This window comes from Pholcus phalangioides, unplaced genomic scaffold (genome assembly GCF_987345545.1).
Source record: "Pholcus phalangioides strain wild (caught in Gottingen) unplaced genomic scaffold, Ppha-v1.0 ptg000010l_1, whole genome shotgun sequence".
Classification (NCBI taxonomy): domain Eukaryota; kingdom Metazoa; phylum Arthropoda; class Arachnida; order Araneae; family Pholcidae; genus Pholcus; species Pholcus phalangioides.
This window is the reverse complement of record NW_028301603.1, coordinates 39,482,435-39,554,523: the sequence shown is the minus strand read 5'-3', so window position 1 is coordinate 39,554,523 and position 72,089 is coordinate 39,482,435. Positions and strand designations below refer to the sequence as shown.

Here is a 72,089-nt window from a genome sequence, read left to right as displayed (position 1 = left end):
TTTTCTCAGTACTGTCTAAATTCCTCAATTCTTCTTTTCCACAGAATCATCAAGAATTTGACCTTCAGCAAATAAAATGAAATATACAATACTACTGGTCACTATCTCCGTCCTGGTCATGTTCTTCACGACTGGCCATGTATATGCACAGCGTAACAGGGGATGGAACAACAACAACAACAGAGATACCGGAGGACCAAGAGGTCGATACCCACAGAGAGGAGGAGGAGGAACCAGCGGCAGCCTCAGTGACGTCAGGTACCCAACAGATACTAGTGGAAACTACCATAATGGACGGTTCCCTGGTGGTTTCTACGGGGGTGAGAATTAGTGGAGAGATAGTCAGTATTACTGCTTAGCTGCAACCAATCGTAATGTATCCAGTATTAAATTGTGGCAACATTGTGCCACACGTGCAAAATCACGTATAAATATTGTTTCTGCTCTTTTTGAATAAAAGTAATTCACAGGAGAGTGAAGCTTCATTTATTTTACACACACACGCACACGTTGCTGCAAATGCTCTAGGTTGGCCACTTCGGGAGCTGGCCAGCCCAGTAGACCCGCCAAATCTCCAAAATTTGGTATTTACCCAGCCTCATCATTTTGAATGCATATTATGACACCTTTTACAAGAAAGTATTTATCGCATATGTGCTTAACGTGTGCTTTGAATGTATATATTCTATATATAGTATATGTTTGCGTGTGTATAATACAGTACTGTATAATACAGGTTGGATCGAGTGATGAGTTACGAGAGGTGGCTCCGTTACTGTTGTAGACTGCCAATTAATAAGATCTATGTAGTCTGCCTCAAAATTCACTTGTAATGGTTTGAAAACACTCTTTTCTCTTAACTCTGTCGAGCTTTTTGTATCTTCTTGCTTGCTAGACATCCAATATGTTTTCGTGAGTCAAACAACATTCCCAAAAGCAGATGTTCTGGGTGTAACATGAAAGCACTTCTCTGTAGAGTTGGTTGAACGATAGCCTTAAGACCATCTTACAAGTACTTGATGCACTGTACTATCTGAAAAAAGTTTTGTGATGCATAAATAATATTTGCATGACATTTTATTGTAAACCATGAGGGAGCATAAACTTTCATGACAAACTCCGCTAGTTTTTTCAACTGCGGGGTTGGATCGAGTTATACAATATATAAACGTAAAATTCGGTTTGCCATTGTCAGCCATCTTGCATGGGAGATGTTTCCAGGATTTCTGTTTGCCAACTCTTGGGGGGCATTCACCTGTAAGTACAATAAGCCTCATATATATATGCCAGAGATATTTCTGGTCGGTGCTCAACTGCTTAGAATCAACGTCTGGAAAAATACTATTTATTTTATTGTACACAACAACTGGTAAATCTTGACAACTTGTTATACGTTTTCCTATTGGACCACTGAAAAAAGTAGATCCAGAAGTTGGACCGTGTCGAGGGAAACCATAACTTTCCTAAGCGGTGATTCGTTTGAATGAAGCAAACAAACCACTGCTTCTACTAGGTGTTTTATAGCATTTTCGAACAATGAAATTAATCCATTAGACTCCAGTATTTGATGCGGTACCATCACAACAAAGAGCTTTAATAGTTTTCTCATCAATGCATTTTTCTTTCATAAATTTTAGTATTGATGAAAACTATGTCTGATGATTACTATGTCTTTCCCAGAGCCATTGTCTGGAGTTAGGTGTATTAAATATGTTGAACCTAGTTCTTCAAGCAAAGATATGTGTTCTTACAGTATAGTTTTGCGGACACATTTTATCACTTAAAATTTCTTAACTCATTGTTTCATCATTTCGACCATCAAAATAGAGGGCAATTATTTTTGATGTGCGAGTTGAACCTTTACGATATTTCACACTTTCCCGAAAAACCTTCGATTTATCAATTACCGTTGACTGATTTTCTGGCGTTATAACATTTAAATCCGGCAAAAGAGCACTTGCTAGCTGACCTCCTGCTCTACTACTATGCCTAGACTATAAAATCAACCTAAAGAATGGGTTGAAAATCGAAAAATATGCGTATATGGTAAAAAAAACTAAGGTTTTCATGTAGATTCCGGGACACCTAAATGTTACATGACAGATATCATTTTTTTTACTGCTTACTAATATTCTAAGCTTCACAGTTTTGTACTCGAATTTGCATTATGTTTCTAAAAAAAATTTGAAATCTACATTTTTGACGAAAAAAATTAAAATTTTTGGTCCATCCGGACACACCTAAATATTTTCTAATTTCACTGAAATTTTTTTTGGTAAATATATGACCATAGTGACAAATTTTTACCGACTGGATATATTGAATTTCAAAGAAAAGTTTTTCGTCATACACCCTACTGTACATGCACCGCGTATATATTCCTCTCGGGCAGTGTTTCTCAGTGTGCGTCGCGGCTCCTAGGACATCGCCAACCTTTGTCAGTATGTAACCGTACGCGTAACAATGGTGGAAACGATTTATTGAGCCACTTCTTCAAGAACTTTTTTTTTCCCCATGTTTTTCCAAAACATGTCACGATTTCTGGATTACCCTGTATATTTATATAAGCAAACATACATTTTAAAAATGTATTACAAGACATTTTTTTGTTTTTTGCTTGTATTGTTTGTATCTTTGCTTATATGTTTGTTTGTATTGTTTGATACTTGTATTTGTTTTTTTCTTTCAAAAGGTAATAAATAACGTTCTGTAAAATAGAATCACTTTTTCAATGATCACAAGTAATACGAAATGATCACGTTAAAGAAATTATCCCATTTTTCAGTCTCTGATGTAGAGGATTCTCTGTCTCTCTCTCTCAAATCCAAAAATTGATCATTTTCATTCTCTATGAACATCAAATTTGCAATAGAGGCAAAAATTAGTAGCGTAATTTGCAGGAAAATTCCTCGATTTTGAAAATTAGATAAAACCATGTTCGGCCAATCCAGGATAGTACATTTCCGGTTCATAGCATCCCAAGTCAAACTGAAAACCGTTACCGCCAAGAAAGACTCACAAGTCTTTCATGGGGGAAAAAAACCCCAAAAATTAAAGAGTAAAGCTTTCCAGAAAACCTTCTGAAGGGGAAAAAAAAATAGCAACCTTCAAGGAAGAGCCAACAGCCATTCCTGAATATGGGGAACCCGCGCGGCCATTTAGTACAAGCCTAACATCTTTGACGGTCCAGAAGTCAAACTTCTTTCTCTTCAGACCGCCATCCAAAATGCCTTCCCCCTCTCCCATCTCCGGCTGCTCGCCCCACTGGCAGCTCAGAATGAGCGATAATCTTCGCGGACTAAATACACGCGAAGTATTATCGGTCGTGGGCTCCAGGTGACTAACAACCCCGCCTCGTAGGGAATCTGACGCGAGTCCCGACCCGCCCAACCAAGGGCTCCAGTCGGACGTGCGTAGAACAGCGAACTGCTTTCGGTTTCCGATGGACATAGCCCCTTTCTGGCCCGACGCCAGAACTTCTTCCCACGAATCCCAACCATATCATCATCCCTACCTTCCACCCTGAATGCGAAACACGCAGAAAACGATCGTTTGATGCTTCGTGTTTCTATCGTATCTTGCACTACCTACACATGCTGCTACATTGCATTGCTTATCGACATGGGAAGAAAAAAAGGCGTCTTATTCGGTTCCTCCACATTAGGGTACGAACTCATCGTACACGCTGGTTTCCGATTCTGAAAATCGCCGCCGTTGCGGATTGGTTAAAAAACCTGAAATTCAGGTTTTCATAATCGGAAACCAGCTCCCACTAAGTTCATGTCCTTACTCACGTGTCTTTGAATAAATTATGTGTTATTACGCACATGAATCATTTCTTATATAGATCACTGACCCATTGTTGACACTGTGTGTAGTCTTCGAATGATATGTAACAATGATGAAACGATTGATTGGGCCATTGTTGAAGAACTTTTTTTTAACGAGTTAGTTATTCTCAAAGTTATGAATAAATCATGCGAATTTGAGCAACATGAATTAATTGAATCAACGCAGAGGAGTAACTTGAAGATTTCGCATCTCCCACAAGCACGCCCGGAGGCGTATTCAGAAAGTCCGGCCGCTACAACGCTTCTATCGCCAACAGATTTCGCCAAGCTCTTTGACGCTATGCACGAGTGGGCCTCCTTCGTACAAGCATGCGCAGCAATCATAATATGTTTTGTTTACGTTTTTATACAATGTTGTAACGCCACTGTCTGGAGGTGTGGGAACTACTGCCTGGAGGGGTCTTCTGGAATGTTCTCACCCTTACAAGCTAATCAGAGAGCTAACAACTTTCTCGCAAAGTTAAATCGCAACTGACTTTTCATCCAGTCTCTCTCTCTATTCGAACCTGCCATCTAATGAGCACCACACTATTTATAACCCTGGTAGAAACTTCGAGAAAAAAGAACATTGCACAAAATTTTCTATTCCCTAGTACCAGGTTTCTGACTCCACTGTCTGGGGATGTGGGAACTACTGTCTGGAGGGATCTTCTGGAATGTTCTCACCAATCGCATCCCTCTCCGATGAACCGAAACAGGCATCAACTCCCGTTGCCAACAGCAGACCGCGATATAGAATTGCGCCATCTATCGTTTATAGTTCGTAACAATATAAAGCAGGGGGGTTTTCAAACTTTTCGCCAAAAAATTGCGATATTATCTGCCCGACTATTCGCAGGTGTTCAATTTTTCTCAGTACTGTCTCTAAATTCCTCAATTCTTCTTTTCCACAGAATCATCAACAATTTGACCTTCAGCGATTAAAATGAAATATACAATACTACTGGTCACTATCTCCGTCCTGGTCATGTTCTTCACGACTGGCCATGTATATGCACAGCGTAACAGGGGATGGAACAACAACAACAACAGAGATACCGGAGGACCAAGAGGTCGATACCCACAGAGAGGAGGAGGAGGAACCAGCGGCAGCCTCAGTGACGTCAGGTACCCAACAGATACCAGTGGAAACTACCATAATGGACGGTTCCCTGGTGGTTTCTACGGGGGTGAGAATTAGTGGAGAGATAGTCAGTATTACTGCTTAGCTGCAACCAATCGTAATGTATCCAGTATTAAATTGTGGCAACGTTGTGCTACACGTGCAAAATCACGTATAAATATTGTTTCTGCTCTTTTTGAATAAAAGTAATTCACAGGAGAGTGAGGCTTCATTTATTTTATACACACACGCACACGTTGCTGCAAAAGCTCTAGGTTGGCCACTTCGGGAGCTGGCCAGCCCAGTAGACCCGCCGAATCTCCAAAATTTGGTATTTACCCAGCCTCATCATTTTGAATGCATATTCTGACACCTTTTACAAGAAAGTATTTATCGCATATGGGCTTAACGTGTGCTTTGAATGTATATATTCTATATACAGTATATAGTATATGTTTGCGTGTGTATAATACAGTACTAATAATACAGTACTGTATAATACAGGTTGGATCGAGTGATGAGTTACGAGAGGTGGCTCCGTTACTGTTGTAGACTGCCAATTAATAAGATCTATGTAGTCTGCCTCAAAATTCACTTGTAATGGTTTGAAAACACTCTTTTCTCTTAACTCTGTCGAGCTTTTTGTATCTTCTTGCTTGCTAGACATCCAATATGTTTTCGTGAGTCAAACAACATTCCCAAAAGCAGATGTTCTGGGTGTAACATGAAAGCACTTCTCTGTAGAGTTGGTTGAACGATAGCCTTAAGACCATCTTACAAGTACTTGATGCACTGTACTATCTGAAAAAAGTTTTGTGATGCATAAATAATATTTGCATGACATTTTATTGTAAACCATGAGGGAGCATAAACTTTCATGACAAACTCCGCTAGTTTTTTCAACTGCGGGGTTGGATCGAGTTATACAATATATAAACGTAAAATTCGGTTTGCCATTGTCAGCCATCTTGCATGGGAGATGTTTCCAGGATTTCTGTTTGCCAACTCTTAGGGGGCATTCACCTGTAAGTACAATAAGCCTGATATATATATGCCAGAGATATTTCTGGTCGGTGCTCAACTGCTTAGAATCAACGTCTGGAAAAATACTATTTATTTTATTGTACACAACAACTGGTAAATCTTGACAACTTGTTATACGTTTTCCTATTGGACCACTGAAAAAAGTAGATCCAGAAGTTGGACCGTGTCGAGGGAAACCATAACTTTCCTAAGCGGTGATTCGTTTGAATGAAGCAAACAAACCACTGCTTCTACTAGGTGTTTTATAGCATTTTCGAACAATGAAATTAATCCATTAGACTCCAGTATTTGATGCGGTACCATCACAACAAAGAGCTTTAATAGTTTTCTCGTCAATGCAGTTTTCTTTCATAAATTTTAGTATTGATGAAAACTATGTCTGATGATTACTATGTCTTTCCCAGAGCCATTGTCTGGAGTTAAGTGTATTAAATATGTTGAACCTAGTTCTTCAAGCAAAGATATGTGTTCTTACAGTATAGTTTTCCGGACACATTTTATCACTTAAAATTTCTTAACTCATTGTTTCATCATTTCGACCATCAAAATAGAGGGCAATTATTTTTGATGTGCGAGTTGAACCTTTACGATATTTCACACTTTCCCGAAAAACCTTCGATTTATCAATTATCGTTGACTGATTTTCTGGCGTTATAACATTTAAATCCGGCAAAAGAGCACTTGCTAGCTGACCTCCTTCTCTACTACTATGCATAGACTATAAAATCAACCTAAAGAATGGGTTGAAAATCGAAAAATATGCGTATATGGTAAAAAAACTAAGGTTTTCATGTAGATTCCGGGACACCTAAATGTTACATGACAGATATCATTTTTTTTACTGCTTACTAATATTCTAAGCTTTACAGTTTTGTACTTGAATTTGCTTTATGTTTCTAAAAAAAAATTTTAATCTACATTTTTGACGAAAAAAATTAAAAATTTTGGCCCATCCCGAGAGACCTAAATATTTTTCAATTTCACTGAAATTTTTTTTGGTAAATATATGACCATAGTGATAAATTTTTACCGACTGGATATATTGAATTTCAAAGAAAAGTTTTTCGTGATACACCCTAGTGTACATGCATCGCGTAAAAATTCCTCTCGGGCAGTGTTATTCAAAGTGTGCGTCGCGGCTCCTAGGACATCGCCAACATTTGTCAGTATGTAACCGTACGCGTAACAATGGTGGAAACGATTTATTGAGCCACTTCTTCAAGAACTTTTTTTTCCCATGTTTTTCCAAAACATGTCACGATTTCTGGATTACCCTGTATATTTATATAAGCAAACATACATTTTAAAAATGTATTAGAAGACTTTTTTTTTTTTGCTTGTACTTGTTTGCATTGTTTGTATGTTTGCTTATATGTTTGTCAGTATTGTTTGCTTATATGTTTGTTAGTATTATTTGCTTATATGTTTGCTTGTATTGTTTGCTTGTATTGTTTCATGCTTGTATTTGTTTTTTTTTTCTTTCAAAAGGTAATAAATAACGTTCTGTAAAATAGAATCACTTTTTCAATGATCACAAATAATACGAAATGATCACGTTCCAGAAATTATCCCATTTTTCAGTCTCTGATGTAGAGGATTCTCTATCTTTTTCTCTCAAATCCAAAAATTTATCTTTTTCTTACTCTATGAACATCAAATTTGCAATAGAGGCAAAAATTAGAAGCGTAATTTGCAAGACAATTCCTCGATTTTGAAAATTAGATAAAACCATGTTCAGACAATCCAGAACATTACATTTCCGGTTCATAGCATCCCAAGTCAGACTGAAAACCAGAAAAGTCACCGTAACCGCCAAGAAAGACTCACAAGTCTTTCAAGGGGGGGGGGGGGGAAACCCCAAAAATTAAAGAGTAAAGCTTTCAAGAAAATGGGAAAATATTTGAAAGCAAGAAAGCCTTTTCTGAAGAAAAAAAAAATAGCAACCTTCAAGGAAGAGCCAACAGCCATTCCTGAATATGGGGAACCCGCGCGGCCATTTAGTACAAGCCTAACATCTTTGACGGTCCAGAAGTCAAACTTCTTTCTCTTCAGACCGCCATCCAAAATGCCTTCCCCCTCTCCCATCTCCGGCTGCTCGCCCCACTGGCAGCTCAGAATGAGCGATAATCTTCGCGGACTAAATACACGCGAAGTATTATCGGTCGTGAGCTCCAGGTGACTAACAACCCCGCCTCGTAGGGAATCTGACGCGAGTCCCGACCCGCCCAACCAAGGGCCCCAGTCGGACGTCCGTAGAACAGCGAACTGCTTTCGGTTTCCGATGGACATAGCCCCTTTCTGGCCCGACGCCAGAACTTCTTCCCACGAATCCCAACCATATCATCATCCCTACCTTCCACCCTGAATATGAAACACGCAGAAAACGATCGTTTCATGCTTCGTGTTTCTATCGTATCTTGCACTACCTATACATGCTGCTACCTTGCATTGCTTATCGACATGGGAAGAAAAAAAGGCGTCTTATTCGGTTCCTCCACATTAGGGTACGAACTCATCGTACACGCTGGTTTCCGATTCTGCAAATCGCCGCCGTTGCGAATTGATTAAAAACCTGAAATTCAGGTTTTCAGAATCGGAAACCAGCTCCCACTATGTTCATGTCCTTACTCACGTGTCTTTGAATAAATTATGTGTTATTACGCTCATGAATCGTTTCTTATATAGATCACTGACCCATTGTTGACACTGTGTGTAGTCTTCGAATGATATGTAACAATGATGAAACGATTGATTGGGCCATTGTTGAAGAACTTTTTTTTAACGAGTTAGTTATTCTCAAAGTTATGAATAAATCATGCGAATTTGAGCAACATGAATTAATTGAATCAACGCAGAGGAGTAACTTGAAGATTTCGCATGTCCCACAAGCACGCCAGGAGGCGTATTCAGAAAGTCCGGCCGCTACAACGCTTCGGCCGCCAACAGATTTCGCCAAGCTCTTTGACGCTATGCGCGAGTGGGTCTCCTTCGTACAAGCATGCGCAGCAATCATAATATGTTTTGTTTACGTTTTGATACAACGTTGTAACGCATTCTGACCACGACGTTTGAAGTGAACAGACGTACTTCTTCCGCTGAGCAACCGAGCGTGAAGATTTGGTATTCAACCCAAATGGGAAACTCGGTCAGCGAAACTAGTGGTTAAATTTTTCCTCTGAAGACGGCACCCATTGGTGTTGAAATGCATTAGGACTTTTATTATTTTTTGTGTATTTGCCTTATTCGTTGGTGTCTTCTAAATATTCTTGGGCAAAGTGGATCAACTCTTCTACATAATGCCCTATTTAGCCGACAAACAGCAATGTCCCGTATTTGTTATCGAAATTCTGGCATTTATTCCTATGGCCACTCTAGTCTTGACCCTTTAAGAGGCAAAAAAGAAATCACTGAATTCCTCTTCAAAATGTCATAATTAAATAGATTTTGTCTCATTTCCGGCAGGTGCAAACTAAGGGGTATAGGAAAAAGTGATCCATTGAGAAATGAATTTTACAAAATCTTTAGGTTTGTTATTGCTAAAATAAGGGTTTATAAGAAACCCAAAGATGTCTCGTAAATGTCGCTTAAAGATATTGTTCCGGATAATTTTCCATAAGACTTCGAGAATGCAAATCAAGAAGCAGTTCGATGGACAAACACAGATTTATTTACAGAACAGCAATTTACACGTATTTACAAGCTAATCAGAGAGCTAACAACTTTCTCGCAAAGTTAAATCGCAACTGACTTTTCATCCAGTCTCTCTCTCTATTCGAACCTGCCATCTAATGAGCACCACACTATTTATAACCCTGGTAGAAACTTCGAGAAAAAAGAACATTGCACAAAATTTTCTATTCCCTAGTACCAGGTTTCTGACTCCACTGTCTGGGGATGTGGGAACTACTGTCTGGAGGGATCTTCTGGAATGTTCTCACCAATCGCATCCCTCTCCGATGAACCGAAACAGGCATCAACTCCCGTTGCCAACAGCAGACCGCGATATAGAATTGCGCCATCTATCGTTTATAGTTCGTAACAATATAAAGCAGGGGGGTTTTCAAACTTTTCGCCAAAAAATTGCGATATTATCTGCCCGACTATTCGCAGGTGTTCAATTTTTCTGAGTACAGTCTAAATTCCTCAATTCTTCTTTTCCACAGAATCATCAAGAATTTGACCTTCAGCGATTAAAATGAAATATACAATACTACTGGTCACTATCTCCGTCCTGGTCATGTTCTTCACGACTGGCCATGTATATGCACAGCGTAACAGGGGATGGAACAACAACAACAGAGATACCGGAGGACCAAGAGGTCGATACCCACAGAGAGGAGGAGGAACCAGCGGCAGCCTCAGTGACGTCAGGTACCCAACAGATACCAGTGGAAACTACCATAATGGACGGTTCCCTGGTGGTTTCTACGGGGGTGAGAATTAGTGGAGAGATAGTCAGTATTACTGCTTAGCTGCAACCAATCCGAATGTATCCAGTATTAAATTGTGGCAACGTTGTGCCACATGTGCAAAATCACGTATAAATATTGTTTCTGCTCTTTTTGAATAAAAGTAATTCACAGGAGAGTGAAGCTTCATTTATTTTACACACACATGTGCACACGTTGCTGCAAAAGCTCTAGGTTGACCACTTCGGGAGCTGGCCAGCCCAGTAGACCCGCCAAATGTCCAAAATTTGTTATTTACCCGGCCCCCCTCATTTTGAACCCATATTATGACACCTTTTACAAGAAAGTATTTATCGTATATATGCTTAACGTGTGCTTTGAATGTATATATTCTCTATACAGTATATAGTATATGTTTGCGTGTGTGTGTGTATAATACAGTTCATTACCTATATCGCGTGGGCGTTTTAAGGCATCGCCCGGGTAAAACATTGAAGGCGGTCACAATCTTTCACTGACATTTTTTTGTGATTTGTAGGGGAATTAATTGTTTGTTCATTTTGTAACACCACACCTCATCACACGATAGATGGCATCGCAGGCGTCATTACGGATCCCTATAAAGAGAGCTCATACCCCGAGAACGATCAGTCATCGAAGATTTCGCCGTTGACCTCTATTAGCGTATAGTGAAAGAAATTCCGGAAGTGATGTATTGCATGGGGAAACGTGTGTTTATTGTGTTGGAGTGTGTGTGTGTGTGTGTGTGTGTGTGTGTGTGTGTGTGTGTGTGTGTGTGTGTGTGTGTGTGTGTGTGTGTGTGTGTGTGTGTGTGTGTGTGTGTGTGTGTGTGTGTGTGTGAGTACCACCGATTAAATCACAGACCTAATGCCACAAGGAGAAGTTTTCAAACGCGATTTCAAGTTGCAAAAGGCCCAGATGAGAAAACAATTCATGAGCTATTCGAAAAATTTCAACAGAGAGGCAACGTGGCCGATGCGTTAGTCGGAAGCGTGGGTCCCACCCACTCCGTCGTTACACCTGAAAATGCAACGACACTTGCTGCAGTTATTGAGCGTCATCCGAATGAATCTGTCGGGAGACTTGCAGCTGAATCCAGAATCACGCCATCCAGCACATACACAACCGTGCGGCTGACATTACACATGTTTCCGTACAAGATTCAATGCCGGCACGCCATACCAGTTCGAGATCAACGACAACGAGGGGATATCGCTAACGAGATGCTCAACATGATTGACTGTTCTGGTTTCGATGTCGCCCGAATATGGTTTACAGACGAGGCGCGTTTTCATCTGCATTTTGTCGTTAACAGACACAATTGGCGATTTTGGAGTACCGAAACCCCACGTTTGTCTCACGCACGACCACTCCATTGCCCAAAACTTACCGTTTGGGCTACAATATCCCGCAAAGGCATCATTGGGCCCTTTTTCTTGCGAGAAACGTTGATGACAGACCGGTATATTGCGCTTTTCAAACAATTTGTCGCCACTCAACAAGCGTTGGACGATCGACCAGGCATGGCGTGCGTGGTTCATGCAAGATGGGGGGTTCGCCCCTCGCCCACACCGTACACAAGCCGTTTTTGACTTTCTGGGCGAATACTTCGATGATAGAGTTATTGCGTTGAACTATTCGGCAGTTAAGAAAAAAGGCATGAGCTGGCCTCCGTATTTACCGCAACAATCCTTTAACACTCGACGAGCTGAAGGAGGCTATTTGTTCTGGGGGGGGGGGGGGGGGGGCAGGTAGATCTGGTGCCCAGGCGCTGAACCAGAAGGGGCACCGAATGCACCCTTTAACTGCTTCCTCTACATGCAAGGGTGCCAAAATTCCGACTTGCCCCGGGTGACAAAGTATCTAGTTGGAGCCCCGCTAGAGAGAGTCACTGACAATTTCATTCTTCGTTTGCGACGTGTGTATTGTGTGAAAGGTGCATATTTTGAATCGCTGTTGATGTGAATGCAACGAGGGCTGTTTGCATTAACCACTACGTACAGCCTACTTATGGTAATGCCGCCTGCAGTGCCATCTATCGGTGTAATTTGTAACTAAAATCTTTAGGTTTTTTTTCTGTATCAGTTTCTTCACGGTTTTTTAAATTAACATACCACTAGTTTCATGCTTCGCTATCACCGTTTCCGTGTTATTAATTTTCAACGTCAGGGATCCTTCGTGAAATCTGCTCTCATCTAGTCTGGAAGAGTAAGAGTCAGTTTTTTTTTGTTTTTTTTTGCAGTAGTGTAATCTGCGCTTAACGCTTGAAAGTGTATTCGATGAAGTAAATTTATACCCAACAGATGGGTGCTCAAAAATGTTATTCACATTACGGACCGATAAATCCCGTTGGAAATGTTTCATCATGAAACGTACAAGAAAAAATCCCGTATGACTCATTGAAAGCTCGGATGCTTTGAAAACATCAAAAAACAACTTGTCGTGCGTCGATTTGTCGTGGTACAAATTTGTCGCAGCCCCAATTCGTCGCGGTATCAATTCATCGTGTAACTAATTCGTCGTAGCGTTAATTTGTCGGCACGTCAATTTACGGCAGGGTCAATGAGTCGCAACGTCGATTTTTCTCTGTACATGTTCCACGCGATCTCATGGGGGAGGGCGAAAATCGAGTAAAAAAGAGGCCTATAAGCAGAACTCCACCATAGGCGTGAAGATATCGGAAATATCGAGAGCATAGGCTGAGATACACTTGAGAGGGAGGGGGTGGGTAGGTTCCACACAACAACAACCAAAAAACATTCTAATTGCAACTGAAGAGAGAATTGAGAGATATTGTGCATGTCTCTCATGTCCTCGAGGGCACACCAGTCGAGGCATGCGATAGTGTTCAGCGGTAAAGAAAAAGAAAAAACGAGATTGAAAGTTGAAAGCTGTTGAAAGAAGGCGCACTAGTGAGGACATCGCTATTAGCAACTCCGACATGACCGGGGATGGCGTTTGGTGAAGTAGTATGTACCTTCTCGAACGTCTCAATGAGTTCCCCGATTCTTCCGGAATAATACTGAGAAACAAAATCCAAATATGGGAGGAGGGTTCGAAGATAACATCGAGTATATTCACCTCTCGAAAAATTAAAATTATTTTGTTTAAGGCTGGCCGCATTCCCATAACTTTCAAAAAAGAGACAATAAACAAATCATTTCAGTGCCCACTTAGAAGCGGTCATCAGTGACGCCACCATTACGTCATAAAAAAACTATATGCCATTCAATTGACAGAAATGATATTTTCACCGAAATTCGGGTTTCGAGTCGAAATTAAGACGTCGTGTGATTGAATGTACGCGATATAAAAATGAAATATTTCAACATTAAAAAATAGGAATGATTAGCGAGACCGAAGCCAAATATCGTGTTGTAGCGACCTCTACTTGAACTTTCACCGATTGCGGAAAAATAATAACGTCGCGCTTCGCAATTTTCTGGTGCGAATATTTTGTTACCTAGCAACGCAAGTTGCGATAAAAAATCGAATGTTTTTCTTCGCAGTCGGCAAGCAACCATTGTCATGTGATGTCCTTCATTTTTATGTGTCCGTACCAAATTAAACATGTATTATATAAAACCTTCTGATTGTTATTATATTTAATAATGGAGCTCAACAACCGATCCTACAGATAGGCGCCTACACACCGGTGCCCTGCATCGGTCCCTAAACTGGGTGCCCAAACTGGCGACGCCGGACGTGATTTCGAACAGCGCCATGATTTCGAACAGCAAGCTTCTCAAGGTAAGCGAGTAATCGTTTCCTCCGTTCCAAATGGACAATCCGCCGAATGTCGATCGCGTCGCTATAAAGCCGCCTCCATTTTGGAGAAACAATCCAAACTTGTGGTTCATCCAACTAGAAGCACAATTCTCGATCGCAGCGATAACTGCCGATGAAACGAAGTTCAACCATACTATCGCTGGTGTCGATGCCGATATTTTATCGACAGTCCAAGATTTAGTTCTAGAACCTCCCCAGCAGAATAAATACGACGCGCTGAAGACACGATTGATTCAGGTTTACGCGGAGAGCGAATCATCGAAAATCCGTACGCTATTGCAAGGTTTAGAACTAGGAGATCAAAAACCATCGCATCTGCTCGCCCGAATGCGTGAGCTTGCCGGACGTAACTTTAGTGATGACTTGCTGAAATCGTTGTGGTTAGCGCGACTCCCCGCTAACGTCCAAGCTATACTAGCTGCTTCGAGCGAAGGGCTTCCACAACTGGCTTCGATGGCAGATAAAATCGCCGAGTTGGCCATTCCAAATATCTGTTCAGCATCCGGTCGACCTGAGAACGCAATCAGCCAATCACTGGAGCAACAAGTCGCAGCTCTGACCAAAGAGTTGAGTGAGCTGAAGGCCGCTATTCAAACTTCACAGCGACAGCTTAGATCTCGATTCCGTCATCGCGAACGGTATTCTCGCTCGCGATCCTACAGCCGAGCCCAATACAAACAAGCTGAAAATGGCTTCTGCTTCTACCACACCAATTTCGGAGCTCAGGCTAAGAAATGTCAACAGCCCTGCTCCTTCAAAACCTCACCGGGAAACTAATAAGGCAGTCGTCCACCGGCCAAGGCCACGGCTGCCAATTCGTCGACAGAGTCATACTGGCCGATCCTTCCACCAACTGGACTTTTTTGATCGACACGGGCGCTGATGTGTCAGTCGTCCCGCGAACTGTCGTCAATACCCACAAGAAACCCGAGAAGTTGATTCTTACAGCCGCCAATGGTTCCTCTATCTCAACTTACGGTACCAAACTTCTAACATTGAATTTGAACCTCCGAAGGACATTTGCTTGGCCATTCATCATAGCCGACGTAACCCGACCAATTATTGGTGTAGATTTTCTATCGCATTTCAACCTGTTAGTCGATAGCAAACATCATCGCCTCATCGATGGAACGACTTTGCTATCCACCACTTGTTCCATTGCAAGAAATATCGCAGCTCCATCTTTTTGCTTTAACGGTATCGATCTATTATCATCGCCATATCGGGATATAGTCAAAGAGTTTCCTGATATTCTCCGTCCACACATCCAAAATAAGAAAATTAAAGAGCACAATATCAAGCACTTCATTGAGACTACAGGTCCATCAGTTTTTGCCCGACCTCGACGGCTTTCCACGGAAAAGTTGAAAGTTGCGCGAAAAGAGTTCGAGTTCATGATGCAACAAGGACTTTGTCAGCCTTCGAAGAGCAGTTGGTCTAGTCCACTCCATCTAGTGCCAAAGAAATCTGGTGACTGGAGACCGTGTGGAGACTATAGAGCACTAAACAAAATCACAGTTCCTGATCGTTACCCGATTCCTTTCCTCACAGATTGCTCGCACATTCTCCACGGAACGACAATATATTCCTCAATCGACCTGATTAGAGCGTATCAACAAATTCCAGTGCACGAGCCGGATATTCCAAAAACAGCAATTACTACACCGTTTGGACTCTTCGAATTTCCGTATATGACCTTTGGATTACGCAATGCAGCGCAGACCTTCCAGAGATTCATGAATACGATCCTACAAGGATTGGAATTCGTATTCTGTTATTTAGACGATATCCTGGTAGCTTCTCCAGACGAGCAAACTCATCTCCAACACTTACGTGAAGTATTCAGTCGACTTGACGAATACGGACTGTGCATAAATGTACCAAAATGCATATTTGGCGTCCCGACCATCAAATTCTTGGGATATGAAATTAGCAAGAATGGACTCAAACCGTTATCCTCCAAAGTAGACGTTATCAAGAACTTTATGCAACCCACTTCAGCCACTTCCTTGCGCCGATTTCTGGGCATGTTGAATTTTTACCACCGGTTCATACCTAAGTGTGCAGACCTGCAGCGACCACTCACCGCTATGTTGGCAGGGCATGCGAAAAACAGCCGGAAACCACTCAATTGGACTCAACAAGCTTCACAAGCCTTCGCCGATGTCAAGGAAGCGCTATGCAATGCCACTTTGCTCGTTCATCCAAAGCCAAACGCGCACATTTCTCTCGTAACAGATGCATCGGACAATGCCATCGGTGCAGTGTTACAGCAAGAGCATGAAGGTGTGATCCAACCCCTCAGTTTTTTCTCTCGCACACTCTCCCAGTCTCAAGTAAAATACAGTGCGTATGACAGAGAACTTCTAGCTATTTATAGCGCAGTTAAACATTTCAAATGCCAGCTAGAAGGACGTAATTTTATCATTTATAGTGACCATCGTCCATTGATGTATGCCTTCAAACAAGACCCGAACAAAGCTTCGCCTCGACAACTACGGCAATTAAATTATATCGCAGAATTTACTACTGATATCAGGTATATTCCCGGACCAAACAATGTAGTTGCTGACACTTTGTCACGCATCGCAACTATTGCTTCTCCATCACCAATCGACTACGATGCGATTGCCGACTCTCAATGTGACGATGAATTACGTGAACTCCAACAAAGCTCATCATTGAAAATCGTCAAACTGCGTTTGCCGGACAGTAATATAACGAAGCACTTGTTTTGTGACATTTCTACGGGACACATCCGTCCATATATTCCAGAATCACACAGAAGACAAGCTTTTGAATCACTCCATACGCTTTCTCATTCAGGTATCAAAGCTACTACCAAGTTGGTTTCTCAACGCTTCATCTGGCGCAACATCAAAAAAGATTGTCAGGCGTGGACTAGAGCATGCATTGCATGCCAACGTTCTAAAGTTCACCGACACACTCGTTCCGCTCTGGCCGAATTCAAAGTACCAAACAATAGATTTCAACACATCAATCTAGACATAGTTGGCCCATTGCCATTATGCCAAGGCTCACGGTACCTCCTAACGATAATAGACAGATATTCCAGATGGATCGAAGCCGCACCTATGCCAGACCAAACTGCCGAAACAGTCGCCAAAGCCCTAATTGCGACCTGGTTTGCCAGATTTGGCATACCACAGAAGATTAGCACAGACCAAGGAAGACAGTTTGAGAGTCATCTTTTCCAAACCTTAAGCAGATACCTCGGATTCCAACATCACAAGACGAACGCATATCATCCTCAGGCGAATGGACTCATCGAGAGACAACACCGATCTCTGAAAGCTGCCCTAAGATGCCGAATCCAATCCCATGCAGCTTGGGTTGACGCTCTTCCATTAGCACTACTAGGCCTGAGATCAGCAGTGAAAGAAGATTTAGGATGCTCCTCCGCCGAAATCCTCTACGGATCACCATTGCAACTGCCTGGCGAGTACTTCTCCGCAATACCAGACATCAAACAATCCGATTTCGTCCATCAACTTCAAAAGCTAATGCGTTCAATGAAACTCATACCTACAACAACTCACGGATCTACGCCAACATATGTTCCTACATGTCTACAATCCGCATCTCATGTCTTCCTGCGTAACGATGCACCACACTCTGCCTTGCAACCAACGTATCAAGGCCCATTTCTGGTCAAAGATCGACGAGATAAATTCTTCGACATCGACTTCAACGGGACATCCAGGAGAATCTCCATCGATCGGTTGATCCCTGCTTTCTTAAGTGACCAGCACACCCAAGTGCCTTCGACGTCACCCGTCCATCCAAGTACAGTACCAGCAACTGTGACTCGTTCCGGTCGTCATGTCCACTTCCCCGACAGATACTCGACCACGACATTTCGTTGACACTAGGGGGGGAGTGTGTAGCGACCTCTACTTGAACTTTCACCGATTGCGGAAAAATGATAACGTCGCACTTTGCAATTTTCTGGTGCGAATATTTTGTTACCTAGCAACGCAAGTTGTGATATAAAATCGAATGTTTTTCTTCGCAGTCGGCAAGCAACCATTGTCATGTGATGTCCTTCATTTTTATGTGTCCGTACCAAATTAAACATGTATTATTTAAAACCTTCTGATTGTTATTATATTTAATAATGGAGCTCAACAACCGGTCCTACAGATAGGCGCCTACACACCGGTGCCCTGCATCGGTCCCTAAACGGGGTGCCTAAAGTGTAAATGTGAAAGTCGTGCGATGCACTACAATAAATAAGTAGTTTCATGTTGGCGCTCTAATTAAATAAATAAAAGCAAAGTTTCTTTTTCTCATATTTACTGCAAGTGGAATTCGGCAATTTTACAATTTTAAATTTGTGAAAGTTCAATCAAGCGATTCGTTGAGCGATCTTGAAGAAAATTGAAAAAAAAATAACTTTGCTACTATTTTTACTTCAATGAATACTTTCTTTCATTTGTAAAAAAATAAAATAAGGAAGAGGGAACATTTACAACAAATGAGAAAAATATAATAATTAATTTTACGCCAAAACGAAACCCTATTTATAAATAAGATCACAATGAACACGTAAAGTGATTCAAATTTGCCGCAAGGAATTGACATTGCGACGAAATGACCCGGAGACAAGTTTTGTAGCACGACGGTTAGACGCCGCGACGAATTGACCAAGACCAAAGCTGCATTAAAGCCGGGTTTTCCTAGGAATAGGTTTGTTGCGCAGCGTGAACCGAATTAGACTATTTCGCGCCGACAGAAACGTGTTACATAATCACGCTACGCGTTTGTGTTTTCCTAGCGAGACGCATCAGATCACGGCAGCTATATAAAGTATATGGCTTTGGCATTAGCTACTCTCTGTCGTCTGCATGCTCCGGCTTTAAGGGGAGGGGAAGAAAACACACAAGAGTGAAGAGAACATCAGCAAAACCGTGCGCGGCGCACGACGCGTTTGACTCCTCCAGAAGCAGTCGGCCAATCACGCCCGACGTAAAGCGCTGTCGTGAGGCGTATTGCGCTCTGTAGGGAAACAGTCATGCTGCTTTTCTTAAGCCGGGTTTTGCTAGGAATAGGTGTTTTGCGCCGCGTGAACCGAAATGTATAATTTCACGTCGGCAAAAACGTGTTACATAATCACGCTGCGTGTTAATGTTTTCCTAGCTGGCGCATCAGATCACGGCGGCTATATAAAGTATATGGCTTTGGCATCAGCTACTCTGTCGTCTGCATGCTCCGGTTTGAAGGGGAGGGAAAGAAAACGCACAAGAGTGAAGAGAACATCGGCAAAACCGCGCGCGGCGCACGACGCGTTTGACTCCTCCAGAAGCAGTCGGCCAATCACGCCCGACGTAAAGCGCTGTCGTCAGGCGTATTGCGCTCTGTAGGGAAACAGTCATGCTGCTTTTCTTACTGGTGAGTGGACGGCGTGAATCACGTTGCGCGCGGCACAGGAAACCTGCTCCTAAGAAAACCCGGCTTAAGAGTGACGAGTCGTTGGTTATGAGTTAATTCTCACATCATTGACGGCTAATTTAGCGGCGAAAATCTGTGGAAAAGCGACGTAATCAGCAGTAAGGCTGGGACCTGACTACGGCGCGGTTGCACGCGGTTGAGGTTGGGGGGGAAGGCATCATCTATAGTTTTATTCTGTCAACGCACAGATACAACTGCAACCGCTGAGCGCGGTTTTTTCAACCGAGAAAATCCACATTTTTTGGGACGGTTGGGGTAACCGGAAAGCTGCCATCATGTATTGCAAAGGCTTGCGCTCCCTGATGACGGTTCGGCTGGACCTGCGGTTGCTCTCTTCCATTGTCTATTAAGTGGTTTGACAAGGAGGGTGATGGGATTTCGGATGCACTGGACAAAGGAATTGCTCTCCTTCTCAGGCTGCCATAAAAAAATGAGAGGAGAAGACAAATTCGAGGAACTGTATGGTGAAGTTCCATGCGACGGAAACTAATTCTTTGTTTGGCGCTTTTGCACTGATAACAATAAAAAAAACCAATGAAGAAAAAATTAAATTTTTCTAACTAGTGAAATTTTTTTGCTTTCCTACATGAGCGTACATTGATACTCGGTTATAATGACATTCATAAACTAACGTGATTGCGCTAAAACCGAGATGTATATTTTAGAACACTTGAATGAAATGCATTGGATCCCGATTATAACGTTTTAGCAAAAAACCAATTAGTTACCTCTTCCAAAAGAGTACAAATTACCACGGGGCCCAACCATTTATAATAAATTCGTAAAAAATTAGAAGTAAAAATAATCAGACATCTGAAGGAATATATTTTTATATTTGCAAATTCTCCATATCAAACTTTTGAAACATTTATTAAAAGCCTAAGTATGAACCGGGGATGAAATATGTCCCTAAGAGCTGCATTGCGTGTGTTTTGCTTTCATTATTCTGTCTTTTTGTTATTTATTTTTGTAACGTATATGAATGTGGCTGTCTATCTGTTGTTTTTGCAATGAAAAAAAACCAACTAGGCCAGCGGTTCTCAACCGGTGCTCCGTGTGAACTCCCAAGGGCTCCGCGGCCCTCGAGGAAAATAAAAAAAGAACCAGTAAATTTGAAAAAAATAATTATTAATATTTTTGAATAAAAATAAATCAGTAACTTTGATGAATAAATAAAAAATAGGCCTACGGGGCTCCGCCATAGAAATTATATACTGGAAAGGGCTCCGTGGGTCAAAAAAGATTGAGAACCGCTGATTTAGACAAAACGTTGTATGCGGGTAATATCGAAGAGTGCACTAAAACAATTTTCACACCTACCGTTCTTTTCAAGCAGTTTTTAATTTACATACACACACAAAGTCGCAACTAGGGAGAGCGGGTCCACTGTATCGAGTGCTGAACTAGAGGGGGCGCCGAATTGCCCCTTTAACACCACTCCTTCTAACCTTTCCTTATACGGGGACGCCAAAAGCTTGCTAGCTCCAGTTAAAAAAGTATCCAGCTGCGGCCCTGTATGTACCTTAAACCTTGCAACATACATACTGATGAACAGGGCCACAACGACATGCGTGGTCAGCCGGGGCAAGCACGCATTTTGGCGCCCCCTTTTAATATTGAAGGAGAGATGAAGGGTTAACATTTGCGCTGCTGTCTGGCTCGGAGTTCGGGGGCATCAGTCAGTGCCGTCTTAACGCATGGGCCCACACGAGCACGGCCCGGGTGCCTCAAGAGAAGAGGGGCCTCCCAAAAATGTTTTTTAAAATCTGATTTTTTACAGTTTTTAAAACATTAAATTTTCAGAAATTTTATTTCGATTCCTATCTGAATTTTTTTTTCCTGACCATCAAAAGAAATATATATTTTTTTTAAATAGGTGAAAATAATTTTTTCCTTGATTTTTTTTTTTTTTTTTTGGTCATATGGGGTTTCCCAAAATTACAATTATTATGCTTAATTTCCATTAATTAGAAATTTAATTAATTGGAAATTCAGTTTAATTACGAAGAAAAACGTGCTAAATTCATGGCCAATTTTTTTTTTAAACTTCAAAAATATGTTATTTAAATAAATTATGATGATTCCAGTCATGATATATACAGCGTAGTCCAACCCTCCCGGGTAAACGGCTTACATCCCACCAGGGACAGAGCCTGGACTACGACTGGTCTTTAAGTCATGATATATAAAAAAATTTGTGCGATTTGGTCACGAATCGTAAAAGCATCAAAAATGGGCCAACTTGTAGGTTGTCTTTCTTCAACTTTGAATTAATTTCAAACGGCAAATATTGTTACAGAAAATTAAATTCCATTACATGAATATTTTTATTAGTATATACAGTAAAACCCCTCCTTCTTGTGAACACGGACAGGACAAAAAAATTAAATACATGTAAAATGGGTGACCGTTAAAAAGAGGTTTGAAATTCATACTTTTATATATTATATAACTAAATTATTATTTGTCCGTAAAAGAGGGAGTATCCGTTAAGAGGGGGAGCATGAATTAGCATGCTAACTGGAGCCAACTTCAGCTTGGCGAAAATAATTTAGCCAATCCCGAGATGTCACGGGACATTAAAAAATAAAAAAACCCGATTGCTAACAGCAGTGTGTGTTTCACGCGAAATTCCACGGTTGCTGATAAGATCAACCGCGCCAGCCGAACCGTAGTGTGCCGGCAGCCTAAAGGAGAGTAAGGGGAAGCCACGCCCATCAATCTGCAAGTTTTCCCTTCCGCTTCTCAGATGGCGCTGGTACCAATTCCGCTGCCATTCTTTAACACTGAGTGAATACGCTTACCTTTCAAGCGGCTTTGACCAAGACACGATGAAATCGGTTTTCAGCAGAAGTAACTTGTGATTATGTCCCCATAATCAAGTTAACCTCGATTGTGGGGACATGTAAAGGTAAATGTAAAAATTTGTTTAAGAACAAGAGAGAGAAAAAGATTTCTATGCAACAATGTCAATCAAAACTAATTTATTTGGTAGAGGATGCTTGATTACTCGCAACTCGTTTCACATGGAATATTTGTTGACTCTGCAACATCCTGATAAAGACCTCGTCTTCCATAAGAATGTAGCATCTTTGTCAGATCTGAAACATACGCCCCCTACAACATTCGTTACATAATTTTCAATCATTATAGAAATCAACGTCGTAATTCAATGTAACGCATCCATAAGGTAAAACGCCTCTTGTGTGTGGTGAGCTTGGGAACCTTTTCTCTAGTACAGTAAAAATCGGTTATAACGACATCGAAGATTCTGCGAAATTTCGTCGTTTTTACCGAGTTGTCGTTGCGACCGAGGTTAACGTTTCCAAGACATGGTTGACGAAAATGTCAGACGTAATCGAATGTTGTATGAAATTGTCTTTTTATTGGTATGACCATATTTAATCGAGAAAAATACGGGACATCCCCAATTCTCGCAGAAAATTTTAGCAAATAATCAGCGAAATTGCCAAATAGTGTTTGCAAATGATCCTTGGCGAGAAATACGGGACTGCAGTTACTCTACTAAAATGTATTTTATGGGGGAATGTACAAAAATCGAACATGACAAACATGCGAGATAAATATTAATTATAATGCAATTTATAAATTTTGTAAATTACCTACATTCCCGATTCTAATAAAAATTACGCATTCAAGTGAACATCGTTGAGAAAACATGAATGAATGAACGCCAGGGTCTCTGCCACCGGACTTATCCCGTTGCCGAGATCTCTTCCAGCCAAGCTTCCTGGCAGAGTCTGGAACAAAGTGAGTGTGTACACCTAACAGTCTGAGTGTGTAGCTGGTGTTGTGTATGATATTTCAGTGCTGCCTATCTATACTTCAAATTGTGAGTGAAGTGTAATGATTGAATATTTGTAACGTTGTAGGCCTGTTGCTCTCTGGGGCGAGACTTTCTAACGGGGAGATCGGCTCGTATTCGCGCCTTGAAGTTGGGAACCACAGAAAACCAACTTCAGCCGACCACCACTGTGGGGTTCGAACCCGGATCCTCGCATCGCGAGTCCGTCACTATAACCACTCGACCACCACAGCGGCTCGTTGAGAAAACAGTACATTTGTATAAAACTATAATTTTTTTCCAAACTCAAATTTGTTAATTTTTGGTCATTAACCGAGAATTTACCATGTTCAACTGAAATTATTTTTAACTCCAAGCTCGTGTTGGTATAAAATGATGAATCGTCAATTAATTATTTAATTAACTGAATATAAAAAATAGACTAATATCAGACTCCCCCGGGGACGTGCCCGGGTGCGGCCTGCACGTTGACGGCATATGGATGGAAAAGGGACAAAATTATTTTTTTCAAAATGCTGAAATATGTAAAATAATGCTTCAAAAATGCTCCTATGATGCAGGAGGATAGGCTAATGTTGGTTTTGTTTGTTGAAACGCGTGAAATTGCCACCATTACAAGACTGATAATGTTATTACAGGACTGATAATGTTATTACAAGAATGCTTTTATCTTCACACTTATTTTGATTTAATTTTTATCGCAAAACATGTGTAGTGCACGCATCTCATATAAGGGTAAAAATAATTAATTGTATGGTTTTTAATGAGAGAAGAAACGTCATAAATTTTCCTATATTTATCAGGCTTTCCGAACTTATTTGGGAATTATCCATAATTATCGGTAAGAGTGATATAAATGTAGTGAAATCTCACCAAACTTTCTTTATCGAGACGATTGGTGATTATGCATAACCATACATCGTATATCACTTTTACAGACACAAAGGTAGCATATGCATTTTGACATTAGAATGTATAAGAACCAATTGCGACCGAAGCCAAACGTCGTATAAACGAGATTCCACTGTACCTCCCCGTTAGCGGACAAAATTTTTTGTCCCACGGGTGTCCGTTATAGAGAAGTTCTACTGTAGTTTGAAACAAATGTTGTTATAAAAGTTTGGGTTGTGACCCATAGCTCGAGTCCCTGGCTTAGTGAATTCCTACAACCCTCCTCGGAAGCCCCTACGAATTACGTTTCAGTCGGAACCCCCAGCTCAGAGTCCATGGTTGTTAATGGATTTGGACTGTTTGGATTTGAACAACGACCCATCTTGCGATCACGGCGACCAAAGTTTGGGTCGCGACCCATAGGTTAAGAACCCCTTACCCCTTATAGGTTAAGCAGCGCCCCAGTCAAATTATCATAGATAGACACAAAATATTTGTGTAAAAGATATTTGCGTAATTCCGAGGTGGGGGGGGGGGGGGGGTCCCAAAAAATATATTCTCCTTCCCGAACTAAACGACACTGCACAGGGACGGAATTTGAAACTTTTATATTGATTAATTAAAAAAATAAATTGCGAACACTGTATTTTGAAAACACTAACTGGTAAATCGGATCAGGGGGGGGCCCAAAATGAATCACCACAAAAATAAATTGGGAAAGAAAAATCTTGCGTACTTCAATATTTTAAGGCGCAGCTGTTTGATATGGCTAGGCTGACCATGTTTGCTCGAGAAAAATACGGGAAATTGAGCTTCGAAATATGGGAAAATACGGGCTATTGCCATTATCGCCAAAAATGACGCCGATAGTAAGCAAAGGCTCCAACTCATAATCGCAGAAAAGTCGTCAATTACGGAAAATGAAGTCCCACTTCAAATTGCAGTGAATTAAAAAAAACTTATAATCGTAAAATGAATACATTGTAAGATGAATATTCTCGTTTGTAGTCATAATTATCCTAATGTAATGTCTGAGTTGGTAAGGTAATTTCAATCGTTGATTTGAAGAATAAAAAGTTAAGTTGGCTCCGTTGGAAAAACCGAGACATTTTTGCAAAAAAGTCAGGACACCAAAAAAAGCAGAAAACACCGATTCTGTTCCGGGAAATACGGGACTTATAGTACGTCACTACAAGCATTAGTGGCAGGTCGAGGTTTGTTTACTCATATCTGTGGCTGACAACAAACTGTTTGCATAGCACTCATATCATCATAAGCCGAAAAAAGGGTATTGGGCTTTTATTACTTTTTAATAAGGTGACAGTCCCGGTGGTTTCTTCTGTTTTTCTGGCTGTCCCGACATTTCTGCAAAAATGTCCCGGTTTTCCACGATCAACGAAGCCAACAAAAATCAACGATTAAAAGTATCTACCCAACTCAAAAATGACATTGCGATAATTACAAGTACGATTAAGAATATTTATTTCACATTAGGAGGGAGGCCCCTGACGGCTTCGGCATCCAACCCCCCCCCCCAAACTCCTCCAATGGACCCTAACTACTCGTCACATCTTCTTTATTTATCAAGCAAAATATTCCTCAGGCACTAAGAATGCCGACCACCATCGGCAATACAGCAGAATAAGTAATGCACTGCCATCATAAACACAGCATAATACTCGATGAACCGCAATACATACGTTATACACAACGATAGGCACACAGTAAGTAGGTTATAGACTCAGTAAGTAATGCACCACTATATGCAGTGCATCACATTACGCAATAAGCACTACGTTGTTATTAGAAATTACAGCATGCGATGCACTGCCATATGGAAGGCGCCACTATTTGCAGTACGCCGCAACAAACAATACATCCCCAATACCCAATAAGCACTCATTAAAATAAGCAATACAGTAAGCGATGCCCTAAAATATGCAATGCATTACTGAATGCATCACTATTTGCAGTGCACCACAATAAGCAATACACCCCAATACGCGATGTATCGCATTAAGAAAGCAGAATAAAGCATTAAGCAATGCACCACAATACGCCATGAGCACTGCATTATAATAAGCAATACAGCACATATGCACTACAATACGTAATGCATAACAATACGTAATGCATAGCAATACGCAATGCACCACAATACGTAATGCATAACAATACGCAATGCACCATAGTACGTAATGCATAACAATACGCAATGCACCTCAATACGTAATGCATTACAATACGCAATGCACCACAATACGTAATGCATTACAATACGCAATGCACCACAATACGCAATACAGCACAAAACGCAATACACCACAAAACGCAATACACCACAATATGTAATGCACCACAATACGCAATAAAGCACGCGATGCACTACAAGACGTAATGCATAACAATACGCAAAGCACCACAATAAGCAATACATTTCAATACGCAACGCAGCACTATGCATTGCAATAAGCTCCACAATACACCATAACCAATGAAATGCGATAAGAAAGCGATGCACAACTATTTGCAGTACACCACAATAAGCAATACAGCCCAATACGCAATGCACCACAATACGCAATAAACACTGCTTTGCAATGATAAATACAGCACGCGATGCACTATAATGCATAATGCAGCACAATACGCAACGCACCACAATAAGCGATACAGCACGATACGCAATACGCACTGCATTATAATGAGCAGTACAGCACGAGATGCACCACAATGCACAATACGCAATGCATGGCACACAATAAGCAATACACCATAATAAGCAATGCAATAAAATAACACGATGCACTACAATACGCAATGCACCAAAAATAGCATTGCACCACTATTTACAGTGCACCGCAATACAGCATAAATTTTAATTCACCGCAATACGCGATATATCGCAATAAGCGAAGCACCATAACATACGCAAAAAGCAAAGGCACCGCATTACAATAAGCAATGCATCATGTGATGCGCTGCAATGCGCAATGCGCCACAATCAGTAATGCACCCCAATCAGCAATGCACCACAATCAGCAATGCACCACAATCAGCAATGCACCACAATCAGCAATGCACCATTATTTGCAATGAACTACAATAAGAAATACGGCATATAAAACACGCAATGCACCACCATCGGCGATTCAGTACAATAAGCAATGCACCCACCATCATAGCAAATACAGCACAATAAGTAGTGCACCCTATCTATTCAGGGCACCGCAAAAAGCAATGCACCACTATATTCAGGGCACCACATTAAGCAATACAGCACTTAATGCACCACCATTGGCAATACAGCACAATACTTATTGCAATACAGTAATTTTCATCAATACAGCTCAATAGTTAGTGCACCACAATCGGCAGTACAGCACAATAATCAGTGCACCACCATCGGCAGTACAGCACAATAATTAGTGCACCACCATCGGCAGTACAGCATAGTAATTAGTGCACCACTATATTCAAAGCACCGCAATAAGCAATGCACCAATATATTCAGTGCATCGCATTAAGCAATACACCACCATCGCGATAAGCAAAACAACACAATGCCTAATGTTCCACCATCGGCAATACAGAACAATAAGAAATATACATCCACCATAGGCAACACAGGACAATAAGCAATGTACCACAATAAGCAATGAACCCAATATATATGAACCCATGAACCAATGAAGCCAATATATGAACCCATGAACCAATGAACCCAATATATGAACCCATGAACCAATGAACCCAATATATGAACCCATGAACCAATGAACCCAATATATGAACCCATGAACCAATGAACCCAATATATGAACCCATGAACCAATGAACCCATAAGCACTACATTAGAATAAGCAATATGGCACGTGATGCACTGAAATACATAATGCATAACAATGAGCAATTGACTAATATTTACAGTGAATCAAATAGTCATTCAATTGCCAGTTTCCCACTGTGATTTCGATAAGCCACTGCCATCGTAAATAAAGCATAATACTGGATGTACCGCCATAAATACGTTATACACGAGGATGGGCAATATACAGTAACTAACGCGCCACTACATGCAGTGCATCACAATAAGGAATGCGTCACTATACGCGGTGAATTTCAACACACAAAGCACCATCATCGACAATAAAGCACAATTCTACCATTATATGCAGTGCACCAGAATGAGAAATACAGCACAAAACGCAATACACCACCATCGGCAACACAGCAACATAAGTAGTGCACCACAATACGCTATACAGCACAACACGCGATGCATCGCAATAGACAAAGCACTATAATATGCAATGCACCACAATACATTGCATTGGTGCATTGCATATTATGGTGCTTTGTAATAAGCGCTGCATTACGCGATAAGCAAAAACACTAATACGCTACACACACTAATCACAAAATAAGAAATGCAGCACCGAAATACAGCACAATGCGCGATGTATCGTAATAACCAAATAAGCATAATACGCAATGAGCTATAATATGCCACAACTACTGTATTACAAAAAGCAATACAGCACTCAGTGCACTGCAGCACGTAAAGCATCACAATCAGTGATATGTGTAATCAATAATATAGTGCACCACAATAAGCAATACCACAAAGCACTATTGTACGCAATGCACCACAATACGCAATAAGGCTGCATTACAGCAAGCAATACAGCACGCGATGCTCCGCAATATGCAATGCACCATTATTTGCAGTGCACCACAATAAGCAAATGCAGCACAATGCGCAATGGAAAGCAAGAAAACTGAGATTCATCCTTGACTGGAAATGAAACCTATCAATTGACGATATATGTCCAATGCCGCGCCCTGGGTACCCGGACCCTCTGAACACACTGTGATGTATACCTCTTCACATACCTCCGGGTACATGCACAAAACTTGGTCCCTACAGGTCAAGCAGTTCCCGATGTGTTCAGGAGTTAAATGGAAACTTGACCAGAAATCGTAACCGACTTCCGTAACACAAAAACGTAACTGATTTCCGTCACTCAAAAAAAGTCACTAATTTCCGTTGCATAGAAACGGGGCCTTTTCGAGTTTGTGATTTTATATTGCGGAGTACATATTTGTCATGGTTTCTTTTTTAATTCACTGCAATTTGAATTGGCTCTTTATTTTACTCGATATATATCATGATAGAATAATATTGGTCTTTTACTACATTTTAGGTTTTGATATACGGTCAGATTTGTTTACTTATATTTGTTATAGACAACTAACTGTTCGCAGTGACATCTAACGAGTTTTTATATGCCAAGTCATCATCATAAGCTGAGAGAAGTGTATTGGGCTTTTACTATGTTTTAAGGCTTTCGTACAAAGTGAGTTTGTTTACTTATATTTGTTACAGACAACTAACTGTTTGCAGTAGCATCTAACGAGTCTTTATATGCTAATACATCATTAACTGAGAAAAGTGTATTGGGCTTTTACTATGTTTTAGGCATTGGTACAAAATTGATATGTTTACTTATATTTGTTACAGACAAGAAACTGTTTGCAGTGACATCTAACGAGTATTTATACGCTCATCCTCACAAACTGAGAAATGTATTGGTGGGCTGACCATATCTTCTCGAGAGAAATACGGGACATTGGTATTTCAAATACGGGAAAAAACGGGACATCGCCAATTATTGCCAAAAACGACACCAAAACCAAACAAAGTTGCCAAATATTGTTGAAATTACGGAAAAATCACAATGGCGAGAAATGATGCATTACTGCAAATTGCAGTGGATTAAAAAAAAAAGTTTACCAAGGCAAATGTGGGAGATTAATATTCCCATATATAGCTGTAATTATCATAAAATAATTTATGAGTTGAAAAATAATTTCAATTTTTCACTTCAATAAGGAATAGAAATTCAAGTAGGCTTCGTGTGAAATACGGGAAAAACCGGGACACTTTTGCCAAAAAGTCGGGACGGCCAAAAAAACAGAAAATACCGGGACTGTCCCGGGAAATACGAGACTTATGATCACCCTGTGTATTGAACTTTTACTATGTTTTAGGCATTGATAGAATGTTGATTTGCCACTTATATTTGTTACAGACAACTAACTGTTTGCAGTGACATCTATTGAGTCTTTATGTGCTGTAGTGTCATCATTAGTAGACTGACCATATTTGCACAGAAATACGGAATATCGTCAATTATCGCCAAAATTGATGCTATAATATTACTGGAGGTGGGGAGGCATCCAGCCGCCGCGACGGCATTGACATCAAATGCAAGGAAATCACGTGACTCGGTGAAAACGAAGTTCGTTTGCACGTAGAAATGTACAACAGTTCGGTCTTTTCGTTTTAAAAATCAAGAAAAGGATAGAGAACTCATCTAAAGATGAAAAAAGATTAAATTATTTATTTTTCATTAATACTGGAATCATTTCTTTCATTAATGCTGGAATCATTTCTTTCATTAATGCTGGAATCATTTCTTTCATTAATACTGGAATAATTTTTTTCGTTAATGCTGAAAATTTTCTTTCACCAATTCTTGAATTTTTCTTCATTACTTTTGAATCTTCCTTAATTTATTCTGGATTTTCTCTCATTAATTTTTGAATTTTCCATCATTAATTCTGGAATTTTTCTTCATTAATTCCGGAATTTTCCTTCATTAATTCTTGAATTTTCTTTCCTTAATTCCGTAATTATCTGCCTGTTTTTGCTTCAAAAAATGCTCGATTAAACCTGCGGAATTTCTTCTATGTAATTTATATGGGCCCATAATTAATTTCAAAACATCCTAAACTATATGGATTGATGCCATTGCATAATACGGGGACATTAATTCTCATTTTCGCGCTTGAGAAGATATAAATAAAAAGATGAAACTAGTGTAATTGCATGGATATCCACCTTAAAAGTGGGTCTGGCTCATTATTTTATATTTAATTTTCTGGGCTTCATAAGCGAACTCAATATTTCGAAGAAATCAAAAATTCAATTCAATTTTTAAAATTATTTATGCAGCGAAAAACCTTACTAAATTTCCGCATTTCTATGCTAAAATTGGCAATTTTAACATCGATCTCTATGTGAGATCGTGTTTGTTTTCACCGAGTCACGTGGTCTTCCGACGAATGAAGTTGGAGACACCGTTCTTAGCACTGTCAAGGAGGAGACCGCTGACGTCATACTTCCTCCAGTAATATAAGCTGGATGGAATTTTCCGTAATTTCAGCAATATTTGGCACCTTTGTTGGACTTGGGATCATTTTTGGAGATAACTGACGATGTCCCGTATTTAGAATCTCAATTTCCGGTATTTTTGTCGAAAAAATATGGTCAGCTTGCATGAATCAGATGTTCAGCAGTTGATTTCGCCGTCAGACGACAGTACAACATTCAAAATTATCCGGTGAGTATAATTCTCGAAAATATATAACAAAATTAAAACTAATTTTATTCATAACTTTCAATATAATAAGCCGGGTTTTCCTAGGAGCAGGTTTCCTGTGCCGCGCGCAACGTGATTCGCGCAGCGCGACACGCCGTTCACTCACCAGTAAAGTTGGGTTTTCCTAGGAGCAGGTTTTCTGTGCCGCACGCAACGTAATTCGCCCAGCTTGACACGCCGTCCACTCACCAGTAAGAAAAGCAGCGTGACTGTTTTCCTACAGAGAGCAATACGCCTCACGACAGCGCTTTACGTCGGGCGTGATTGGCCGACTGCTTCTGGAGGAGTCAAACGCGTCGTGCGCCGCGCGCGGTTTTGCTGATGTTCTCTTCACTCTTGTGTGTTTTCTTTCCCTCCCCTTAAAACCGGAGCATGCAGACGACAGAGTAGCTGATGCCAAAGCTATATACTTTATAGCTTTGATATATACTTTAAAGCTATATACCTGCTGTGATCTGATGCGCCTCGCTAGGAAAGCACAAACGCGTAGCGTGATTATGTAACTCGTTTCTGTTGGCGCGAAATAGTCTAATTCGGTTCACGCTGCGCAGCAAACCTATTCCTAGGAAAACCCGGCTATAGATTTAAAAGTGATTCATATTTGTAAATGACCAAAGTTTTGCGATATGTCAAGAGCGTACAGCTTAAAGCCCATAGCATGTTTTTCTACCTGTATAAATTTTCAACTAGAACCAAGCTTTCATTGTATTATTATTATTATCGTCGTAACAAAGATGGAGGTTGATATAGTGATTCTTTCCTTGATACTGGGCATTTTGCTGCTGCTGCTGTTGACGGTGCTGATATTCCTGTGGTTCTCGGGGCTGTTCGAAGAAATCGACATCAAGACCGGCAAGTCGCCATTCGGGTCCCTAGAGGTCGCCTACAAGTTCGGAAAGAGCACCTTTCCGGACTCGAGCGGGATCCTTTTCAATGAGGCTCACTCCATAGCACCTGACCTCAGGTGCATCGGGATATGGTACGACAACCACGGCGAGGAGGTGACACCCCCTTTATATGATTTGTATAACTTGTTTTTATGCAATTTCCTTAGAATTGGGGCCATGTTTACGTTGCCTACTGTTATTTAATATTGGCATGTATGATGCAAAGCTTGGCGAAGAATCGGAAAGAGAAAAAAAAGCCAGCCAAAAGGGCTCGACTTTGACGCTGGGAGGGGGTGAGGGGTGTTGGGCAGGTGCAGATCCAGAACGATTTATCGGGTAGGGCGAATTGTGTAAGTTCTTTGAATCCAGTATTTTACGGGACAGGCTAATTTCCCATATTATTGTATTATAATTATATTTCCCATATCCTGCTCTTGGTAGGGGGTGATCGTTCCTGTTCTGCCCTACTACCCCCCCCCCCCCCGAATCCACAGTCCACGCCTGAGCGAAGGCAGATATTTTCAGCTTCGAATGGAATGGAGGCAGGCATCTTCAGCTTTAAATAGAGCGAAGGCAGATATCTTCAGCATGGAATAGAGCGAAGGCAGATATCTTCAGCATGGAATAGAGCGAAGGCAGATATCTTCAGCATGGAATAGAGTGAAATCGCACATCCCCAGCTTCAAGTGGAGCGAGGGCGTGGTAGCCCAGGTCGATAAGATATTCGCTTAAAGTACCAAAGGATGTTTAGAGGTGTCGCGAGTTTGATACCCAGTTCGTCCTTGTCAGGAAAATTTCCTGATGCAGGGGTATAACAGAAACGGCAACAAGCCCCCAGGAAGAAATTGCTATCGCAAGGAGTTCCTCATCGACAGATACAGGATTGAAAATGTTAAAACCCAGAACTATAATCTTTAAGTAATACAGCGGTCCCTCCATATATACAGTCGTCCTACCGTATTCAGGGCAGTTATGTTCCAGGAATGTCGTTTCTTCTATAAATTGCAGTTAATTTGTTATGCTGTCGCCACAGTGGTGGTCAGCTGAAGTTGGTTTCCTGCGGTCCCCAACTTCAAGGTGCAAATGCTAGCTGATCTCCCCATTAAAAACTCTCGTCACTGAGAGCAACAGGCCTACACTTACTCAATCACTGCTCTTCACTCATAGTTAGATAAACTGGTGGCAGATGGCAGCATTACACAGAAACAAACTTCATGTCAGGTTTCACTACACAGAAACAAACTTCATGTCAGGTTTCACTACACATACACACACACATTCCAACATGTACCTATTCGTTAGAAGTTCCGCAGGGGAATATGGATGAGATGCATGTGTGGTTTAGTAGTAGCCACAGAGAGCAACAGGCCTACGAAGATATGATTATTCAATCATTACACTTCACTCAAGAGTTTAAAAAAAATACAGATGGTGGTGGTTGTGTATATGTAGTAGGCCTATTTCATATTCTTTTGTTGTTCTTTGTTCCCACTGGATGGCTCTGCCCCCAAAGCAGAATGTTTAGCACTGTTCTGCGATGAGCCCTCGGCTGACTGGAAATGTTCTACGGTAAAAATCCCCATACATGTAATAGTGTTTTTTGTACTTTTTCTTAAAGTTCTTCCGAATTGTTCTGCAGTAGTGCTAATTGTTCTGTGACGTACGTCACAGATTTTGGCACATTCTGCTTCAGGGGCTCTGCCATAGAATAATTATTGCTGCATTATTTTTCCCGCCTTTTTTCGGGGAGTTATTGCATCGACTGGAGTCTGTCGTGCTTGTATGCTCCGCTGTGAATTTTTTCTTATATTTAAACCTTGCGTTCTTATATTTCAGCGCGGTCATATACAGGTAGCATTACACCGAAACAAACTTCACTTCAGGTTCACGGAACTTTGCACTCACATTTCAATATGTGTATTTTAATTCATTAGAAGTTTCGCAGAGGAATGTAGGCGGGATGCATGCTAGCAGTAGTTAATTTGTTAGAGTATGTATAGTAACACAAGGCTTCCTTCACCAATTTTTCTACGTGTGAAAAACGTAACACAGATGGGTCTATTTCATGCAAACAATTCATTGCCGATTTAAATTTACGAAGCCTTTGCTATGTGGCTCATAATGAACTTGTCTTCTGATTCTCAGGAATAAATAATGGCGACTATAGTATACAAGCTATCCGATGCATAACCCTTTTTTTTTATCGCGCCGACAGAAAAACAGAACTTTCTACATGAGAGACATGGACCCAAGGCTATATAGTTGCAGGTGTAGCTAAAGCAACAGCTGATCGAATTTCACGTTCTTGTTTTATGATATATTTGACTGTGGACTCATTGATGCCGCAATAACAAGAAACCACAGCAACGAAACTAACCTTTGTCAACGTTTCAAATTTTCCTCACAAATTTTTCACTTTTCAGAAACATTTAAACAGTTTTTATATAAATATTTTCAGAAGTACCGGAAAAACCTTTAAGAGGGACATTTTTAAGTACATTTGTTTATAATGCATACATAATATATTTTGTTCTGGTACTACAATTATTACCTCTATGGTTTTTAGTTTTTCCCTGAAAAGGCTGGGAAAGAGACCATGAATACAGAGAGCCGACTATTACTACAAAACTACACATGCACCTTTTCTACATTCCTCTGCGGAACTCCTAATGAATTGGTACATGTTGGAGTTTGTGTGTGTGTTGTGAATCCCCTAACGTGAAGTTTGTTTCGGTGTAATGCTTTTTATGTTTAATGCTGCCATCAAATTTTCTAACTATAAGTGAAGTGTAACGATTGAATAATTTTACCGTTTGTAGAATTTGCGAAATAAATTTTTTTATAACGGTTTCCGTGACTTTTGGATCGCTCTGTAGAACCGAGAGGGAAGTGAATTTCACAAGGGAGAAAACAGCGCTGTTAGTTTGAGGCGACCACCGAGATAGATGGCACTGTCATTTCCAACCTATCTTATGAATGGTAGCGAATTGTGTGTATAGCTGGAAACCACAGAAAACCAACTTCAGTCAACCACCACTGCATCACTGGTGGGATTTAAACCCAAGTGATGCGAACGCCTCACAATACCTACATGACTGCACAGCAGTGGCTGAAAATCTTCTCCCCTCAAAAGCCCTTGTGAAAATTTCATAACTTTTCTCATAGGTGCCAATGCTTCCAATTTTTCAGCCTAATTAAAATCTTCCAGTCAGAAATCTAATTCTTCCGATTTTTTGTATCTTCACAGAAAAATCCCCAAAAGTTTTCAGATTAAGCTTTGTTTGAATGGGTAACCCCTAAAGAAAATACTCTCTCATTCAGTCCTTGCAATTTCAGGCTGACCCCGTTTTCTCAGGAAAAATAAGGGGAATGAGGATTTCAAGTACGAAAAATCAGTAGTTGTCGTCAAATATGATACCAAAAGCAAGCGAAGTGGCTAATTATAGCTTAAAAAACTGGGACAGCGAAACATGCATCCCGGAAAAATTGGACTTATATATTGTCATCCATTGAAACTTCAATAAAAGTGTCAAGAGTTTTCCCCTTTTATTTGTTTGACATGTTTTCTTTCATGTGGAATGTGTGTGTCATCACGCGATAAACTACAGATTTTTCAAGTCCGTGAATTGGCACCTATGCTTTCTACTCTAAACATTCGCCTTTTAGGCAGTGTCAGAATCACAGGAAGAGACAAATGGGGGGGGGGATGAATGGGAGCGATGAAAATACCAATTCTGCCGCTCCTAAAAATCTCTGTATTAGATTTCGACGAAGATTTTGAATGTTCGAATGAACAAGATCTTCTGCACGTACTTGGCTTGCCATTCAGAGTTTCCCTTCATAAACATAGCAAGAGAATCCTCTGAGAACAAAGATTTGGCTTCTGAGAATGCAGACGTTATTTTTTTGCAACTGAATAAATAAATAAAAGAAAAGAATTCTTTCAAAATACATAGGTATTATAGCGAAACCTTTTTCTCAAAAAACTCTATATCTCGAAAAATGAAAAACGCATTAAAAAAAATCAAAATCTGTAAATTTTCACCTCTGTCTTAAAGTAATTTTCGAAAAACTCTTTATCTTGAAGACCAATTAAGTGCAATGATAGTGAAAAGACAGCGCAAAAATTCCTTTTTCCTCTCTGGCTTTTTTTTCGGAAGTGAAAGAATGATAAGAAAGGATTATTTGTATTACCGCCCATTTTGTTGATGGATCTTGTCGATCATATGCAGATACACTGATTGAAGAGTGGGGGGGGGGGTGGATGGCTTGTTCAGCGTGGCAAAAAATCAGCCAACAGATAATTTGAAATTGCTTTACGAAAGCAACGAGTTTAGGACCAATCATCTCAGTGATGAAGGAACCAGATCTGACGAACCACTCAAATTTCAATGAATCTCGGAAGAATGTTGAGAAGAGAATTTCAGAACATTAGGGCATTACTACAAAACACTTGAAAAAAAAATTTGAACATAAAAAACTCAGTTTCAAGATAGAGAGGTTTGAATGCTACTACAGTTCTTAACCGAACATGCACCTCGTACACATTCCTCTACGGAATTTCTAACAAATCGGCACATGACAGAATGTGTATTGTGAGTGTTTGCTTGGCTCTAATGTATTTATGTTGTAGAGTTGTGCTTTTTTCGTGTTCATTCTGCCATTTGGCTTCCATTTTCTGAAGTAAAGGTGGAAATGCTTGAATTTTCATGTTATGTCAGTATCATGGTGTAGGCCTGCCTGCTCTCTGCGGAGAGACTTTTTCAAATGGGAGATTGGCTCGCGCATTTGTGCCTCAAAGCTGGGAAACTGTAGCAAATCAGAGAGGTTTGACTGTATATCACTGAAAAAACTGCATGCTGTTATGAAAATTATGTATAAATAATGATTATGCATCATTTATTGTGTTATCTTTCACTTGTAAATAATCGGTGGTGCATGTCTCTGTAACTCTCGTCAAATTAATGGCAAACTTAGCGCGTTTTGCGACAGCATGGTTTCCGCAATGTCATGATGCCGAAGGAGAAGTGTGAAGATGGTAGAATAATCTCAGAGCTCCTCTCGTGTATCATAAAGTGGCACAGCTTTTGCAGAACTGGAGCAGTTTGTAGAATTTTAATCTGAAGACATGTTCTCTTATCTGCAGATCGCGCTTTCTATTCATAGGTCTGGTTCCAAATCCCTGCTTGTGTACATAGCTGTTCTGTAGGGTAAATTTTTGTGTTGTCCGTGGAATTTCTTTGTGGTTTGCCATCTTAAGTGGCTGCGAGAGGCATCATCTGGAACAATACAGATGTTTGTCGATAAATTTCAAACCGAAAAGTGTGATCTGTTGTTTGAAAATTTCTAAAATATGACCCAAAAATGTTGAAAATATACTAGTCATCACGAAATATGACGTCATAAAAATTCCAAGCCCTCGTGATTACTGAATTGTAATTTGGGGAAAAAAAATTTTTGGAAGTTACGTCTTTCACCTAATTCGTCCTTGCACCAATAAAGCCAAACCAAACTTATGTTGGCATCTACAAATGGGAGAAAGTATATTGCCAAGTCTTTGAAGGGTGAAAAAAATTTGGACAGCTGTTCTCGAAGCGAGAAAATGATTGACTGCTGAAATATTTGGCTGCCGCTTAATTTTTTTTCCCGTTTTGTCAAGCCCTGTATTGAATGAAAGGCTTAAGGAAGATGAGGCACTTTTTTCTTGTTGTAGTGGTCTTGTGACTAGAAATTGGAATCGGCTTATTCTGTAATTGAGGCTGATAATTTTAATAACAATTAAGGCAGAAATGCATAGTTTCATCTTTTCTCGCCAAGGTCCCTAAAACAGGCATTTATGAAATGTGAACCGTACTCTATAGTTTTCTGACATGCATTATGTGGGTGGGCAAAAAGTCTGTAGAAACTTTAAAAATTCATAAAAACCGGATAAATAACCGAAATAAAAAAGGTTTGCAGGCAGGGCCGTCATTTTAACTTTCTCCGGGGGGGGGGGGCAAAGAACATGTACTCAATGAATGTATGTATATATTTGTGTATATATATACCATTTTTAGTGTATTCTGTAACGCCAGGGGGCCCCCGACCCCAAATGACACGCCTGTTTGCAGGGTTAGCATCACTCGGTCACAGAAATGTTTTTAAGACGGGGAAAAAACAGCGTGGTAGCACTGACATACACAAGTCAAAGAAAAGATACGCAAATAACAAACAATGCCTCCAAATCATTTATTACATGTGTGTGGCATGTGTTCCACATGAGCACCACCACAGGGGATAACACATTGCAGGAGAGTCACAAATCCAGTTACTGCAGAGTAAAACAGGTCCTTTTGGTGATTTTTCAGTCACCGTGGTGACCTGGTGCTTGTCAAAGTCCATTGCATAATGTGTTGTTTTTATTGTTTTTATGTTTGCCTAACATCAAGATTGTTTTGTTTCAAAGTCGCAGAAGAAGCGTTACATGGTCGGGTTGATTCTCAACGACAACGATCGTGAAGTCGATGAAGAGACGAGGAATCTGATCAAGTCAAAAGGATATCAGTCCGTTGTTCTTCCAGCTGTAGAGCATGTCGTCTATTGCACTTTTCCCAACAAGAGTATGGTATCTGTCGTCATTGCCTTGAATCGTGTTGTTCCAAAACTTCAAAACTACATAAAGGTATGGTTGCTTCTCACTCTCGAAAGTGTTAAGTTTTAATCTGAAATGCATTTAATGATCCATTTTATTACTAAGGCAAGTCAGGAATTTTGCTGCAGTCGAGTCACGGGTCAAACCAGAGATGAATTTCTAGATCAGGTTCAGCTTAAAATTGGTATTCGCCAGTGTGAGTTATGCAATTCAAGAATTATTTTGCAAGTGTAGGGGTGACAGAAGTTCTTGAGGCTGATTGGATGGGTAATGAAGTGGAATACTCTACTGCACAGTTTGAGGGCCAACCAACAATACACACTGTTGATGTTTGTTTATTGATCACGTTCAAGGCCGGGTCATTTCAAATCACCCAGCAAAATGTCAAAATGAAACCAGTAGTCTCAGATTTCAATGATTTTTTTTTTACTTGTTGCTTTCGCCATCCTTATTAAACAATGTGAAATATTATTTGTATATCTCTAAAACTTTTTGAGAAAAAAATGTTAAAATTCATCAAAAAATGACTTTTCTGAGGGTCTATTTTTAATCTGCATTGTTTAAGAAAACAAATCGTAACTTTTCAATTTTCAATATATTCAAGTGAAATTTTCACTAACGTGTTCACAAAAACATGCAGAATATGAATAAAAATAATTCATGCACTTACATTTGAAATTTATATGTAAAAAAATTATATGTAAACTTTTTTTTTGTGGAATTTTTCATGAGAAAAAATACAATTTTTCAAATACAATACAAAATACTTATTTTTAAAACAGAGGCACAGCAGTTACCAAAACAAGTTTTACACTCATGTCCATAAATTAAGGATAATTCAGAATCACACAGAAATCGAAATCTAAAGTTAAAATTTCACCTGTAGAATTATCACACACATCTGCAAGAATGATATGCAAATTTCAGGAAGCCACCAGATGATGCCGATAGTACGTCACAATGACGAGAGTGTAAGAGGGGGGTATATAAGGAATGGTGGCAAAGAAGTAAAATTGTTCGCAAGAGTTCTGTAAGGCGCTCAGTGCCATAAGCGAATAGTTATGACACAGAGGACGCATGTGGATGATTTTTTACGTGGTAGAATTATCGGCCGCCTGGAATGTGGCCGTACTCAGATGGAAGTATCTGAGGAACTTGGCATTGCCCAAAGTGTCATCTCTAGGCTTTGGCAATGATTCCAAGATAACGGAAATGTCAGTAGACGTTCCAGTACAGGTTGCCCGAGTTACAATGCAGAATGAAGACCGGTATTTGGCAATAACTGCCAAAAGAAGCAGATGGAGCACAGCATCTGATCTGTCTCGTCAGCTATCTGCAGCCACGGGTACCACAGTTTCAAGGCAAACCGTGTACAGACGTTTGAGAGATATTGGTCTATATGCTAGCAGGTCTGTCAGATGTGTTCCGCTCACTGCAACTCACTGTCGGCAGCAATTAGCCTGGAGTAGAGAATATGCAATGTGGACATCGTCACAGTGGGCTTGTGTGATGTTTTCCGACTTTTCACCTTTGCTTTTTCATTTACAAAAGCTCTCCTGCTTTTCGCACAGAATATTCTTCTGTGCGTCTTCACAGATTTTTTCTTGTTCCATAAAGAAGGGGCCAGAGTTAAAATTTGCAGTTTTTCCCTTGTTTTTATGTGTGAATTGAGTCTTCTTTTAATTAACTATCAAAATAATCATATCACTTGCTTTCTGTTTAATATCTTCATTAATTGTGCTTCAATATTCATTTTCTGGTAATTCTTCTTGAAAAACTTTAGAAACCTTTGATTTTAAAGTGTCACTCCTCAAGATTAAAAGAATGTTCGATGGATCCAATGATGTGTAATGGGTAGTTCAAGTATTGCATCAGCAAATTTTTAGCCATTTTTGACTCGCCCCTTGTCAGCACTGCCCCCTACTTCCTAACGTATATTGGTGGGATCAGAAACGTACGCGGGGGGGGGGGGGCGCTCATGTGCCTCCCCCAGAGAGAAATAAAATATTCTTTCAATGCAAAAAATATTTAAAAAAAAAATTAAAATTTCAAAAGAAAATATTTTCATATGTTATTAAAATCAATTTCTGTTAGTTCCAATGCTATTTTAAGGGTAAGACCTCAAAATTTCTCTTTAAGAAATTCATTGTAACCCACCCTTTATGCCATATATTAGAAAACAATGTTTTTGAGATAAGTTCATGAAATTTTTCATGGTCAATAAGGATTGTGGAAGCAGTAAGCAAAAAATAATAATTGGAATCTGGCATGATGAGTTTCATTTTAGCTAGTTCATAGTTCATAGTTCTAGATTTCATAGTTTTTCTAGATACATAGTTCTAGTTCATAGTTTTTCTAGATACATAGTTCTAGTTCATAGTTTCCCAAACTTAATTCCCCCCCCCCCAACCATTCCATCATTCCGCTTGGAGGTGATATTCCCCACTTTGGGAAACATTGATCTAGTTGAATAATTTGATGAATTTTGTGTTGCGAGCCAGAATCGGTCAAAAAAAAATTTTTTTTTCTCCAGTCTTTTACTTCATATATTTAGGAGAAATGTAAAATAAAACTTGTTTCGGTAACTGCTGTGCCTCTGGTCTAAGAATAAGTTAAACATTTTTTTTTTTCTCACAAAAAATTCTAGAAAAACAAAGTTTACATACAAATTTTTTTACGTTCAAATTTCAAATGTAAGTGTATCAATTATTTTTATTCATATTGTGTATGTTTTTGCGAACACAGTGAAAATTTCACTTGAATATATTGAAAATTGAAAAGTTACGATTTGTTTTCTCAAATAATGACGCTTAAAAATCGACCCTCGGGAAAATCATCTTTGTCATTTTTTTATGAATTTTAAAATTTTTTCCTTAAAAAGTTATAGAGGTATGCAAATAATATTTCACATGGTTAATTAGGATGGTGAAAGCAACAAATAAAAAAAATCAAAATCTGTGACCATAGGTTTCATGGCTGGGTGATTTGACATGAAATGACAAGGATAAAAAAAATCTAGACCTGCCAAGACACAAATGCAAATTTAGAAAAACATTACGGGATATATTTCCAAGCCTGAGGCTATATGAAGTTTCGTTACATTTAAGTTGATATGTGAAACACTTAAGTGCTACTGTGCTACAACATCAGATAACTAAGCTCGTGAAACGCGTGAAATGAAAATTTCAATGTTCAACAAACACAATCTGTATTTATACTGATCATGAAATAAATATTCTTGGTCCACTTGGATCGCGGAAACACTTCGTCACAAGAAGAAAACTATTGTGTCACACAAAGTACATTTCGATACAATTTACATAAAGTTCCAGAAATATTATTGTAAAGAACAAATCTGTTTGGCAACATGCCAGGCGAACTGACCAGGTTCACCCAACACGACCAACGATAATCTGGAATAATTTACCAACGGATGTCCGCGGCCATCCGCTGGCAAACAAAATATTTAAGCATGCAATAAGAAACGTATAGTTAACGCACAAAACCCCAATGTGATCAGGTGTCTCTCTTGATATTAAGATTAGTAAGAAAAACATGACCCGGAGGCTGTCATGTTACAATCAAAATTCCGGGTATTTGACGTGTTATTGCGCATCAATGGCATCTCTGAAATACTATTAACAAAATTTTTATAATTGATTTTAATTCACCAGCCACCGTTAGTATATTGCCAAATATTGCAAATGTTGTTGATTACAATTAATGATTCTTATACAAGCAGAAATTATATCGTTTTCAAGGTTATATTTGAAATGGGGGAGGGTGTGTATGTGGACCATTTATTTTAGTAATTTTTCATTTACTTAGCTTGTGGATTCATCAAATAGAGTAGTCATTATATCCGGTTCAGACTTTGGCTCATTAGTAGTCATCCAAATCTTATGGTATATTTATGATATTTACCAATAATTGTAATGGCAACTATGTACAATAACCAGCCAATGTGATAAATTTAGTTCCATTTATCTTTTTTACCAATGCCGCTTGTTCATTGTGCATAATCGCCAGTGAAAGTGATAATTTTAGGGAAATTTGTCAAACTTACCAAAATGCTTGGTAAGAATGCATAGTAACCAGCTATTATGTATAGTAACTACATTTATCACATTTACTGTGACATAAAATTATCTTGCAGAACAATGCAAAACATTCTGCTTTGGGGGCTCTTCAACTTCATTAGCAGAGAGCTTGTAAAAACATTTAAAACAATGCACTACTGCTTTCCCCTACTATTAGTTCTTTGAATTGAAATTTTGTACGTATAATCAGTACTGATAATTTTAACAATTTCTTTTTTCTTTACGATTCCAGGAGAAGAAATTAGAAGCATATCCTCTCATCGAGATCAGCGATGGCGAAAACTTGATGTATGCTGCCCCGCTGTCGAAGCAGAGTGAGTTTTTTGTTCCAGAGGCACTCGCAGAAAGTGAGGAGGAACCTACTTCTGAACAACGGACAGTCAGTAGCGATTTCGGGGAAGAATTACACACGGAAACCGTGAGCTCAGTTGATTCGTTGGTCGGAGGAGGACAGTCAAAGGCAGAGGACGCTCCCTCTATGGAAATCATTGACAGCCTAGAGAACAATGGGAACGGCGTGGCAAACGGCTCTGAGGCCAGCACAGAGTCCTTCGAGGAGTTACAGTTGGATTCTTGAGCCAACTGTTTCAAGATGGTGTATTTACGATCCATTTATTGATTATTTTTTTTACACACACATGTTTGAATTTACTGTGTAATAAGTAAAATATATATAAACATACATATACATATTGTGTACATTATAGACATGTTATTTTCAATTCGCAGTTAAGAGTGGTGCATTGGATATATTAGACTGGTTAGTGTTGTTTGTACGAGGAGAAACATTTCTCGCATGCATTTTATCTTTGGCACATGTTTCTTGATGTGTGTATGGCTCAGCTTTATCGGAGTATCAGAATATGCTGGCTTTTTTTAGTTAACCAAAGAATATTTAATTTTTTGCTTGAGTGATTGGACTATGGGTGATTTTGGGATTTGAGTTGGTCGTTGGACATGCAAAACAGTGGCACAATTTGGAACTGTCAGCATATTGTTTTATGTTCAGTCTCTTTACCGAAGTTTTCTTCCAAATATTGGTGTTCATGTGCTGATATCTAATTATTATCTGCGTTTTAAAAAGGGGATGTTTGAGTGCCAAAAAAAAAGAGAAAGAAATCTCAGCTGTTTGTGTTAATTCAATATCAGATGTAAAAGTTTGCGACATGAATTCTCTGTTTTTAACATTACCATAAATTAGTTTTTCTCGTGTTTTAATGGGCTGATAAGTGTTGGAGTAATTTCTTGATGTACAAAAAGATACAGAATTTCGTAATAGCCTGCCAATGAGTCACATTCACTTTTCTGTTACTGCAATTTCCTGTATAAAAAATCATTAAAATTAAAAGGAAAAAAATCGTGCTATCACCACTCAATTTCGTGAACCTGCATGCTTTTACAAACTAGTCCTGTGTTACGAAACAATATGTTATTTCTCTGAACGTGCTTCCCATTTATGAACTGATAATAGAGTTCTTAAAAATCTCCATTGTATAGCCTGGATTAGCATGTATTTTTACCCATTCATTCCAGCGATCTCTTCAGACTGTGGTGAGATAGATGAAATGTTGAGATTTATATTATTTTTCACAAATGTATTAGTGGAGTAAATTCACGAAAGGCGAGAGAAAATCCAGCTGCAGTTTTTGGACTGAAATTTTCTCATGCAGTTTCAAAGTTGAAAATTATTCATGTCACACATTATATCGACCACAGAGCATTAAAAAGAAACATAACTTTTTCCTTCTACAGTAGATTAATTTACAGGAAATTATGGTACTACTACAGGGCTGGACAAAAAAAAATTACGTGCCTGTCAAATTTCTTAGGAGCTAAGCATGTTTTTCCCCCAAGGAAGATGATCATAATTAAGATTTGTTTTACTTTTCTCGGACTTCATGACCCTTTCCCATGTTGGAAGACACATTATTACAAAATCCAAAAATTTTGTATCAGGCACTTCAGTTTAGCAATAATGCATATAAAATGATAGGCTCCAATACTGATTTTCTAGTTGCCATGGTGACCTGGCTCCTGGGATTTGTCCAGCCTTGTATACTAGTAACATGTAGAGATTTTTCATAGGTAAAGTGCCATTTATCACATCGTTTAGTTTCCAGTTCAAGCAAAGTGGTATATTATTGTCGATTTTCTTGTGAAGTAGAACGATTCTGGATTAGTGATACTGTTATGTGTTGAATTTTGTTTAAAATTCTGGATTATAGTTTACGGGATCTTCAAGAAGGTTGTATAAATGATGCAAGTTTGAGCACTAATATAAGTGGTATCAGTGACTCGAAGCAGCGAGAAAGTCCCAAGATGATGCAAAGCCAATGTGGCCGTCACTATAGAGAGGTGACTTTTACGTGGAAGTATGTGTTGGGATATACAATACAGGAGCATTGTGGTGCTGACCATTAGCGGAATTCAAAAAATGTGAATCAAAATAGTGCTATACCCTGCCATACAATTTCAATTGAACATAGTGGCTTTAGAATGAATGATCCATGTTTTGCTCTTGGACTATCTTCATCTTATTTCATAACAAAAATTGCTGAGGAAACACAAACTGAACTTCATATTAGTGCAATAAATGGCATATCGCTTCTAAGAGGAATCTGTCTATATGGTGCTAATTAGCAGATGAGTGTACAATGACTCATTTGCAGGCTTTTCAATCAGCTTGGTTTGGACTCCAGTGGCCGGCATCAGCAATAAGTATTTTCAGGTCTTAAAATGGGGATGGAATGTGATTTCTCTTCTATGCGAGAGCCTAAATTGATGGGTCAAAGTTCCCTTGGTGGTGATGATATCAACCGCTAGTAAACATTTTGAAAATACTTTGACACGCAACAATCTACATCCCAATTCCTCATTGAACAAAAACAGCAATTTATCAGCTATTAACATAAATTTTGATGCATTATTACAGATACTTATCTGAAAAATCATATTTACACCATTTCAATGAGGTTCCTATGTACTCGTATGTAAAAAATACAGTTATGAAAAACATGGAATATGTCAATTAATTGAGATTATTTTCTTTGTCCTTTATATTAAATTACAATTGCCAGCATTTTGGCTGATCTTGGAAGGATTTTGCAAACCCCTTGTGGAGAATTCAGTGCACCTTTGACATCACAGCAAGTGTTGAAAGTGGTCGCTGTCAGCATCAATAGATGCTCATTTACACTGAAGAAAGCTGTCAGGATTCAATTCCTGGAAAGTACTATTTTGCATTCTCATACACACAAGATATGTCCGCAGCAAATTCCATTACATTATGACAAACAGTGCTGTTTTTATGAGCAAAAATTAGAAGCTGGAAAGAGTTAAGACACCTTATAGTGTTCAAGCAAAGTAGTACTTGCCACCTGCTTCCAAGATCTGCCGCAATACTGGCAATGGTGTATTTAGGATACTACTCAAGTGAATGGGCACCATTGATTGATAAGTGTGATTTTTACATAGGCTTTTCCCTCTAGTATTCACTTTGTTTATGTGGCAGCTTCATCCGAGAAATGTCTCGCATAATTTGCAACTGCAGCTCGTTTTTGTTAAACAGATTCTTTACACTGCCTTCCAGAATTCCATGGTTTTGCAATGAGAGTTTTGGCAAGTGCACATGCATGCAGTTGGATGTTGTTATAATGTTAGCAATGTTTGATATATACTACTGTAGTTTCGAATTGCAGAATTTGTAATGGTATGATGCATTGTCCTCGATATTACACTTGCTTCCTAAAGTTGAGCACACGACAGCTCATATGATATAACGACACACCACTTTAAACGTGTCCCTCTGGATTGGACAGTTAGTGGTACGTAAAGGTGGTGTACTCAAGCATACAGGTCCCTTCATGTGGAGCCTACAGTGTACTATGCTGGCAGATATTGTCTTACCAAGTGACATTATTTTTCATAATAACCCTTCCGGGGGGGGGGGGGGGCAGAGAAGGCATGCTGTGGCTCTGGCTGTAACCATGGATGCAACAGTTGTGGAGGTTGTTCATCAATTCCGCTTGGCTACTGTAGCAATATACAACAGTGGGGGTGGGGGGGGGGGATTGTAACCCTGGGGTCAACCAGTGGTCTCTCAAGAAATAATCTCCACCTGTGCGAGATATATTTTGGTGCCTCTGCACGGGTCATGTGGCTGCCCCTGGTGGACTGTAATTGTTTGTGATGAAAAACAATTATGGTCCACCTGGACATGGTTGTAGCCAAGTAACCTCCACAACTGTTACATCCATGGTTGCACCATCACTCGGTAACATATCTGCCAGTACTGTACCAAAACTACACATGAAAAGAAGACACATGATGTCTGAGTACAATGTGTTTGTGTTCCACAGACCATCCAATCTAGAGGGACATGATTTAAGTGGTGTGTTATGTTGGTGGTGAAAAGCTGTTGCGTACTTAACTTTTAAAACCCAGTGTACATGTCAGTGTAGCATATGTGCTTATAAGCAGTTACTTGTTCTCGAATTGAAGTGTTTGCACTGCTCTTTACAGAAATACAACGGTCTACATCGCTAACAGTATTATAGTGAAATGGTTACGAATGTCGAGATTTCTCTGTGAGCACTTTTGCATAAAGTTTTTCTATTTGCACGATTTGTGCTATACTCTGAATGTTTAGGTGTTGTATAAAAGAAATGTTAATGATCGAGATTCTTTCTTTTAAGATGTAACCGTTTTAAATCGCCCTGCTGTCTTGAGGAAACAGGAAAGAGAGCTGAGCTGGTCTCTTACATTAAGTCTAATAGGTATTATTTGTGTCGTTACCTGATGATGATGATGGCTGACATTTCGATTTTTTCCCCCTTTGTATGTAAAGTGTAAAATAAATAAAGTTTCGCTTCTCTTATATGTGTGGTTAAAAACTTTATTTTAATGACGAAAAATATTTTTACATAATTTTCTAGTAACAGCATTGGCACACACCATTCAATACACCTGAATGATTTTGGTTGCAGTTATGACATCTACAAATAATATTTATAGGAGCTTGAACTCTGGCTTTTACAGTACTTCCTAAACACGAATACAAAGGACACTGCAGGTAAAATTGTCATTGAGTTGGCTGGGAAAAAAATGTCCATAAAAATATGGATGCCAAATAAAAAACAACCCAAAATGAAAACAATTTGCATGGGAAAACTAAAAATATGAGAAAAAAAATAATGCATTGCCCACACAAGAAATTACAGTTGTCGTTCGAAAAATGTATAAGAATTTTAGGTCAGGAATATTAGTGTCCAAGATATAAGAAACTCAAATTTCTTGAAATAAAACCTTTCGTAGAATGAGACTGCTCTGAGCGATTTGGTGGGAGATCAAAGTGGGACGAAACAGCCTATCACCAAAAAAAAGGTAAAACAGGTGAGACAATTGAAATCTGAGAATCTTTTCACTGTGTGCAAGTTGAAAAGTTACGCATTCTGTTAAAGAAAGTTGAAAGTATTCAAAACAGACATATATATATAAAACAGGATTTATATACTTGATATAACAACCCAGTTTTCATGGTGTACCAGTGGAAGATAGTCTATGTAGAAGAAAGTAAGCTATGTGCACTGTTCTCTCATTTTGGGTGTAAAAATTACACATTTGAGGTGTAAAAATGAGTGTCATGGGCTTAACGTTGGTTTCAACACCGTTCCTGCTTTCACAATTTTGAGTTTGGGTGCATATGCAGTCCTAATAGTCTTGTAAGAAATTCTGTCAATCATCCTGTAGAAATTAGTAAGTGCTTTCGGAGCATGTGAAAATTTGAATTCGATCAGAATTATGATTGAGACCATGTCCTCTCGATAAAATTATCCATTAGCTATATAAAATTTCTTTTACGCTGGTTTTTCCCCCTGAAATTAAGGCTTTATGGAGATCGTGCAATTGACTTATTCAGAAAGTTTCTATGGTTGATGCTTCAAAATCAATAAATCATCAGTAAACGAGGACAGCAAGACCATGCACATAGTGAGGCGACCACGAGGTACGGGGGTTGAATAATAGACTAGCGACAAATTGTTCTACACCGCACATATTCGAGGAGTGAGAAAGTACAGAAAGAGACAACGAGGTGCACGACTTGAACAAAAATGTTTGTTTTCACCGATCTGCTGTTGGTCCGTTTCTCCCTTTTTTTTCTTCAATCCTCTTCTGCGTAGGGATCATCACACCCGTACATTTCAGAACCCCCTCCGGCCATTTTGTCTGACTTGACGTGGTCCCACGTCAGAGTATTGTGTAGGCATCCTTAGGGTCGCTTTCAGTGATCGACGTTAGACGGCCCAAGTCATCTGACTCATCAGGGCCGGATTAACCATTAAGCAAAATAAGCACGTGCTTAGGGCATCAGTACAAAAGGGGCACCACAAAAAGATAGCAAATGTACAATTTTTTTCAACATCGATCATCCAATAGAAGATCCTAAAATTTAAAGAACGCTTGTGATTGTATAGTTGAAGATCGTTATCACAAAGGATGGCACAAAAGATGAGAAACTAATAATATTGCAAACTAGATTTCACATTATTGCTAAGTTTTTCGATTAGCTTTTCACAATTTTCATAAAGTACGCCCAGGGCTGTCTTAACATTATCATACGCCTACATGCAAAGCGATTTTTCTGAGAGGCGCTACAACTACCTGGCTAAAAATTCCTACCTACCTATTTGCATATTTACTGTTGAAAATCGGAACCAGATCTAATTGTCACTTGACATCTCGGTGGAAGTGCCCAGATGGGGCCCTTGCAGTAAACCAAGTTCTACAAAATAAGGACATGATTTTTGTGGGTCATTAGAGGGTCAACTGCGTAGTTTGATCTATAAAAGTTATGCGCCCCCTTTTGTGATGCGCCCGTGCACCAGACCCGCTTCCTCCTCCTCCCCCTAGTTGCTTCCCTGCCTATTGGTAATATTATGGACATTCTAAGATTCAATGGTTTCTCCTTGGAGTTTTGTTACCGCCTTTATCTCTTACCGTTCGTCATAGTGGTACGGTTCTAATTTTAAAAATTCTCAAAATGTGACCTGAAATTACCCTGTACGAGTTTTGAGGATGAAAATACAGTGTACACGAAATAAAAAATGTAAATTTTTAAACGTTCCCCCCCCCTCACCCGCCCTCTAACTTCCATTTAGACAGTTGTTGCTCTTTCTCTACTGAACCCAACAGACAAATTACATGTTATTAACTGCATTGTTCCCTGAGATATTTAAATTCAAAAATCGGAGACAGGTCCGGGCTTAGGCGAATTTCGCGGCACAATACTAAACAAATTTTATGTAGTTGCTCCCCAACTTACAAACTTTTCGAGTTACGAACGTAAATCTTGAATGACAGGTAGGATCATCTTCAGAGTAGGGTGACCACATTTCCTCGAGAGATATACGGGAAATTGGGATTCCAAATACGGGAAAATACGGGACATCGCCAATTATTGCCAAAAATGACGACAAAACCGAACAAGTCACCAAATATTGTTGAAATAACGGAAAAATCACAATGGCGGGAAATGCAGCATTACTGCTGATTGCAGTGGATTAAAATGAATTCCACGGGAAAAAAAAACGTTCACTAAGACAAATGTGGGAGATTAATATTCTCATTTATAGTTGTAATTATCATAATATAATTTATGAGTTCAAAAATAATTTCAATCTCTGACTTCAATAAAGAATAAAAATTCAAGTATGCTTCGTGCAAAATGCGGGAAAAACCGGGACACTTTTGCCAAAAAGTCGGGACAGCCAAAAAAAACAGAAAATACCGGGACTGTCCCGAGAAATACGGGACGTATGGTCACCTTACTTAAGAGTACCATGGTGTCCCCCCCCCCCCCGCGAGCCAAGGACCCTTTGCAGAGTTTGCAGAGTAAAGTGAGTCTATTGTTCTCAGCACCCTTTGAAGAGTAAAGTGAGCCTATTGTTCTCAGGAAAAAACAGTCCCAGAATCCTTTGCGTTAGATCCAGTCAAGGTTACCACAATAAATAGCTTATCGCATGGGCTTTTGTCGCCAAGAAAGATAGAGATGGTTTGTTGCCAACTCTTAAAACAAAAACTTGCTCAAGAAAACTAAATGACCATATTTTCTGTATTTTACGGTATAAAAATTTTTTTCATTTCAATCAAAATACGGGATTACACTATAAAAGTTTGATAAAAGTCCTTTTATAAAACTTGAAAAATGCTACCAATGAAATCGGTTGCATTTTCTAGAATGTAACCAATAATCTTATTATTGGCATTTTTCAAATTATATAAAAGTATTTTTATTAAAATTTTGTAGTGTAAGGCCGGTATTACACTATAAAAGTTTGATAAAAGTACTATTATAAAACTTGATAAATGCAGCCAATAAGATAAACGGTTGTATTTTCTAGAATGTAACTAATAACCTTATTGGTTAGATTTTTCAAGTTTTATAAAAGGGATTTTATCAAACTTTTATAGTGTAATACCGGCCTAATCCCGGAATTAGGTGGAATTTGTTTAAGGCCAGTATTACACTATAAAAGTTTTATAAAAGGGATTTTATCAAAGTTTGTAATACCGGCCTTAGAGAAATGTGTTAAAATATTTTTTCAATTAGAAATGTTTCACCTCAACAAAAATCATTCACTGCCGCGTTTTGGGAAATATGGTTGCATTACATCAGTACAGATCCGTAGCGTGCCTTATCGGGGGGGGGCCCCCCCATGCAGACTTTTCTTACGACCCCCTTAAAAAGAGCTATTGTTATGCTAGATATGTGTACATTTTCTGAGATTTGGCCCATTTGGCTTGGGCCCTTAGGGCAGTTCCCCGGTTGCCCCAGTCTTCTTACAAGCCTGAATCAGCGCCGAACTTACAAAAGTCAGCGGTCGCACATATATTACTAGGCCGCAAAATATCAGGGGTCGTAAAACGGGCGATTAAATGAAATTAAGATCTGATAAATGAAAAAAATTTGTTCCATTATGAGTTCAAACGCTTGGCAAAGATTTTTAGATCGATTTATAGAAATGCCGTATGGAAAATATGTCGTTATAACCAGAAGCGGATTAAGGTCGTTTGAGATCTCGAGCGCAGAAGGAGGGGCCCCTTCAGTGATGGTAACCTCTTCCAACAAAATTTCCCTCAAAAATTTCCCTTTTGACTAAATTTTTCCCCACGCATTCAGAAAAATGTGCTGCCATCTAGCGGGGGATATACGTAATCAAACGTAATCAAGAATTTTACAATAGAAATGTATTGCACTGCATTAATTTTTTTATTTTTTGCAAAAATTCTTTTGTTTGATGAACTCTCAAAATTTCCCACAAATGACAAGAAATTTCCCACTTGGGTGAATTTTGTCCAATTTTTCCCACTAATATGGGAAATTTCCCACGAGTTACCATCACTGGGCCCCTTTAATCAGAAAAAGTGTGGGTATTTTGCAGTTCTCTTAAGTCGGGCCCCGGGCGTGCCACTGCCGTTAATTCGGCCTCTGCTCATAGCATACTCAAATACAGTAAAACCTCGATAAGTCGTCACCTCAAGTTAAAGAAAAATTAAGACGACTTAAGCGGAGTTCCGTCAGATTTAATGTGCAACGTTATGAAAATCGTATAAATTTAAAGTAATATGACATTTATTAAAGTATGAATCAAAATAACAATATTAATAAAATTTATAGATTGCGAAAGAAAAAAATAATAGCAATTTTTTACCTTTTTTATCTCTTATTACTTGTGTAGTGAAATGTACTGTACATTTAGATTTAAACTAGTAATTTTTAATTTATAGACTAACAGAGCAACTGTTTGAATAAGTAGCTTTTCTTCGTAACAGAACTCTCAATTGCACATTAATTTTACATATACATCTGATTTAATTTTAGTGTTTGAATTCTTCATGATGCAACTACAAAGTGATCTCGAACACTTTTGACTTTGTGGAGGGGCCCCTGGGCACGGAAAATTAAACTGAAGACCTCAACTTGGGAAAGAATGTCTAATTTTTTTCAGCAAATATATTTTGTTTAAATTTCAAGCCCTAAATTAGTTGAGTCCATGCTTTCTATGATTATTTATTATCCGTACCCGTTGCACTTTGACTTGATTAATTTGATTCTTTGATTTACATAATTTTTGATTTCCTTGCACTATGTGTAATCTTTGACGAATCAATAAATTTTGGTTTTGCCGGAGATGCCCTGGGGGGCCGAAGTGCTTACGTTGCTTCTTGCGACAGAGCTTGGGTGTCTCGCGGTTTGTCCAGTTTCTCCAATGCAGCCCATGCAGAAATGAGATCTAGCCTGAACAGTCCCCAACGTTCCAAAAACCTTATTCAGCAAATGAACTTCCCCAGCGTAACTTTTGTTACTTAAACTGTTCCGTTTGGGTATATAGGATTTTATGGTGATTTTTAAGCATATGGCAATGCTGTTAACAAGCTCTTTTTTTTAATGGGAGCCATAAAAATATTTTGTTTCTATTTCTCATAACTTTTTCATAGTGACAACTTAACCGAAATTAGCGACGAGTAAACGAGGGTTTAATAACATTGTGGTCTATGAGAGCTGGAAGGGTCTGAAGAAAAATGACGATTTAACCGGAGTGACGACTTAACAAGGTTTTATTGTATATTCGGAATATCATAGTGGAAGCTCCCATCACAACCAAGTCAACACGAATAGTATTAATTGTGGTAACTTTTCATGTAAAATGTGTATATTTTAAGCACAGTTTTTAACAAGCTCGTTTCCCTTAGCAACAATAACCGAAAAATAGTATATGCTAAAAGAATTTGCTTTTTTAGTGCAAAAAAACATATTCAAAGGTTGTTAACCAAGATCTTATATAATGTAGCAAATTTAAATTTATTTCAAGTTATTATTTTTTTTAGAACTAGCCCCATGAAAGTAAACATTCAAATTTTGAATTGCAGTCAAATCCCATTACACTGAAAAAATCAGGACAGAGACCATTTTACTGGTAGTTGCATTATCTCACAGATATTTTCATTTTCTTTCCCATAAGAAGTAACATTATCTGGTTCTGTATATCACCCACTCTTAATATTCAATAATTTTTTTTTTTATACTTTCACCATTAAGCCCAGTTAATCAAGGTTCTCCTGTATAGTAGTAACAGATTTATACAGATTATTATACAGGTTGATTATAATTTAAAGTTTTGATTCTAAAACTATACAATAAGAACTACTGGTCAGAATAACTTGAAATTTACATGGATACTTCTGAAGCAATGAGAATTTTTTCGGCAAAAGGGAAAAAATGCAAAATGTGCAAGTCAAAGCCACTTGAAAGGTAAGCGTATTCACTCAATGTTAAAGAATGGCAGCGCCATCTGCGAAGCGGAAGGGAAAACTTTCAGATTAATGGTCGTGGCTCCCCCTTTCCTGTACTGCTGATTACGTCACTTTTCCATGGATTTTCGCTGCTAAATCAGCCATCAATGATGTGAGAATTAACTCATCACCAAAGAAAACTTTTCAAGCGGCGCTACTATCGAATTACAAAGGAAACCGATTCATCATTCAAGCATCGTGATTTAAAAATTAATTAGTCATTATTATTTAATATAGCTGAATTGCATTTCATGACCTCTATCTTGGATTGCAAATGGTGAAATCACCATAAAAAATAAAAAAACGCAGATAGACTATTTATACTTTAACTTTCCGTCCATAACTTTGGAATTATGTTATGAACAGTGGTTGAATTGCAAGCACATCCACATCATGACATACTCTGACCCGTTGTTGAACAAGCATGGTTGTGCTTTCACCTCATTGCCAGAACACAGTGGGTAATATATTTAACATTTCTTAAGCAAGTTCAGTTTTATTTATTCAATTACTTCATTTTTGTAATGTTTCCATGAATTATATGAAATTGTGCAATGCTAATTAAATTATTTTGCTCTGACTGGCTATCATTTGCATTCTACTAGGAAACTTCCCACATGTTGGATGAGTACAGTGTCGTTAATTTTATATTTTTAAACATTTTTCCCATGTAAATTCGAGTCATTCTGATGATGGCTTTTCTAAAAAGTGTTTTGAAACCAGAACTTTAGTTATAATCCCTAAAGCAGAATGTGCCAAAATCTGTGACATACGTCGCAGAACAATTAGGAAGAATTTTAAGAAAAAGTGCAAAAATGCATTATTACATGTATGGGAATTTTTACCGCAGAACATTTCGTCAGCTGATATCTTACCACAGAACAGTACTAAACATTCTGCTTTGGGGGTTATAATCACCATGTATATCATAAATCACTGCTAATTAATCTGCATTATTTCAGCTTCATTAAATACCTAATATTCACCTAATTTTTATAGCAGTTTTTGCAAAATAACTTCTTAATTAAGCATACTGAAAGTAACTGGAGGAAAAACATTTGTATTATATGGTTAATAATTATAATTATATGGTTAAGAATTGTCAAAGTAATTTATTGAGTTAAGCAAAAAAATAACTAAATTTCAGAAGTGGATTTTTGTTACAATGTAAGAAATATTTGTAGATTAATATAGGAATAGTGTTAGTTACATTAATAAACATTTTATTTTAATTAATTATTAGAAGTTTGAAAAAACCTGGTTTAAACCAAGAAAAAGTTTTTTTCACCAACCCTGTTCTAAAGTCTCATGGAGTTTGCTAAAACAGGATTTGACTGCATTTCAATTTCGCCACAAGAAAAACTATTTTTGCTGAGTTTTTCTTTCTCCCCATGATTTTTACCGCTACTGCAAACATTTGTCAACCCCACTGGCTATTGATGAACAGGTTGGGAGGAGACAAAACTATCAACCGTTTAGACTTTTTAATCCTTTTCTGGCACATACATGAGGGTGGGATGAAAAAAATTGTTTAGAATACCGAATTCTATTAAGGCTCAAAACTTACATATCTGCATGTTGATTCAATGGAAAAATATCATACATAAAATCATCGATTCGCACGAAAGGTACAAATTAAGGGTATTATTGACATACATTTTAATCTTGACTTACTTCTTCGGCTTAGTTGTGTTAATATATTCTCTATCCTTGGATTGGGTCTTCACAGCTGCTTCATCCTGGTGGGTCTTCTTTCATCTTTTTCCTCCTGGTCTTTACACGTGCTGCCAGGATGTGTATTGCCTTCTCCTTAAGATAGTGTCTCGGGATGACCCTGTGAAAGAAAAATTCATGTCGATAAGAATCTGAATATGGTGCATAAATTATAATAGCTGCATTGTGTTTATTGGCATGCATTTTAATGTTGTATTTGTTTGTGCCGTGTAGAATCAATAAAAATTACCTCTTCGCCATATATTTTATGTCTCCTCTTGAGCTTCATTCATGTAGCCTAGGATGAAATCGCCTTTAAAGTCTGGATAGTCTGAATTGAACTCCTGTGGCAATTTATAAACAACATAATACGCTATTTCTGAGCCAGTGAACGAGAATCGTAAGTGGATGGCCCTGAAAAGGACTGCGTCTTTTCTTCGAAGGTTGACATGAAGAAAAAAACTGAAAACTACGAAAAATGTGAAAAAAAATTGAAGTATTAAAAAATTAAAAGTATAATCAGCGGTACAACCACCGGATTACAGAAAATAAAAACGTGGATGAAAATATAATCAGTGCTGTTGCCAACTTCAATAACGAAAAAAGGCAATAATAAATAATAAGTTGATAGCCAATAGTGCCAATCAACAATCGCGCCAAAGACTACATCGTGTGCTTGCCAAAGACTATATTGTGCGCTTATTTGTGATTGGTCACCTACTTCCACAGCATCGAGGGACCCGATGATTCAACAAAATATTAGCTGTGCAAGCAATGAAAGTGTTTATAATGTTCTGGTCGAATTGACTGGCCATGGTTCCTTTGAATAGAACTAAGAACATCTTGATTTTATTTTTTAAACTCTATAAAGATGAACACCATAATGTTTCAGTATTTTTATGGAAAATATGAAACACACACATAACATTCTGACATGTACAAATTTGTTAGAAATTCTGAGGAATATGTATGATGTGCATGTAGGTCAAGTAGTAGTTTTAGAAAAAGTTGTATAATTTCAACATTCTAAACAATCTGGTTCATAATGAAAATGAAACGAGATCAAAATGATTGGCTTGGTCCTTTGATTGTTCAAATGTTAAACTTCCCTTCATAGGCGGATACAAGGAGAGGGCAAATGAAATAAAAATACATGAAAGAAAAAATGAATATGAACTCACTTGCAACTTCTTGCCTCTCTGCTTCAGTAAGATTTGGATCTTCTAAATCATAAATCATTAGTATGTCCAAAGTGACTTTTCCAATGCTGTACTTGAACCTTTTCAGAGCTCACTAGAAGTATTATTTCTGCAGGACACCAGACATCAATCTTTCTGCTACCTTGACTTTAACAACATCTCTGGCCAGTGGATTTGCTAATGAAATTTCCCGACCTATGACAGACAAAGGTCTTCCGCATTCCTCCTTTTATGCTATACTGATGGTGTCTTCGATAGAAACATTTCGACTGTTTCTCCATTTCCACTTTCCAAAGATCAAAATCTGCAACAAAACAAAAAAACCCATCAGTTTCAAAATTATAAATAACTTCATACCTGTCACTTTTAAATACTAGATTGATAACCTTGACAAAAATTACCAATGAAAAAACAACTTTGAGTTGGAGTATTTAGATTAAGGGTCTTAAACCTTCCTGAGCAGTGAGCACTATTTACGCCCACCATCAAATGAAGAGCACCTTCAAGACAATTTTGACAAACATGCCTGAAATTACATAATTATAATCCTTGGATGCAATTTTCAAAGATGTTTAATTTAAATGCTTATCAAGCACCTGCAAACAGTGAAATCGGACATAGGCATTTACATTTAGGTGTTTCGGGAAGCAACAGGGTGGAGATAGCTGGTTGTTTAGATGATTGAAATGAGCTGAACGGTTCCAGAGAAAAATCAACCTGTGTGGGACTAATATTTTTGGCACTTTTTCTCACCAAAAAATTTTGAACTCCTTCAACTGGACTGGGATTTGATATCCCCTCGTAGACCGAACACATGAACACATACTGCAGCAAAACGGTAAGAGCTAGAGAAGAGCATCAAAAACAATTGTTTTGTTGTACATCTCACATACTCGAGCAAAGAGACAAAGAGAAAGAGCCCACTCAACAAGGATTGGAAGTAAAAAAAATACTTGTTTTTCCCGCGAGGTAAGGTTTTTCTCTCCCTCCCTCTTCTGCAGAGGTATCATCACCTCCTCACATTTCAGAACACTACAGTAATTTTTGCTCTTCCCCACAGTGTTTACTATGTGTGGGCACCTCTTCCTCTGCCCTAATGCATTTTCTCCTTCCAAATCACCTGCTTATCTCTTCGCTCTACTACAACTCCAGCCTTAGGGCTATACATCAACACTCAACAACTAGGCACTCTTGCACAACAGTCCAAGAGTTGCCTTTGGAAATGAGGATGGCATTTAAATCAGACACGGCAAAGTAAATAGCTGTTTACATAAATTCAATATTTCTCTAGTTATCAAGATGGATGCAAATAATGAAGGGAATGGGGGCCCTTGGGACAATTACAAGTTTTAACCTTTTTTGGGAGAGTAAACAGAGAAATCACCTAGTCGTTAATCATAATATCCAAAATGTTCAAATGGTTTAGTGTCAGTAATTGTAATTAAATTTCTAAACTAAGAGCAGAGGCACACCTCCCTGCCTACGCCTCTATATATAAGGAACACCATCGACAAATAGTCACGGAGAACATGGTGCCGACCGAACATAGCTTCACATTCGGGGCACTTTTTCCACGGCTGTATCCGAAATTGAATGGATTGCTCGCACATGCCTTTTCAAGGTATTTGCCCTGGAAAACACCGACTCGCACAAATTGCATCGTAATTCTGAGCGATTCCCCGTGTTAGAAGAGGTATTTGGTCCTGATAAGGGCCGTTTATTTCCATGATCGGATGACATAACAAGGACGGCAACAGAAAAATGAATAGCAGAAACAAGCAAGAAAACGACGACAAGCGAAACACGAGACGAAAACATGGCTGAACGAAAAAAGTAGAATGCGATTTTCTTCGCCAACCTTCAATTCTAAGTCTTTTCGCCAATTTTAGACGCCAATTTTAAAGCAACCTCGCAATGTTCACTTTGCTCTCTTAAACGCTCCGCCCGAGCCAAGGGATTTTTGGAGGCCCTACCTTAAAAATTCTACAAAAATTACACTAGGTCTCGTTTTTCTGAAGCGCCTCTTCTCTTGAGGACCGGGGAGAGGGGGGGGGGGGGCATGCGTTAAGACGGCATTGTCTAAGGTTCACACCAGGCGTCCTCCTTTTTCAGTTTTGAATCTGGTAACCCTATCTGAAGACTACATAACCCGTATTATCACTTATTTGTTCGATCATCCATACAGTCCGAATTTCTTGGGGAAAGAAATAATTTTTTTTGCTGCATGAAATCGATTATTGCTAATGTACGAATTTTGTTACCGAAATTTTCGTCTCATAAAAGATTTTATGCTAAACATTAACACAAAAGAGCTCTATCTCTCTTTTTTTTTCATCATCGCGTGAGTTGCCTATAATTTCTAGATTAGATGGCAGCACCAGCAGTATATAATTATTATATTAATCAAGCCTCAGAAAATCTCTGTCGTCTGCTTCTCTCCACGTTCCTTGTTTCTGACGTCTCCTTGTGTCCTCAAGAAATTACTGAACTGGAAGTTCAAACTGCCAGTTCTGTTTGTGAGCTTAGCTTGTAGGGAACCGAACAAACCGTCTGTCGTCTGCTCATTAAGAAGTTCTTTGTTTTGGACGTCTCCTTATGCTCAAAGAAAATAACCGAACTTTCAGTTTAGATTTCCAGTTCAGTTTATGAGCTTTGTTCAAAAGGAACTGAGTGGAATAAAGAATATAGTTTTTTTACTTTAAACTTCATCATCACCATCATCACCACATGAGTCATTTTTAAATTTGGGATTAGATGGCAGCACATTACTATGAAATGGAGTGTGGAAAAATTCACTTTTTACGATCTTACCTGTCGTCTGCTTGTGTGGAGGTCCTTTGTTTTGGATATATCCTTGGGTTATGAACTGGAAGTTTAATGTTTGAGGTCTATCATGGAGGTTATTCTTTCGTCCATGCAGGTCCATCGAGCTTATATTACTGGAGGGAGCCACGGAGGAAAGAATAACAGGGAGCATCCATCCGCCGCGACGCCGTCTACATGTAATGCAAAAAAACCACGTTTGTCCATAGAAAGGTACAGTTCGGTCTCTAAATATTGCGTTTTAAAGATTAAGAAAAAGGATCTAGAACTCATCTAAAGATGAAAAAGATTTAATTATTTATTTCATTAATAATGGAATAACTTCTTTCATTAATGCTGAAAATTTTCTTTCATGAATTCTGGATTTTCCTTGATTAATATTCCTTCATTAATTCTTTTATTTTCGTTCATTTTTATGGAATTTTCCTTCATTAATTCTGGAATTATTTTCTTTATTAATTATTATTTCTTTCATTACTTCTGGAGTAACTGCTTTCGTCAATTCTGGATTTGTTTCTTTCATTAATGCTGAAATTATTTCTTTCATTAATGCTGAAATTATTTCTTTCATTAATGCTGAAATTATTTCTTTCATTAATGCTGAAATTATTTCTTTCATTAATGCTGAAATTATTTCTTTTATTAATGCTGGAATTATTTCTTTCATTAATTTTGGAATTATCTCTTTCATTAATTTTGGAATTACCTCTTTCATCAATGCTGAAATTATTTCTGTAATTAATTCTAGAATTTTTTTCTTTCATTAATTCTAGAATTGTTTCTTTCATTAATTCTAGAATTTTTTCTTTCATTAATTCTAGAATTTTTTCTTTCATTAATTCTAGAATTTTTTCTTTCATTAATTTTGGAATTACCTCTTTCATTAATTTTGGAATTACTTCTTTCATTAATTTTGGAATTATCTCTTTCATTAATTTTGGAATTATCTCTTTCATTAATTTTGGAATTACCTCTTTCATCAATGCTGAAATTATTTCTGTAATTAATTCTAGAATTTTTTTCTTTCATTAATTCTAGAATTGTTTCTTTCATTAATTCTAGAATTTTTTCTTTCATTAATTCTAGAATTTTTTCTTTCATTAATTCTAGAATTTTTTCTTTCATTAATTTTGGAATTACCTCTTTCATTAATTTTGGAATTACTTCTTTCATTAATTTTGGAATTATCTCTTTCATTAATTTTGGAATTATCACTTTTTCATTAATGCTGAAATTATTTCTTTCATTGATTCAGAAATTATATCTCATTAATGCTGAAATTATTTCTTTCATTGATTCAGAAATTATATCTCATTAATGCTGAAATTATTTCTTTCATTGATTCTGAAATTATTTCTTTAATTGATTCTGAAATTATTTCTTTAATTGATTCTGAAATTATTTCTTTAATTGATTCTGAAATTATATCTCATTAATTCTGGAATTATCTCTTTCATTAATTTTGGAATTACCTCTTTCATTAATTTTGCAATTATCTCTTTCATTAATTTTGAAATCATCACTTTCATCAATGCTGAAATTATCTTTCATTAATGCTGGAATTATCGCTTTCAATTATTTTGGAATTATCACTTCATTAATGCTGAAATTACCTCTTTCATCGATTTTGGAATTATCTCATCCGTTAATTCTATAATTTTTTCTTTCATTAATTTTGGAATCATCCCTTTTTCCCAATTCTGGAATTATTTATTTCATTTTAATGCTGAAATTATAGTTTCCATTTATTTCGAAACTGAAATTACCTGTTTCATCTTTCATTTATTCTGGATTCATCTTTCATTAATTCCGAATTATCTTTCATTAATTCCGAATTATCTTTCATTAATTCCGAATTATCTTTCATTAATTCCGAATTATCTTTCATTAATTCCGAATTATCTTTCATTAATTCCGAATTATCTTTCAGAAATGCTGGAATTATTTTTCATTCATTCTGGAATTATCTTTCATTCATTCTGGAATTATCACTTTCATTAATTTTGAAATTATCAATTTTGTCAATGCTGAAAATATCCTTTCATTAATTCTGGAATTATCTTCAATTACTCTCATGAAAGGATTGCCACACGCAACTCATGAAAGGAACAAATATGAATTAAAGAAACATAGAAATGAAGCGATCTGCCAGTTATTTCTTCAAAAAATGCTTGATTAAAGAGCTGCGGAATTTCTTTAATGGAATTTATACATAATATATATATGGGCCCATAATTAATTTGAAAACATCCTAAGCTACATGAATTGATGCAATCGGATAACATAAGACAATACGGAGCCATTAATTTTCATGCTTGAGAAAATATAAATAAGAAGCTGAAATTAATGTTATTGCATGGCCATCCACCTCAAAAGTGGGTCTGGCTCATTATTTTATATTTAATTTTCTGGGCTTCGTATCTCTAAGCGAATTCAATATTTCGAAAATCGAGAATTCAATTCAATTTTTAAAATTATTGAGATGTGGCGGAAAACCCCACAAAATTTCCGCATTTCTATGCCAAAATCGGCAATTTTAACATTGATCTCTATGGGGGATCGTGTTTGTTTTCACCGAGTCACGTGATCTTCCGACGGAGATGTTGGAGGGGACACCATTCTCAGCACTGCCAAGGCGGAGACCGCAAACGCCATACTCCTTCCAGTAATATAAGCTCGATGTTCAGGCCAGTTCATAAGCTTTGTTTATAAGGAGCAAAGCTGAATGAGAAGAATTCAGTTTTTTATATTTAAGCTTCGTCATCGCCACACAAGGCACTTCTGATTTTGAAAGTAGATAGCAGCACCACACACCAACAATATTTAAAAAATGAATGTCTTAACTTGTCTCATTCTTAGAGTATTAAATTAATTTTAATGCCCTTGAAATTGTTACTTCTTAGATACAATATCTCTATAGGACGGACTGGCCTAGTCGGGGAGACTGGGTGCATTTATCGCACCCACGTCCTGCAGCAGGGCTCGCTAATCTGGGTTGGGGACCTTAGAAGCCAGATTTTCACTGGTCCCCCGATAAAGAATTTATAGTATGAAAAAAACAAGAAACTAGTCAGAAGAATTTCAGCTCCCACAGAGGCCGTGCGACCTGTGGGGGCACCTCTGTAGGAAAGGGTTCCAAATCCGAGTTGGAAGGTAAAAAAACATTTTTGAACTGAGAAACGTCATCGGGGGCAACAAAAATAGATCCCGCACGGGCAGAGAGATTCCTTTCCTTTTCTGCCTCTACCCATTGGTACATCAAGGCCACCTTAAGACCATCGTAGACCCGGGGGCCACAACTAAAGGTTTGGTCAGCTGTGTCAAGCAAGCATTTTGGCACCCCTCTTGTAATGTTGAAGCAGAGATTAAACGGTGACATTTTTTCCCCCTCTGGTCCAGCACCCGATTCACCAAACCAGCCGGCTCCGCCATAGCTGCGGCCCTGCATAAGCCCTGTGCCCTGTGGCGAAGTGATTTTTCTGAGCCCCCCCCCCCCCACTCCTATCTGGCTAGAAAAAAATACCCGCCTACCAATTTTTGTGTGTTTATTCTCAAATTTTCCTATCAGATCGTATATTCACGAGGCCCCTCTCTACAGTCGAGTCCCGTCTCCTCCCACCCGAGCACGGCTGGGCCCCCCTCCCCCCCCCATCGCATTAAGACGACACTTGCCAGAAGAGGAGGGGGGGGGCATAATCAGCCGATAAAATACTTGTCAATAGGGAGTCGCCCATAAAATTCTTATCGTAATTCCGGTAATTACACTATAACTTGAACTTGAGAAATGCAGCCAATGAGCGTATCGGTTTCACTCTTGATTCTTACAATTTCAACCAGATCTCATTTCATGGCCCCTGTGCTGTGCCCGGGTGGGCCCATGCGTTAAGAAGGCACTGGCTTTGGGCCCCGGCAGGGCCGTAGCGGGAGGGGGGCGGACTTGGGGATCTGGGTCACCCTCGCCAGAAATGTGATAAAATGGCTTGAACCTGACCGAAAAAGAGGAAAAGGTGGCCAAATCTATTGTTCTATCACTTCGGTTCCGGAATGAAAGTGGTTCCCCCCTCCAAACAAAATTTCTGGCTACGGGCCTGCGCCGAGGGACGGTTCTGTTATCGTATTTTTGTTTTTACCACCATAAATTCACTTTAGAGGGGCCCCGTAAAAGATCCCAGCCTAGGGATCCTGCTTCAAGATGTTGTGGGGGGGGGGACACCGATTTTTCAACAGGACAAGTGGGCCATTTCTCGTTGTCTCATAATTTTTCGGGCCTTCAAATTAAAACCAAAAATATTGGACCTCATTGGAAGCCATTAATTTATTTTGGAAGGGGCAGTGCTGTGTTAATGCATGGGCCCACCAAGGCACGGCTCGGAGGGCCCCTCAAGTGCAAAAGGAGCTTCGCGATAATGAGGTCTGGTTACAATTACAGTAGTTTTAAGGCGGGTATTTAAAAATCACTTTGCCAGTGCGGGCCTATGGTGCACTTGAGACGGCCTTACGGGAGGTAGGGGTGTAATCAAAGGATAGAACAACAAACTCTTGATCATGTTATTCCATCTCCATCGGCCATTTTCCTCGAATTTTGGGTAGGGAAACCCCCCCCCCCCCTTCACTGTGGTCTTAGTAGTTGACTTTAATTCTTGCTTTGGCCCGTTTATATCAAAGCCCTGGGGGGAAGGGTCCACCCAGGGGCGTAAGGTGCCTTCTCGGGGCTCCGGGACAGACTTTGTTGGGGCCTCTTGAAAAGATTTATTATCATGCAAAATAAGTGTATATTTTTTATAAGCCCCCCCCCCCCCATTTGCTCGAGGCAGTACTCTGGTTGCCCCAGCCCTTTTACGGGGCAGGGGCCAGAATAATAGGATTCGGGGAACTTTCTTTTCGGATCATTTTTCATGCCAATTATTAGGTGAGCATTTCCAGCTAGAAGGGGGTGGGGCTCAGATATATCACTTTGTTCGGATGGGTGCCAGGGCCGTCTTAAGAGCACCATGGGACCCCGGGCAAGTAATTTTTCTGAAGCCCTACCAGGCAAATTTACATGTACGCTCCTCGAAAATTTCAACCATATCTCATTTTTGTGAGGCCCCTTTTCTCTTGAGGGCCCCACTTGCCTTGCCCGGATGGGTCCATGCGTTAAGACGGCACTGCTAACAGCGTTCCAGCCCTGGGATCCGGGACAATAACCATCATTTTTTTCATGCAATAAATTCATTACAGAAGGGCCCGTGAAAAGTCAGGCTTGGGGCCCGCTAAAGATCTCAGCCCAAGGGCCCTGCTCTAGGATGTGGGGAGGGGATGTGGAATTCACAGAAATAAAGAAAAACATTCTGAAACATGTTAGAACTACATTTGAAAATGTAGATTAATTTGAAATAACTACAGCACATTCCGCTTAACACGTTCCCACTTAAAAAGTTTCCTCGCTTAGTACGACTTATTTTCGTGATCTCTTAACTTTTACTGACACTTACTGAAATTTCCCGTTTAAAACATTTTCCCGCCAAAAACGTTTTTCATGAGTTTTTGGAAAACGCTATTAGTGAGATTCACTGTATATGAGCTCTTCAATGTTATTACTTGTTTAAAAGCAGTTTCTTGCCACCGACAAAATCCAAGATTGCAATCTCAATATTTGAATATTCAAATTCGAAATTCAAAAAGACGCTCAGGAATAGGGGGGTTGCGTCGAATAGTCAAACCTCGTTAGTGCGTCACCCAGTTAACACGTCACTCCGCTTACCGAGTCACTGTTTGGAAGTCCCAATTGTCCTCAGGTAGGGATTGGCACAGCTATAGCTTACTCCGTTTAACGAGTCACCCCGCTTACTAAGTCATATTTTTGCTCTCCCAAGAGTGACTCATTAACGAGGTTTGGCTGTATTAACACCACTAGCTGCAATCAGCGCCTCAACCTCAGTTATAATTTATTTAAATGTAGGCAATGAACTACCAGGGCTGTAAGCAACGTGGCCTACATCCTAAATGTTCGGAAATTTGTGCTCTTAAATGTTTTCATGCATGAAATCCCTATTCATGAAACAAAATATCTAATGTTTGTAGTAAAAATTATTAAAATTTAAAATTTATACATTTTATATCCGTATTCCGGAATACAGTCAAACCTCGTTAATGAGTCACTCTTGGGAGAGCAAAAATATGACTCAGTAAACGGAGTGACTCGTCAAACGGAGTAAGCCATAGCTGTGCCAATCCCTGCCTGACGACAATTGGGACTTCCAAACAGGGACTCGGTAAGCGGAGTGACGTGTTAACTGGGTGACGCACTAACGAGGTTTGACTGTGTATGAGAGAATGATTCGGAGATGGGAGGGTGGTGTTTATGAATGAAAATTTCGAAGAAGTTCTCAAGCCTCCTCAGGGAAACATCTGACAGTTCAGAGGTTCCCAGGAAGGCATGCATTTAACTCTCCGAACGACAGTCGATGTTGCCTCGCCCCGGGGCAATCGTCATCTACAGATATCCATGCTGCAGTCTACTAAGGACCATCAATAGTGGAAGCATCGCCGAATGAAATGAACCCCGTGTTAGAAAAGCAGAGGAAAACTAAATTCTTGTTTCTCTCCAAAAAAAAAAAAAAAAACCACACGCTTTACATAATACGTCTCGCTCAGGCATTGGACTGCGTTGTATGTGTATAGCGGGCCGATGACTGTCCGGAGAGGTCATGAATTGACGTCATGCCTCACACAAGGCGGAGTAGGAGCAGACAGGGCTCTGAGGGTGGGGGGGGGGGCCCGATGTTCGTTTGGTTTTATTTTTTATACTGCAAACAACCATGGCTAGTCATGAAACATACATATTTAGTGTTCGATTATATTGATTATATGACCAGAGTGACCCTCAGATCGTTTGACAGATGCGACCACACAGGGCCCCTGCGCTTGAAGGAGTTCCGCATACTCCGTGGTAATATAATTTATTTTTTTCTTTTACAAAAATACAACAAGATGGCTACGTTTCAACTATAGAAATGATAATATGATCGTTTCAAATAATACACAACAAATAAAACAGAATTATCGAACAACTCAAAGATGGTATCCACAGATCGTTTTCTATACTGGTTTCGTGTCTGGTAATGGTGGTCCTGGAATTGGCATAATCCTGAGAATCAATTTAATTTGGATAATAATGCAGCTATTATGAACTGTAATTCAAAGCAATAGACAACGTGCAACCCCAGTTTTTTAGCTAGATTTTTGTGGACACCTTGATACGTATGTTTTTAGTTATTCTCCCCCCTTCCAAAAATTATAAAATGCCTTCTTCCCTGCCTATTTTGACCATTTTTAGTGCCTTAACTTTCGGGCTCTCTACTCATGATTAACATGGGATTTAAAGAAAGTATAACAAAACCAAACCAGAGACCAGAATTTAATTTTGGCTGATTCCCAGCCCTATGGGCCGCCTGTCAGCGTACAAGCTGGCCATGAAGGCCTATGAAATATAACAAAAGTAGTGAAAGAAAGCTTCTCATAACCCTTCTCTTTCAGAAAACTTTGAATGTTAATGTAGCGACTAGTATAGAACATGTGCCCGAGTGGCACGGTGGTAAGATACTCGTCTACCATCGTGAAGGTTGTTGTCTGGGTCCCGGGTTCGAACCCAAGGGAGGATATAGATAAGATATTTTCCCTAACGAACTCGAGGCGACCACCGATAGACAGCGCCTTCACTTCCAACACATCTCACTAATGGCAGTAAATTGCAATATAGCGATATGGCCAGAGTTGGTGTTTGGTGAAGTAGTGTAGAACATGTTACTTCACAAAACTTTAAAAGTTTATCAAACAAAAATAGTTTAAAATTAGCTTTTTTCTGAATTTCGTGAAACGATTTTCTAGTTTTCTTTTTTTTTTCTCGCTAAACACTTAACTAGATATTTTCATCGATAGATGGCAGAACATTAGTTCAGCATTGTTATAGGTGAAGAGGCAAATTTTTGAGAGAAATTTTGCTCAGCGAGGTCACATCAGGGTGTCACTGTGATTTCAACAGTCGAAAGTAATATAAAAACTATGATCGCTTTTCATCTTGTCGTGGGCCGCACAAAATCCCCCAGCGGGCCAGCTGTTGTCCACACCTGGAATATGTATTCCCCCCCCCCCCCACCTCCTTACGAACCCCTGAGTATTGTCAGCAATTTTGTTTTCCTGGAATATTTTTAGAAATATATTTGCAAGGAAAAAAAACAGTCTTCTGAAGACGGTGATTTCGAGACATTTTTGGCATGGATAAGGTTTTTCAATCATTTGACGATACCGGGTACAGTCGCAGAAATTTGAGTAACGAAAGGATATTATTGAGCCCCGTAAATTGAAAAAAAAAAAGTGTAAAGTTGAGATTTTTCCCAGGACCCTTCATAAGTCGGGGCCTGGTATGTCCGCCGTTAAATCTGCCTCTGGTAAGTAGGTATTTTTAGGGGGGGGGGGTATTCTGAAAAAGCATTTTCCCCGAGGATTATGATGTTACGTCCCTGTAGTCTAAAGTGCCGGTCACAATCTGAGGAACAGTCAGTAAGGAATAATCAGTCTCACATCTTAGGAAGTTCTCATAATATATCAGTATTTTTAGTGTCTGGTGGTACATCTCCTTGAGACAAATCGAATGACAACACTCCAGTTTGAATACCTTTTCTGGTCCGGACTCCGGACCCGCAGCCCGTATTCTTAGCGAAATTGTTTTACGCTATAGCTCGGGGGGGGGGGGGTACACAACGTAAATAAAAGACAATGGTATTGTCCAATATTCCAAAGGCAAATCTGATGATACCATACGGATATTAATACTTTTTCTGGTCAGGACATTAGGCTTCCGGCCCGCATTGATAACGGAATTGCTTTATGCTACACAGGGCCGGATTAACCATTATGAATGCCCTAACCACTCAAGTGATTTTGGTGCCCCCAATCCCCTGGGCAAATACATCAGTTTACAATTTTCGAGAGTTAGTATGTAAATTGGTAAACAGTAGAAGAAGTCAGTTAAACCCCCGGGTACAGAAGAAAATATTGAGCCCCCCCCTTAAATTGTAAAAAAAAAAGGTGTAAAATTGAGGTTTCTCGGGACCCTTCAGAATTCGGTAGCCCGGGGCGCGCCTGGTATGTCCATCGTTAAATCTGCCTCTGGTAAGCAGGTACTTTTAGCGTCATGACAATTTTGTATGGCTAAAATTTTGGAGAGAGTAAATATGGATATTGATAGTTTTAGGTATTTATAGCGGGGCCGTCCTCACCAGACGCGGGGAGGAGAAAATAATAGCAAGGGGGGGGGGGCTTATCCCCGATTTTTTTTTCTGTGGGGGAGGGAATCGAAAATATTCAGAAAATGAAAATCATGAAAATTCAGAATAAATGCGAGAAATAATTACAGAATTGGTGAAAATTCAGAATTTTCCAATTTCAGAATTGATGAAAATTTAGAATCTATTTAAAAAAAAACCACTTCCAGACACGGTGGAAATTCCGAATTTATGAAAGAAATAATTCCAGAGTTATTTTTTCTAGATGAAATTGTTACTTTTAGGACGAAAAGGCAGATTTATACCGAACGGATTAAAATTCAGAATTTATGAAAGAAATTATTGTTAACGAAAATGTAAGGGGGGGGGGAGTGGCTCTGATACGCGGGCTGGTCCGATTTATAGCTGATTACAAATACAACGCCACAACAGGCAAAATGCCCAACGAGGTGGCTGAGAAAAAGATGCCCATAACAAAAGCCGCTGTGGTGGTCGAGTGGTTATAGTGACGGACTCGCGATGCGAGGATCCGGGTTCGAACCCCACAGTGGTGGTCGGCTGAAGTTGGTTTTCTGTGGTTCCCAACTTCAAGGCGCAAATGCGAGCCGATCTCCTCGTTAAAAAGTCTCGCCACAGAGAGCAACAGTCCTACAACGATAGATCATTCAATCATAACACTTCACTCATAGTTTGAAAAACTGGTGGCAGATGGCAGCACTACATATAACAAGCATTACAGAGAAACAAAACTTCGCGTCAGGTTTCACTACACGTACACGCACATTCCCGCATGTACCGATTCGTTGGGAGGGTTCCGCGAGGGGGGGGGGTGTATGTGATGTGTGGTGTAGCAGTAGTAGGTAGGGCCTACTACTGCTGATGATGCTACACCAATGCTAATCATCCATGATGTTCTTGTCAGCCACCTCGTTGGGCAATTTGCCTGTTGTGGCGTGGTATTTGTATTAAAAATATGGATGTCATATGTTTCAAAAATACAGCAACCCAAATTAAAATTATAAATTAATTACGGGGGGGGGGCGCCTATGGTGCTGTCCAGACAGCTTTGGTCTTACTTTGTTCGCAATTTTAACTTAGTTCCTCTGCTTTTGGTTAATCCTGGGTGCCGCAACTGGAAATGAAAATTTACTTTGTCGCTTCTGTATCTATTTTGGCACCCCTTCCCATTAATTTGTAACGGTAAAAGAGTTAACTCGGCGCTCGTCCTGGTACAGCGACCGGAGCGCCAGACGCCCGCGATTGGTTTCGGCCCTGGTCAACGTTTCGATACAGTTCTTGAATCAAATACTCTTAACATTTTGAGATTTTCTACAAAACGGTTGATGCTGGGAAAAAATTGCTCATTAAAAAAACAACAACTATTTGATCATTCTTTGTTTTGCCCCCTTTTCTCCTGATGCCCTAAGTACGTGTTCATTTTGCTTAATGGTTAATCATGCTTTCCACGGTGCTATATATCACGAAGTCCGCAAATAGATGACAATGGTATCCTGTGTTAGCTATTCCAAAGACAAATCCGATGATACCAATTTCATTACGTCAATATCTAACCACGCGATTCAAGGCACGAAGAACTTGTTCACGTCAAAAACTTGCGGCCGTGTCTATGTGAGAAACCATCCTACCACAATCTTTTTTGTCAAAAAACTAACAACGCCATCTATAGCTAGAGTATATCTGCAGTTATAGGAGGTGTTGCAACCGACCCCTTCCATTCCTGAGCATTTCGTTATCGGTGAATTAACTTTGCAAATGTAGATTTTATATGCACAGAGAATTATGGTAATTTTATCAGCTGATCTCTGTTTCTTGTGGGAAAATCATACTTTGATGGACATGTTAAATCAGGGGCTCCTAACCTTTTTGTGTTCCGCGGATCCCCTTGTGCTAATAAAATGAAGGCTACGGTCTACACAAAGAGTAATGGTCGTTATGACAATAATAAAAATTTCTCCTCATCCAAGGATCCCTGAGATACAAAGACCTCCTTCGAAACGAATTTTCATGGCATGCATTCGGCAGATATTTTAAAGAGAGAGAGTGTTCTACATTACAAGTAAATTAGCTTTCTTATAATAAAATCAATGAGAAGAGGTTTCCCCTTTCAAATTTCACAAAATATCTTTTACCTGAATTTCTTCAGTTTGAAAACGAATTCCACGAATAAAAACTTCTTATCGGTTCGACCTTTGTTCTTTATTTGACTAGAAGATGGCGCTTTGCGAAATTCTTTCGCGAATTGAT

General features: G+C 39.1%; 1 protein-coding gene and 2 long non-coding RNA genes across 4 annotated transcripts in view; 2 read left to right on the top strand and 1 right to left on the bottom strand.

Annotated features, from left to right (window-relative positions):
- The window catches only part of LOC149081449 (uncharacterized), an 11,197-nt gene extending 10,723 nt beyond the window's left edge, over window positions 1-474 (top strand). Inside the window, exon 2 of the long non-coding RNA XR_016193461.1 lies at window positions 45-474. This is a non-coding gene — a long non-coding RNA (uncharacterized LOC149081449). The remainder of the gene's footprint in view (window positions 1-44) is intronic.
- A 32,090-nt stretch (window positions 475-32,564) lies between these two features.
- Window positions 32,565-48,347, top strand: LOC149081448 (testis-expressed protein 264-like). 2 transcript variants are annotated; one of them, XM_089238378.1, is made up of 3 exons: window positions 32,565-32,854; window positions 39,186-39,401; window positions 43,704-48,347. In XM_089238378.1, exons 1-3 carry the CDS (start codon window positions 32,588-32,590, stop codon window positions 44,046-44,048), a joined length of 828 nt encoding a protein of 275 aa, XP_089094504.1. In that variant the 5' UTR covers window positions 32,565-32,587; the 3' UTR covers window positions 44,049-48,347. The 2 variants fall into 2 exon arrangements, with proteins under 2 accessions (XP_089094504.1, XP_089094505.1); XM_089238379.1 differs by having other exon boundaries at window positions 32,573-32,854; window positions 39,192-39,401.
- A 75-nt stretch (window positions 48,348-48,422) lies between these two features.
- Window positions 48,423-59,545, bottom strand: LOC149081447 (uncharacterized). Its single transcript, XR_016193365.1, has 5 exons — window positions 58,137-59,545; window positions 57,718-58,039; window positions 56,787-57,005; window positions 56,498-56,657; window positions 48,423-48,836 (listed from the first exon to the last, which is right to left on the bottom strand). It is a non-coding gene; the product is annotated as an uncharacterized LOC149081447 (long non-coding RNA).
- Window positions 59,546-72,089: the final 12,544 nt, after the last annotated feature.

What these genes read in the sequence shown, in the direction of transcription:
- LOC149081448 (XM_089238378.1), top strand. Translation starts at nt 32,588, where the DNA reads ATGGAGGTTGATATAGTGATTCTTTCCTTGATACTGGGCATTTTGCTG. An exon ending in ACGACAACCACGGCGAGGAG is followed by an intron (nt 32,855 to 39,185) that starts GTGACACCCCCT and finishes TTTGTTTCAAAG; the next exon opens with TCGCAGAAGAAGCGTTACAT. An exon ending in AACTTCAAAACTACATAAAG is followed by an intron (nt 39,402 to 43,703) that starts GTATGGTTGCTT and finishes TTACGATTCCAG; the next exon opens with GAGAAGAAATTAGAAGCATA.